Here is a 72,089-nt window from a genome sequence, read left to right as displayed (position 1 = left end):
TACAGGAATTCGAGTTACACCCCAAACGATTAGAAATCGGCTACATGCAGCGCATTTACATGCGCGACGACCGCGTGTCTATCATCAGCATTGTGTGTTTGTTGGTACCGGTTCCACAGTCTGCTGATTACAGACTGTGACACATTAAGCATGTTGGCTACTGCTCGCTGTGTAGAACCCATTTGAGGCATTCCAATAGCACGTAGACGTTCATTATGTTGAAGAGGTCTCATTGCAAATTAAACGTAACACACTAAAGCAAAGATACGCTAAACAGTAAATCTTATGCAAGAACCGATAGTAAAGCAAACATGGATAGGATAAACCAGCACGCGGCAGTTTTCTTCAACCCTTCCTTGAAGTGTCAAATTTGACAATGAACCCCTCCCACGTGTATGGCGCTATTGCGTGTCGCATGTGCAGCTCTGTGGTTCTGTTGGGGCGATAAGTTCCTCATCTGTGAACATACTCTCAAAGCAGGTCAAGTGTCCATGACTATTTATCATATCACAACCTGCATAGGTATTTGCATTTCAATATCCCTTACTTTTTTGAAGAGTATATATTCCATGCCTTAAATCAGTTTCATACATTTATAGTCACTATATGAACGGTCATATGGTACTTAATAAGCTATGACCATTTAACAATCCATAAATGATAGACTGAAAAATGGTTACGAGTATCGACTATAACATCTGTGCACTTTTGTAAGGCCGGGATAAAAAAGACTACTTTTTATACACCCACATTTTCATGTGGACGTATATTGTCGTCGTCCCTGTCCGTCTGGACGTCCGTCCGTCCGGACGTCTGTCCGTCCACAATTGTTTGTGGACACTCTAGGTTTATATCTCCAAAAGATCTCGGTTGCTTTCGATATTGGCATGCATCGGATCGAAACTTCATGGATTATGGCCACAGATTGTACGAAAAATCACGTTTTTATCTTGTGGACAGTCTAGAGGTCACAATTTTCATCTGATTTTGATGAAATTTGAAATGCATGTTTATAGCCCACAGAAATTGGTTCCTTTCGATATTCGCGCATATCGAATCGTAACTTCCTGGATTGTGGCCCCTGATTGTACGAAAAATCTCGTTTTTAGCTTGTGGTCCCTCTAGAGGTCACAATTATTATCTGATTTAAAAACAAAAGTTCAAATATTTCACCATTACACCGTATTGTTTGTTGAGTTCAAATTTCATGAAAATCGGACCAAAACTGCCAGACAAAATCCCCCCCCCCCACACACGTACGCAAATAATGTAAACATCTGGTATATAAAGGTTGTGGACCCTCTTGAGGTCACAATTTTGATCCGATTTTTATGAAACCTGAAAGAGAGAGAGATAAATGGGGTTTAACGTCCACTCGACACAAACTAGGTCATTTCGGGACTAACATATGGTTTAATTTTATTTCAATAATTCGCTTGCGCGTAGGGGTCTTTAGCAGTGGGAGGAAACCGGAGGACCCGGAGAAAACCCACGAGGTTGGACAGGCGACCCTACTCCTTGTCACGTACAACCGGGGATTCGAAACCACGCCAGTCGAATCAATGACCGACTTTATGATATAGCGCGCGCACGCTAACCATTCAGCCATCCAACCCCCCCTATTAAACCTGAAATGCGTGTTTATAACCCAAAGATCGTGGTTGCTTTCGATATTCGCACATATCGGATCGTATCTTCCTGAATTATGTCCCCTGATTGTACGAAGATTCGCGTTTTTAGCGTGTGGTCCCTGTAGAGGTCACAATTATTATCTGATTTAAAATAAAACTGTTCGAATATATCACCGTTACACAGTAATGTTCGTTGATTTCGGACGAAAACTGCCAAACAAAATAGTCGCACCTCTACGCAAATAGAGTAAACATCTGGTATATCAAGGTTATTGACCCTCTAGAGGTCACAATTTTCATCTGATTTTGACTCTAGAGGTCACAATTTTGATCCGATTTTGATTAAACTTGAAATACATGTTTATAACCCACAGATTTTGGCTCCTTTCGATATTTGCGCATATTGGATCGTAACTTCCTGAATTATGGCCATTGATTGTACATAATTTAGAGGACACAATTTTTATCCAATTTACAAAAAAAACGTATGAATATATCACCGTTACACACTAAGATCTTGGTTCCTTTTGATAATCGCACATATCCGAACGTAACTTCCTGGATTATGGCCCCTGATTGTTCGAAAAATCGCATTTTTAGCTAGCGGATTCTCTAGAGGTCAGAATTTTTTTTCCGATTTTAAAATCTGTTTAAACATATCACCAATCCACCATAATGAAGGTTGAATACGAATGTTGGGAAAATTGAAATGAAACTGCCCAACAAAATGGCCGCTCTTTGTACGCAAATTGTGTAAAAGTATGTGTAATACGAAGTTTGTGGACCCTCCAGAGGTCACAATTTTTATCCGATTTTGAAATGTATGTTTATAACCCAAAGATCTCGGTTCCTGTCGATATTCGGGCATATCGGACCATATCTTCCTAGATTATGGCCCTTGATTGTACCAAAAATCGCATTATTTTTTTAGCTCGTTCTCTGTCCATCTGTTGCAAAATGTGCGCGTATCTTACATGGCAACCGCTTGTTTACGAAACATAACAGAAAGCTGGAACAAGAAATTGAATTTAGAAACACGCACGTTAGGCAACTCAATAATTGTTCTAAGAACCTTGTAAAAGTAAAATGAAACTACTGCTAGTATCATGTTCTTGCCTTACCCGAGTGTTTCAGAGACATTATTTGTACTAAACCAAAAGATGCCGCTCCTAACCGTATAGTTAATGATAAAGCAATTTAAAAATTAAAAGGAATTTAATATCTAAAGCTGCTGTAATAACCAAAAAGCTAAATGTTACTGCTATTCAGAATCGTCAACAATAGATTTTTTACGTCTGTGTAATAGTTGATAGATGTGTAGAGAATTTCACGTGCGATGACTATTTATAGACTCGTAGACTCATGTGCTGAGTGTTGTCGAGACAAGTCACTGAAGCGTGCACATTCGCAGTGTCAAGTTCATATGAAGGCCCATTAGTGCCAAACAAAAAGAAAATTAATCAGTTTGAACGAATCAGTATCTCGTTTGAAGGAATTAGTATCTCGTTTGAACGAATTAGTATCTCGTTTGAACGAATTAATTATCTCGTTTCATCAAATTAATATTTCGATTGTAGCCTACAGAAGCATGGAAGGGACATGCAGAAATTGTGTTTCAAATAAAGATAATATGATTTAATCCGCGTAGGTTCTTTACTACACTTGTTAAAAGGGGAATTAGTATAGAATACCGTGGAAATTATCCAATTTGTTTAATGTTTTCCTGGGTTAGCCACACCATTCTAGTGAAGTCATTGTTTATTACATGTATATGCTTAAACAGGCATTACGACAGGTATATGTATGATATATTAAGGACGTGGATTTGAAATGCACCCAATTATGAAATAAAATGGAAGATTGTGCCTTCACTGAATTTTCACTAGCTCAGTGAACAGCACTACAGGTATAAGATTGCTTGTCACCGATGTTTACATATTAAGGATTAGTGTTATTTATGCCAGATGAACTTATTTCCAGTGTTGATTGCCTTGGAAGGGGATTTGGGTGAGTTTCTAAGATAGAGGGGTGAGGTGGGAGTGTTAAAAGAAATAACTAATTTTCGCATGCAGCATGCAAAACGAAATTTATCGCATTGCACGTCGCATCCATCCCACAAGGGAACCTTGCGGGGAAGCGACGGTGTCGTTTGTCAACTTTCTCTATAGGACAGATGACTTGAAGCCGGGGGTTGCATAGGGGAACGCTGGCACAAGCGGGGAACGGCTGTTCTAACCGCCCTACGCTTGATTACCGGTGAAAGCCGACACGGAGGCATTTCCCTCTTGGTTCACCTTGAGCCATCGTTCCCCTCAGCGGCTCTCGGTTTCACGTCCCCTGTTCTCTCGAGCAAGTCGACCAACATCAGCGTCGCTTTGCCACACGGGATCCTAGTGGGAGGGATGAGACGTGCAATGTGGGCAATGTTTCGGCACAATTACTACGCTTGCTTCGTTTTGCATACTGCTACTGCATTCCATGGGTTTTTCATGTCATCCACAGTTTTTGTGTCATCCGAGGACTACAGACTTTTCTAACAAGACTCGCGCCATTAAAGTATACGTCGCAAATTAGTTGTTTCTTCTAACACCCCCCCCCCATCCCCTTTATCTTAAAAACTCACCCAAATCCTCTTACATCCGTTGTATTGCAACGCAGTCAACACTAGGTTTAAATTTACTCTGGGATAATCCTTTACTGCAAAGTTCAATTAATATGTAAACCCCGTTGACAAACAATCGTATACCTGTAGTTCTGTTCACTGAGCTAGCGAAAATTCAGCTAAGACATAATTATTTCTTAATTGGGTGCGTTTCAAATCTACGTCTTTACAATATTAAAGATACATTATGTAAGTTTTAGAGAAAGAGTTGGTCGTTCTTGTAATAATAGTTCAAAAAGATAATGCGGAATGAATATACTGAAATTTTCATCAAATTATTTTATTCTGAGCGACAAAATTAGCCTTTGAAGGTTTGACAATGCACGGAATGTAACCACCGTACATGTCATAAAACAATGACTTCGCTACGATATTGTGCCTAATTCAGGCTAACATTAAACATATTCGGCTTTTAAAACGTGGATAACTTCCAATATATTCTATACTAATTCTCCTTCTCATAAATGTAGTTCCTTCTACTGACGGTAACGCTAGAAATAGTACAGAACTTATGTATTAAATGACATAATCCTTACTTAAAACACCTGTTAAGATCACAATTTCTGCATGTCCCTTACACGCTTCTGTACAATCAAAATCTTAATTCGTTCAAACGAGATAATTAATTCGTCCAAACGAGATAATTAATTCGTTCAAACGAGATAATTAATTCGTTCAAAGGAGATAACTAATTCGTTCAAACGAGATATTAATTCGTTCAAACTAGATACTAATTCGTTTAAACGAGATAATTAATTCGTTCAAACGAGATACCAATTCGTTCAAAAGAGATACTAATTCGTTCAAACGAGATACTAATTCGTTCAAACGGATTAATATATTTTTTTTGTTTGGCACTAATGGGCCTTCGTAAGTTCAACTTTGTATAGGCAAAATTTTCGCTGCGCTGAGCACCCTACCAAATGGTGTTATTTTCAATTTACTGACTTAATGCGTCATATTACGTCCAAATGTGGACTTTGTTTCTGATACATCGAAAAGTAATTCTACATGTTGATAATCAAGCTTTAGTCGTCTGTAATTTAAACAAGTCCCCCAAGTCTAAGCAAATTATGCATATTAACCATGCTTGGAAAAACAGGATTCCAAAATTTACGCAATTTCCTCAACTAGCGTATTAATTTATAACACCCCAAATGTAACTTTAAAATGTCCTCACGGACAGCAAACTCATAAAGGTTGCACATTTTGTTTTATGAATATCCCTCGTTTATGTACAGTTACTACTTCTCAATTTATTTATCCAGCACATTTAGGAACATGTAATCAGTTTGCAAAAGAAAAAGTCACTTTTTTACATCCTGTCAATCTTGCCTTACTACAGCAATTTTTCGACGATAAACGTCTTGAGAATATTTCGGCACATTCACTTTTTCACACACCTATTCCAGTTACTATACCAAATTTCCACATGTATTCTCATAAATTTAATTCTATAATTGCTAAAGATCAAAAAGATCATTTAAGTCTCAGTAGAATGTCCAATAGCATTAAAAATAATGCCGTTATTCTACAGAGTCTCACTGAATCACTATTAGATGGTCAAATAAATGTTAATTCTTCATTTTGGAGTTTATCATCGGGTTTAACTGTTATTGCACTTGGATTTTCTGTACTGGCATTACTCGCTTTTATATGGATGTTCTCCAAAATAAGACGCTTGTCTGCACTAATATTACTTCTCCATAAATCTCCCTACGTACGTTCCAGTAGCTTACCCTCATTCGAATATGCATTTACCACTCCAAAACCTGGAGTAAATTATAACTTAGTGCCTTTAATGTTGGAATATGTGCCTTTAATACTTACTATTATCTGTATTATTCTCCTCGTTATAATTTCATATAAATTATATCAAAAGAAAACTTCTCATACTATATTGTTATTAGAATTAACAACAGGTTCATTGTGTGAAATTGTCCCTGTTATGTCCCTGTCATTATGTCCTTCCTATTGGAATTTTATGCTACCAGAGACCATTACTGAATTGTATGTACAAAACATGATTAGACCTTCACTTCATATAACTTGGACAAATTTCAAAATTGCTAATAAGTTCACCGGTCAATCGCTAAATATCCCAATTTCGATTCAACTGACTCTTTTTTCGGCACGACGTATTCGCACAATACTGTCACAACCATTTGCTACTAATATTTTAGTGTCTCACCATGGATTATATGAAGTGTTGCATTAATGTTTCATTTATATGTACCTATTAAGTTCAGTATTTTATATTTTAAAACTAATGGGTTGTTAATTGTTGCCTGCAATATTTAAATTGCCCATTACTTAGTATTATGCTTAGTCTCGATATATTTTGTAAGTTTATTTCATTAATTGAATTAGTCTATAATCATTTTAAACACCTACTGTGTGTGAATTATTGTTTGCTTTTACGGAGAAAAGCGTTTTTCGGGGCGACGGGGTGTTGTTATAGTACATATTTTGATATACATGTATTTACTTATCTTAATTGATTAATTGCTTTAAAGTGGATAAGTTAATCTTTACTCCGAACCCTGATCGTTCTAATCTGGACGCACTGTCTTATCTATTTACCTTTTCTACACAACAATCTTAAAATAATTTAATATTACTTAACATGCATCCTAGTCATTGATTTAGTATGTACCTATATTTGAGTTACGTCTCAGTAATGTAAATATGTTAATTTATATCACATTTTGTATTATATGGTTAACCCTTATCATGTATATGTTCAAATAATTCTAGTGTAATTATTATTAAGATATTAAGTTGGCGATAGCGACTGGGTATAAATATAAGAGACGAAATACGAACAATTATGTTCATTCGTTAATAAACCCAGATCGACGTCAAATAATTAGTACTTATGTTTCTTATAGGTGAGTTAGTTTATAATTGTGTCGCCTAATAATTCATTTAGTATATATGTTTATGTTATTCCTAATATTATAATGTGTAATAGTTTACTATACTTATTCACATAATATGATAATACTTTATATTTGCTATTGATAAATGTATGTTTCTTTTATGCATAATATGATAATGTGAAATAGCTTACAATTGCACTTGATCACATAATATATGCTTACTTTATATATTCAACTATTCATTACTAGATAATTTGTAAATGATGTTTTAATTATGATTTCATATATCTTTATTGGTGTTATTCATGTTCATTCGTTAATAAACCCAGATCGACGTCAAATAATTAGTACTTATGTTTCTTATAGATTAAAGCTTCTTGAATAACAAGTATTGTGAGAGCGCTGTGTGCTTCGACGTATTAGAGCTACGCACCCCCCAACATAAGAAATCTTAAAATACGTCAAGCTAACACAAAGGAAGCACGCTCGCAGTATAATGATTCACCGGAAAGTATTTGTCTATCGCTCTTTGAATATACGAGTATTAGCTATTTTACTGGCACATTCATGATTTAGAAGAGAGAGAGAGAGAGAGAGAGAGAGCACGCACATGACTTCACTAAAGTCGCGGTCATCGAGCGATTTTTCTTATTGTATATATGTTGTATGGTGACTTATTGTGTACCAGGTTGATTTCCGCTCATGTCGTCATAATGTTCCGGTTTGATGAATTTCGAGAAATGTTTTTGGACAAATGTTATTGAAGAAATGTTTTTGGAGTAATGTTTTGCAAGATTTGTATTTGGAGATTTGTATTTAGAAATTTGTTGTTCTGGATTTGTTTTTCGTTGTATCTCTATGATGAAATGTAAAACAAATTTTATCTTCATATTAAAATAAAATTAAATTAAACAAAAATACATTTTACTAATCTGATATGACAAATGTCTCATTTGTAAAACAAATAGTGATTTTAAGATACAAATGTTAATTTTAGTGTACAAATGTCGAAATACGACAACAAATGAAGAAATAAGAATTAAGGACTATGAATTAAGCACTAAGAATAAAAACACTGAATAAAGAGCTGTTTGGTCTTCCATAAACAGTATGTTGACACATTATTGATTAATTCATCACAATTCCAAGACATTACGAGAAGGTTTAGAGGCTGTACACAGCCTATACATCAATAGTGTCAATAACAGCAGCGCAGCGTGTGTAAATGAAGTGGACCAGACGATTGATAAACGCCATTGGCACCTGGAACCACACTTGGTACGACGTTATTAAGTCTCCTCTGAATTTCATCCCAAAGATGTTCAATTGGAACACCACAGGACCCACTCTCTTGTCCAGGCCGATTCCACCCCAAACCATTATGCTTGGACCTCCCCACGAGTCTCCTTCCATGACACATTGGTCAGAATAACGCTGGCCACGTCGACGCCATATTCTGGTCCTGCTATCTGCAGTTGATACGCAATACCGACTCTCATCTGTGAACAGAACAATTGTCCATTGCGTGTGTCGCCAGTTTTGGTGTTGTTGGGCAAACTGTAGACGTTCACGTCAATAGCGAGGGGTGAGGATCGGTCTACGGTAAGGTCTACGGCAATGGATGTTCTCTCTGGTGAGACGTCGGTACTGATGGGTTTTCCGTGTGTTCCCACTGTCTGACGTGCTGTCTCGGATGCCTGTGTGAAGGGATTCTGCACATGCTGTCGCACAACATGGCGGTCCTGTCGCCTTGTGGTAACACTTGGTCTACCATTTCGGGGCGATCATCCGTGGTGTTGGTGGCCCGAAAGCGTTGCTGAAGCCTGTAGATGGTCCGAACATTGACCTGGAAGTGATTGGCAACTCCTTGGGCAGTGTGGCCAACGTCGAGTCTTCCAAGCGACTGGTTCCTCTGAGCTGTCGTGAGTCGTGGCATGCCGCTGATGTTGTAGTGTGAATGATTCAACCAGGTGTGGGGGTGCTCAGGTAAAGTTGGAGATGTGGTCACAAATATACAATAAAAACATTTGGCAAGTTTTATGCAATGCGTCTATTCAGAGTAACATACCAAACTGACGTCTAATCCCTACATTTTTCGCAGCGATGGTACCCATTTAACACCTTTGGGCTATGATATATGTTTACATGTTATCCAAGTGTATCTGGTCAAATATGTATCCAGTTATCAGTAAGTTTTAGGAGGGTGGTGCTGGCGGTGTCAAGATCTCCTTTTCTCGATCTGTCCATGTGGTGGATTATTGCCAACTCCACTACCGCCGCTTATTTATAGGCGTAATTTAGTTTGTGATGATGATTTTCATTTAATTTGCCGTCATTAAATTTCATTAATGCATGAACGTGTTCCCGCAGTTCGTCATAAACTAATTCATTTGAATTATCTTTTTTCAGAATGAAATATGAAGTTGTGACAAATTTTGGAATTTTAACTATATGACTGACTGTTTAATTTGATTTAAGGTTTGCCCGGTTGGTAACCATTTGTTGAATTATTTAATGCAACTGAATTTGAATTGATTGACCCCATTATTCCAAAATATAGTTTTTCTTAAATATCATTTAATGTATTGAGTTATCTGTGATAATTCACATTGAATCACAATGAAAACTAATAGTAAAATCATACATTTCATAAAGGATAAATACTTATTTGATCATGTCCTTTCATAATAATTGTAAATTCTACTCTTTTGAAATAATGTGGACTAAGAGGGATGACTCTGGTGAGACTTTTATTTAATTCACAAGTATCCTTTTTATTGACAAAGATATATTGTTCACATATTCACCAACATAAAAGTGGTGTGTGATATTAACTTTACATTGTCTCGCTAGGTTACACCCTACTTTGTGAAAAGGACAGAATCACGTTGTATAACCTATATAGACGTGATACTCTGATGAAATCTGTAGCAAGGCCTATAAAGAAAAACCAACGTTCAGACTGATGACTCTCATTAATTAATTGCACATTTATCTCTTTATAAAGCATCTTGTCTATAAACAGAAACGTTTATGTTATGTAGTGAAACTATACTTGAGTTAACATGGTCAGAAAGGGATCTGGCAAACACTATTAGAACATCTAAATATATTAATAAATCTTTAAAACATGGCATTAATTCAGCGTTGAAAATATCCAGATCCATTACATATAACAAACGACATACGTCTAAATTCAAATAGTCCCAATTGAGTCGTTGTGGGCTGGTCTTTTTATCCATTACGATCCATTCCACCCAGATGGTAAATCTAACGAACGGGGCATAGGAAAAGAATCCTTAACTGCATTTTCGGTTAAATTAGTCTGTAATTAACACATAGTCTCCAATAAACAGATTACTTTCGGGCGATCATTATCGGTGAATGATAAGGGCTGTAACTAAGAACTACAACGTTTACATCTACCATATACGCCCACATTTTCATGTGGGTGTATTATGTCTTCGCCCCTGTCTGGACGTCCATTCACATTTGTTTCTTCTGGACATTCTAGCGGTGCCAATTTTCATCCGATTTTGATGAAACGTTAAATATATTCGGGTAAGTTCGATTTTGGACCGAAACGTCCCGTTAAAATTGCCCCAACCACACGCAAAAATAGTGACAAAGCACGTAATACATATACTAAGGGTGTGGACCCTCTAGACGCTACAATTTAGATGCAACTTCAAGTCTATGTACAGAATCAAAATATCTTGGTTAAGTTCGATTTGGTGCGCATCGAACCGCAATTCCTTGGGTCATAGACCCTTCGTTTTAACCAAAATGTGAAATATGGACAGAGACCACATACACTTACATATAAATTTTAATGGATATGTTCTGTGAAACTGTCCACAATGTTTATGATAACATAAATTACCAAGATCCGGTTTACAATTCAGCTTGACTGATAACGTGAACTTTAGGGGGCTTCAGTCACCAAAACTGGCCCTAGTACTGGTCCTAGTACCGGCCCTAGACAACTAGTTTTATCAGTTTTAAACGATCTCTGATGGTAAGCGAAATAAGATAACAGTATTGGCCGGTTTTTCGTGTCTTGGTCGACATAAGCATGGTTCATAAAACAATTTAGATAGATTCATTCATGGACGTGGCCGAGGTTAAAAAAATACTTGTGATATATATAATTCCCAAATCCACAAAAGAAAAAAAACAACAATCATATCAGATTTAATTCGGCTTTTATTGGATTTATTTTTTAAAGTCCTGTGTTGTTCATAGGTTGTATGTATGAACTTCATACATACAACCTTACTAGCATTATGGATAGTTTCCGACATGCTGTCAAAATCATTTTATATAAATATTACGTAAATATATAATTTAAATCTTTTTTTTTAAAGAAATCGACATATAGTAGATGCATATATAGATGAATGACAACATTTTAAAATGCCCAGCGGTTTTAAAAGTTTATAACTTATATTTAATTTTAAAGGAAATCTTGAGCTTGGGTTACAGATGTGCAGGCGATCCAGATTTTCACCTAAAAAATGAAACACAAGTAAATAATAAAGTTTTAACGTAGAAAAAGTCGTATGCGTGTCTGTTCCTTCCTGCCATCTCGCGAGTATTGTTTGATGATCATATGATCGAAATTGATTAAGTTTTTTCCCGCCTGGCGAACACGGATTATTTTGTAGACCGTTCAATACCCTAACCGCTGAGCTTTCATGTGTATACATCGCCCGAGAACGTTACTAGTTGGCGCCCCTTGCCACACCATCTTTCGAAAAAAATCATACGTTTCGTTGAAAAATAAAATTGTGTCGGACGTCCTTCTTATGACCAGGTAGAAAAATAAACCCTTTTCAATGCTTCGGGCCTACGTTGGCCCTCATGATTGCGAGTAATACAGTCCTTAATAGTAGAAATTCGAAATAACACATGCATGGTAATCAAAATTAACCGTGTGGTAGTCTTTAAAGTGTCTCTTTTGTAAAATTTCTCGTTTTAAAAGGATAAAATGTTTGGGATATCTTCAGAATGATACTGAAAATAATTACTCTGGTGAAAATCTTTATAACAGAAGCCACAGATGGACTGAAAATATACTTACATCGTCAATATCACCGACGAATCCTGGGAAATTATTATCATGGGCGTAACCAAGTTGAAGAGCTCCCTCTACCGCCAGTATTCCTAGAAAGTAAATGCGGTTCCTAATAATAATACATTTACGAATTTGCTTATAACATATACATAGAAACCCACATTAATGATTAATTATTATGAATGATAATGCTCCGGTGGTCAGTCATGAATTTTAGAACGGTGGGGATCTGGGGCTATAGACGTTTGAGGGGTGACCTACTGATATACTGGGGTCTTGCATTGTAATATTCAGTTAATATATCTCGTTAATTTTGTGTGAAAGACTCCACGAAAAAAAAGACAAAAGTTATCAGTAGTGGAACCATTTCTACCATTTTATTACTTTCCGCAGATAGTAAGTGGTCGACACAATTATCAAGTGGCTTGCATGACTAATTAGTGGCATTCCTTAAAAGAGTTGTATACGCAGGCAAACATAGCGACCATTTCCGAAAGCACAATATTCTGAATTGGCAGGGCATTTGGATTATTTCTCTACATTTTGGATAATTAAACCCACTGTTATTAAGGGGTAGCCTTGGACTACTCCATTTCTGAAGAGGTACGTAAGTGTGCCACCTATCTGTTTTGTTTGTCTTTACTTCTAAGTTTGCCGTTCTAAGATCAAGTAGCTTACTTTGAAAATCGACATTACTTTGAGCTGGAATTAGTGTGACCTGGCCGTTATCCGGGTTTCTTACGGCACCAGATAAAGTAGTTCCATTATAATATAATACAACTTCCTTCCATTGGTTAATACCCTGAATTAGATAAATAATTTTGTATTTTTGAAATTTGATGTGAACTCTAAACCAATAAATGGATAATACTGAGTTTCAATACAATACAACACAATACAATACAATATTTACTATGCACTACCGAAGTGGATATAATATAGTTTTTGAGAAGTTTAGATTGTCAGTTTAGCCAATGTTCGTAGTAGTGGTACTTACGGGTGTATTTACAGATGATTCCAAAGGTGTGTTGTAGCCTTTCGTTACTGTTACGACTCCGATAGTAACAAGTCCGTTACCGGCCGCTATGTAAATTCCACGACGTTGTTTACAGCCACCAGTGCTCAATACGGCCATTTTGTTCTGATTAACTGTATCTCGGTACCTCAATTTAATAGCCAATGGTAGACCGAAGTCGACGTTTGAGAAACGATTGCTGTAAAGACGTTGTTGGTTAATTCCCTTGAATGTAGCTCGTTCACCAGTTACCTGAACGAATTTGTAGTTCTCTATCCAAGCTCCTCCAGCAACGTCTTTTATTTGGTTACTACCAAAATTAAGGTCGAAGTAGGGATCACATGGATTTACTTAAAATATAATTTAAAAAGAGTACCAGGAATATTACATGCATTCATATCAAATTTAACTTTTGGTAATAAATCAAAGTAAATGAATGTAGTTATTAGGATACAATGATAGAGTAACGATGGGTTGTACCTATTATAGATAGGTAGACTCAGATCACATTTTGTAATAAATCTTGTGTATAGAGAGAGAGAGAAATGGGGTTTAACGTCCACTCGACACAAACCAGGTCATTTCGGGACTAACATATGGTTCAATTTTATTTCAATAATTCGCTTGCGCGTAGGGGTCTTTAACAGTGGGGGGAAACCGGAGGACCCAGAGAAAACCCACGAGGTTGGACAGGCGACCCTACTCCTTGTCATGTACAACCGGGGATTCGACTTGTGTATAGATCTTTAGACCTTACCATTATGGTACTATTCCAGTATTCATTACTTTTGAACACTTCCACTAGTTCTTACGAAGCCATTATCAACAATCACCACTACCCTTTGTTTGAGGAGGTCCATAAGTGAAAAAAAACCATTGGCATGGTAATGGTCATATTACCAAGGTAAGATATGATTAAGGACTTTTATTAGAATCAATCAACTTAAAATAATTTCATCATATATTCAGCTTACCTATCAGATCATCGGGGCACGTTTCCTCTTCCCGAGCATGGCTGCTACACGAACAAGTTGTAGAAATGAATCTAGTTCCTGCAGCGCATGTCATGATCACGATACTAGAATTTGGTTGGTGAACCTCGTATTTACATGGGTTGACATTTCCCGGACTGGGGTAATGTGGTCTGTACGTTTCCTGACAACCTAGAAATATGTAATGTTATTGTCCCCGCCTTTCGAAGAAAGCAGGGGACTATTAAAATTGGTTCGTCTGTCTGTCTGTCCGTCCGTCACACTTTTTGGAACACAACAACTCTCCTTCTAATTGAGCTAGAATGTTCAAACTTGGTGTAGGTGTTTATGGGGTCAATGCCTTGATAGGGTGCGAAGATGAGCATTTTCTGCTTATGGTAAGTAGAGATAAGCAATTTGATTGGTTGATACTTTGGGACACGATAACTTTGTACTAAGTAAGTGCGAATGATGAAACTTGATGTATAGTTTCATTACATCAATACCTTGACTAAGTTCGATGATGAGAATTGTCTGCTTAGGCTAAGGAGCAATATGTATTTTGATTGGTCAAGACTTTGGAACATAACAACTCTGCTTCTAATTGAGGTAGAATGTTTAAACTTGATGTATATGTTCGTCTTGACTGAGTTTAATGATTAACACATCAAGCTAAAGCTAAGCAGAGATAAGCAATTTCATTGGTCGATGCTTTCGGACAAGATAACTTTGATTCTATCTGATAGCGAGTGAAACTTAGTGTATAGTTGATAATCAGTTTGATTGCTCGATACTTTTGAAAAAAAATAGATGTGCGATTAATTAATATGTGTCATCTATTTATTTGGGAATTTCGGCGGGGGACATCAGCCTCACTGTTGGCTTGTTTTCTATATTATATATCAATGTGGTTTATTAGTGAATACGCAGACTTAAAAAAAGGTTTTTAATACAAGTATTTAAGTACAATATACAGTGGTATCTGTTAATATAAAAAATGATATTATGTGTTCTAGAAAGTGCGTAACAACTTGTATCTAGGAGCCATGGTTTGTATATAAAATATAAATTGGCATTAGAAAGATTACATTTTTGTCTGGTTTAATATTTTTTCTTTACGTTCTCACTATCTTACTCCATAGACTATTATTGTTATTGACACTAATATTGTTTAGTTTATATCAACAGCAAAGAGCATCTTTGGCAAATAGTGAAACTTACCGGTATTTCTGGCTAGGGGTAAGTCCACACATTGAAACAGGCAGGTGTTTGAGGGAACGCAGGTCTTGGTAACAGCGTTGAAGGCAGGTTTGTCTTGTGGACAGCATTGTGTGGTGATATTGCGATTGGTGCAGTTGAAGTAGAACCCACAACTCGCAGACTCAAATATATAACTAGCATCGGATTCGCATTCGCCTAAAACAATCGAAAAGAATAATTTAGTAGGTGTTTCGCCACTAGTTTTTGTCTGGTCATAGATGGGTTTTGCCATTAAGAAATCGCCCGTCTTGAGTACTACACACGTTACTACTTTTAGAAACCAATATATTTCTTGGGTGTGAATCTAGAAACTGCACAGACTTCTTACTTGGTAATATATATATAGTCGTAAAGATAATATATAGAGATAGTCAAAGATGTGTGGGGTGGGTTTTTGTCCCATTCAGACTCAAATCAGGGCAATTTACACATATGCCAGTGGCATTACTATCAATCAACTGTGCAATAAAGTAAAACGGTTGGATGTATTGTGCTCCACTCACCCCTGTAACAGTCAGAATCGGGAAAATGTACACAATTCATCAGCTTCTGGTTCCAGAACAGACCATCATTACAAGGTCTATCATAGGCGATGATATTGGGACCGGGGTAGTCTTCCTTGCACTGTATGTATCGTCTACAACTGGTTGGGTGAGCTTTGTAACCTACACCACTTTTCAGATCACAATTGTCACAAATGCCACTATCTATAACAGCTACAATGATTGATTTTAAATAATCCATTATAATTACAACCCTAACATTAATACGATTGGCATTAAGAAATACATATCCTTTAAATTCTTAAATTAAACACACAATGATCAAGTAGTTTTGATGTATAAGCAAGACGTAAACTACTCCATGATATTTAATGATATGACATTAAAACGCACAATCAAAATGTAATAATCATAAACAAAACATGCCCATTAATGAAACAAGGTATCTAAACGTGAAGTGCTGATAGGACGTGTAAATGATTGCAAACAAGGGGTGCTGACAAGTGATTGTTAACATTGGGTTCTATCAAATACTCCGTATTGATATTTTTAGAAGTGCTATTATCTGTCATTTTGGATAAAGGCAGAAAAGGTGCCATTCGCTATGCATTTTTTTATATTTTAAAAAGACAGAATAAGTGCCATTAATCATGCAACATTCATATAAAAGAAACCTTGATATTAATTTCAACACTGAAATGAAATGAAATGGGGTTTAACATCATATGTTTCTGCACTAACTGGGCTGATAGAGACTTTCCGAATCGAGCGATCAGACATGTACCATCCCTGACAAGTAAAATACGGACCTGAAAAACTCAAAATGTTCTTCTCGGCACACGCTCGGGTTTGAATTTTTGTGAGTCCTACCAGACATTCACCGCTACTATTTATCTGCTTTTCAAAATCAAAATGAAATACTAACTGTAAACAGGGCCTGTACCGATAAGTAATACATGCAATAAAACAATTGAGAAACAAAACAAAAAAATGTAATAATCTTTTAAAGGCATTTAGTAACTGGATTGAGCAATACACATAATTACATACTTATGGAAAAACATGTAAAAATATGATGCTATCTGATGTTCAATAAAGAGCAGCCTAATATCATAAAGAAATTATTTTTTACAGACTGACTTACGTGGAGATGTTGTTGCTGCAACGTTAACACAGACGGGTGGTGAGGATGCGATTTCCTGAATTTTGGTAAGAACTTCGGCAGAAGATGACAGCTCAATAGCCGTCCCTGTTGCGATGGCATTCAATTCACTCAGATTATAATCCTCGCGGGGAGATCTAGCAACTCCTAGGCTGTAAACAGTTATTGTACTTCCTCCAGAATTACTTTTGAGATTGTTTATGGAATTTGTTGGTATAACACCGCCCCTTGATCTGCTCGGGGTAACAAGGATGATGACCTTTGTGGTGACTCTTGTGGCATTGTTGAAAAGATCGTAGGCAGCGTCCAAACCAACTCCATGCAAGATTCCTCCGCCGATACGATTAAGATCGGAAATCTGACTTGACAGGTCGGCTCTGTTTCCTGAAATCTGAACACTTCTACTTTGAGTAGCATTGTCGTTGTAGAACACTGCCCCAACACGAATTCCTGTGTTGGAAATTGTTTCGGTTTTTATAAAAGTGTCTAGAGCATTGTAGAAATCCTTATACATCGTCCCGGTTGGAGTGTTTGTAACAGTGTTGTCGGAGGAATCGATCAGGAAAACAATATCAGCCCTACATACTAAATAAATAGATTTCGTGCATCACAAATACATAAAGAGATAAATTTGTCTATTCTAAAATGTTGCACGTGTATAAAATTCATTTGATTAACTTATAAATACAACAGATATTAGAGGGTTTTGTTGGGTTGGTTTTTTTAAATAGTGATTACAATTTAGTTTCATCAACTTGTTGAAAATCATTATGTTATTTCGATACAAAAGAAACAAAAAATAAATCCAATAGTATTACCTATCGCACAGTAGATCTCAGAATTCAAACAGGCCAAAATGGCAAGGGTGTAGCATAAATAAATGTTCATTTTGTTGTCCTAAAAATAAGATAAAAACAAGTTTGCAACAACAGAACTGTTATTAACTTGAATTAACACATAATTGAACTTAGTCTTCTTGATAAATAAAATCCCATATTACTTGTGAATTCAAAAAACATTTTGGAAGACAATAAAAAAAATTTTTTTAAAAATACGAAATTACACCTAGACTATATGAGTGAATTCTTTTAGTTGCATTCTTAAACTTAGAATCTTAAAATAAAGCTTTTATTTCAAAACTTCCAAATTAAATATGCAAAATAATAATAAAATAATAAGGAAGATCTAAGCATTTGAATTAATTTCTAAAATTATTCCTTCTAATCAAAATACTTCTAAATCGTTTAAATGACACTGTGAGTATATTAAAAAAAAATACCTGTTATCAACGTTGGTCGAGCTCTTTCTTTGTCTTTTACACTCACAAGTCAAATTAATGATGTGACGAAATAAACTCGTCCATTCGATATAAACTGAACACTTTCTATTACTGTTAAACTTCCTGACAATTTATAATTGACGCCGTAAGGGAATGTGTGGTATACACCGCTTATATTTACCGTCTTATTCAAAGTAAATACTTCCTATACTGTATGAGAACAAAGGTAAGTGGGGGAGGTAAATATAGATCCTCCCAATTCCATTATATTTATTATTTTCACTATATTTCAATATCAATTACGTCGGGACATGAGTTTCAAGTCTCCACCCTCGTAAAGGTTGAATGTAAATAATTGAATATGCAGGTGTTTTTTGAAAGATTTTTTTTTTTTTGGAGGCGTGGTCTTTCGATTTCTTAAAAGACAACATGAATTAGCAAAGTTGAGTGAAAAGTGTAAAAAGGGTTTAGAAGACCATATTACTCATTTCACTAAATATTGGGTTGATCTGATGGACGGTATTACTATAGAGGGGTTCATGTGGACCCAGTGGGTCAGTAAGCCGTCAAGAATAAATTATCCCTGACAACGGTAATTTCCATCGTTCAATGCAATTGTCGTGGTTTAAACCCAAATTTTAATGAAGTTCAATTTTTAATTTAAAAATATAAACGTTTGGCTATTTGTTTACATGAAACTTTTTTGAGGAATTCTGACATTTAGTCTTTTAGACATTTTGTTGGTTACCATCAATACTCAGCTAATGATGGTATAGCTTATGGGGGTGTTTCTTAATGGAGATAGCCTTCAGAGTCAAGTCGCTCTCAACTCGCCTTTACAGGCCGTTGCAGTTAGAGTGACTCTGCATATCCCTTTAACAATGCCTTTTTAATAGAAAATTACGCAAAAATGGGGCTATTTTGGCACAAAATTTGGATGATCTGTTGTTCGGACAATAATTGATTTGGACAGACAACATTTTGGGCATTCGTAGGACAACGCAGGCTCCTCCTACACACAGTTTTAACTTACTACTTGCTAATGATATCTTAGTACTGACCAGATACTCAACTCTCCCTGGAAATTGAATTTAATAACAACCAAAATTTGAGAGGCTATAGCTCGTACTTGTCAGGGACTATAACCACAGCTGAATTTTTTTTTTTAAACTATATTTTATTCAATAAGAATAGGATTGGGCAACAGGCTAGGCCTATATCACCCCTCTCCCTGCAACAAAACAATATAATTACAATTAGTTTACTTATTTTAATACATGTATATAGTCGAAACTATCCATTTTGTGTTATTAATTATTAAAATTCTGAGAGTATACAAATTTTTTTTTTTTTTCAAATAAAAAGGTTATTTGATATACATAATGACTAAATTTGGTTTAAGGCCTGAAAGTGTACAAATATGTAAACAGAATCTAGTGATGGTAATGATAAATGACGATTACAGTACTTAAAAAATATTACTTAATTCTAAAAAGTTTTTCACCTCAGTAAATATTAATTTACTTTTCTTCAACTGAAATATACGTAGAGCCATACAATAGAAATTTTGTGTTGGTGTATTCTGTTGGTAATGTTTTTATGGTTGTATTTCGTGCATCTGAATATAAGGGACATATCGGCAGAAACTGATAAGGATCTTCAAAATTGTGTCCACATCGGCAGGTTGGAGAGTTGGTTGTGTGTCTTAAAAATGGATGTCCATTTAGATCACTGATTGATAAACGAAGTCTTGAATGGATGATTTGAACTTTTCTTTTTCCAATATTGTAATAAGAAGGTACCAAATGATCATGTTTTGAAAGTTTTTGTTTAAAAATGAATAACGTATCTGAATTACGTATAGAAAGATCTAGATTGTTCGAAAGTCGTGTAGTTGAAGGAAAGAAAGAATTATAAAATAGATTAGTTTTACAAAAATAGTATGGTAGGTTTTTGTCATTTCTTAATGAGTAGTTACTTTGTTTTTTGTTTAGATTATCATACAGGTAATCAGGGGGTAAGTGGTTTATTATTTTATATAAAAACATCAACTTATGTCTTTCACGACGTTGTTTTAGAGACAAAATACCGACTTCTTTATATAATAAGTCATGTAACAGGTTTGAAGGACGCGGGGATTGTAGACGATCCAGCGAAATTGAGCCATAATCACAAGATCTGCAAGGGCAAAATTGATTACCATTATATCCTTTAAATTAACAATGAGTGGAATTTTCGAATTGCATATGTACACATATATAGAGATGTTGAGTATGGCATTGTTCGACGGGTGCGTCTGTTCAATATCGACTATCTTTAAATGACCGCTGAGTATCATATTTCGGAGGTTGGCATGTGTAGTCAGAATTATCCTGGATTGTCTGGAGTGCCATAAATCATGTTGTGATCTATGCCATCTTCCCCTTCAGGATTTCCATATGGAAGGACTGACGGTGTCCTAAAGATATTAAATGTCACTCCATGAACACCTGTAAATACTTTTTCTTGTTCTTCTTCTTACACGAGAATGTGGATAATAGATATATTAAGTTTATGATAGTCATAGCAGCCCATACATTTATACGATCATCTGCTTCTAAATACAGATCATAATAACCGCGTTCTGATCACTGCAAAATTATACACGACTTATTATCCTTTCCTTTGGCTATCCAGTGAGGGTGAAAGTCCGATTTTGTCACAAAAACATTATCCTATTTGACCAAAATACTCTATTTGACAGACATGTTCAAATAACGAAACATATAGTAGCAATAGTAATGATCAGTGGTCATTAGAAAATAATTGTTGGTCATTGGTGAAAAAGCGCTGCTTTGGTTAGATTGTGCTGATATAGCAGCTTGTCATGTCAGCCCACACAATTATACACTTCCCTGCTACTAATTACTAAATACATATAAGAATAATTGTTGTTTGATTCAGCAAAATTATACACCAGTTACGCCTCTTCACCTCGATGATCGTGATTTTCCGATTTTGTCACAAAAACTTTTATGATTTTTTAACCAAAATAACAGATTTGTCACAAAAACGCTCAAATAACAAAATATAGTACTAATGTTGATAATCCATGGTCATGGCAACTTTTTGAAGATAGTCGTCGGTCATCAGTAAACGAAGAATCGCACGGAAAATACTGATTTTTACATATTTTCAGAATACTGTAGCACACTAGTGGGTTTAGTGCCGGTGATTATTTCTTCTGACATATATTTGGACGAATGCCCTTCATAACCACACCAAGCAATTCTATGTCAGACCCACTAAGAAGCAGCTACACACATTTTACGATGACATAATTTTCAACCTAATTATGTACAATGACCACTTTAAAATAACTCACAGGAAATTCAACATGATTCATCCATTCCCAAACGACTGAAGGATTTTAAATCGAACGCTTGACCTATCACACCTGACCCATATCAAAATTTTAGGGGCACAACTTTTCGAGTAGGGGCGTTTTGAAATTAGGGTAAAAAATTGGTCGAAATATGGCAACTTTTGACCAAAAACAACAATTCCCAGTTATACGGGAAGTTGTCATTTCAAAAATGTGCACTGCATCGTATGACTTCTGTCACCTAGGGGTCCCCATAGACCAAGTATGATTGAAAATTGCTAATTTGGTCTAAATCTTACATGGACCATAACAAAGAATTCTTGGGAGCAAATCGGTTCTAAATGAAGTGTATTCTGTATTGTAGTTCGTTCGATTTCGGTTTCGCCAAAGCCACATAATACCCATGATTTGCGGGGTGCCACCTTTGTTGTTTTTGTTAAATGAAAAGCTCTGCCGTACGCATATTCACGATTGGTTGTTTTAATGTATGTTGTAAAATCTCGACTATTCCTGTAGAGACAAACCCTTTTGCTTTCTAGGAACTTGACGAGACATACATTTTCATGAGCAAGCGTATCAATATATTTTCAATGTCATATTCATGTATGTACATTTATTTGTAGAAGCATTTCAATCTCTAGAAGAGTCAACTTTTAATGGATCAGCATCTGCTCTCTAGATATGTATTATTCTTCCCCCGGCCCAATCTTTGGCAAAATCTGGGGTAAATAGCGTTCTGTAATGTGCAGAAATCCAAACTGTTATTTTTCATACGTAAAGCTTGAAATTTTATAATTATTTTTAATTTGTTATCTTTCGTTATTTAAATACCCACAAACAGCATTATTTTGTTTGGTTGATTTAGTCAGTTGTTGGACGTGTATATTTTTCTTAAAACGCGGCTCATAGACTCAATTGTGACATTGACATGTTCAAGACAAAATATAAATTAGTGTTTGGAATCGGTATAACTACAAACCTGAGACCGTACCCACAACTTGCATATAAAAGATCTAATTTTCTACAGCTACCCAACCCCTTTGAAATGTTAGCGCCATAATAAGTAATCCTTCGAATAAAGGTTGACGTTTTATTATTCAATATAGGAGCGGGGTGTTGGAGGGGAGGGTGGGGGTATGAGTGAGTATTTAGTCAGGACATCGTGCTCATCAAATGTAAAACATTATTTTATGCAAAAGGTCCATCGTGTTTCCCTCACATCGAAACAGCTAGACATATACACCTTATAGACTGGAATCGAACTCAAAGGTTGTTGGTGGTTAATGTCGGGTATCTTATTCTTGAGTCCCGTCCTGTGATTCTATACCTATCATAACTTCCAAGAGAAAGAAATATACCAACATAACTCATGCAATATTCTTTATTTTTATTCATTCTGGGATTATTTCCCCTTATTTGTGTTATCGGGTAACAGCATTAGCAAACGTGTTTGGTATATTTTAAAAAACGGTATAGACTGTATAGTTTTCTAAATTCCAAATTCAAACAGGTTTAACACTTGGGGTGTTTTTAACATTTAAAAATCCTCGGGGTTGTTCACTTTGAGGCATCCTTTCCAGAGCTGGACCTAAAAATAGTAAAGTGTGAAAAAACTTGTAATGGTTGTCGAAAATTATACATCGGCGAGACGGGCACTATTATTCTACGGGATAGAGTACGCAAACATTGTCGGGATTGTAACCTTGAAAATGGACCCTTATTTATAAATAGACATATCTTTAGATGTGCACAACACCTACAAGCAACATTTCAAATTTTCCCGATGACATGACGGAAAGAAAAATAATGGAAAACAATAAGTAGCCATTAATTTAATTAATTTTTATCCCTAGATTTCGTTCCACTCATTATTCTTAAATTGTACCCATGCACAATAGATTAACACGCGTGTAAGGCAATGGTAACTATAGACAATTAAAACCATAGTGTTACTATGTAAATATGTATAAATTATAGTATGGTGTGTTAGTCCCGAAATGACCTAGTTTGTGTCGAGTGGACGTTAAACCCCTTCTCTCTCTCTCTCTATAGTATGGTGTCCATCTCCATGCAATGACATTATTTATCAATAGTTCCAAGACGGACGAAAAGTACTTTCAAATGTTAAAATGTTAATAAACAAGTGTGGAAATTATGTTTTCATCGTATACTGTGCAGCTTTACGGTTGTGCTAATATTTTTGGATATATATAATTTTTCACAATTTACTTACGTTATCAATATCCCCGACAAATCCAGATAAAGTAGTGTCGTGGGCGTATCCCAGTTGAAAAGCGCCATCGACAGTTTTTATTCCTGGAAGATAAAAATGAAACGACATGCAGTTTAATGTCATGCGTTCTTGGGCTGACTGGGCTAAGGAAGGCGGTACAGGAAGGTAAGCATCTATACATTGTGTGTTTTGAAAATCGTCAGCGAGCAAGTTTATAGCTTAATGTTACATACGAGGGTGTCCCAAAGGTTTCTGGGCTCACCATGAACGGATCGCCCAAACTCAACCAATCTGCTCTTGTTTCTAGAAAAGTATCTCAGCTTCCTCATATGCAAAACATAAATTCCACGTGCTATAATTTCCCATATATAGCTGTCAAACAGCATGACCCTCTCGTTTGTTCTCAAAATGGAAAAAAAACAGATGCAGAGTCACGATCAAGTATCTTCACTTGAAAAGGCTTACGCTGAAGCAAATTCGTGATGACATAAACACAAACATTAGTTGGCAATGCTCCTTCGTACAATCGGTAAATTAAGACGAACCACGGTTTGGTCGCTTTTGTGAAGTGACCATAACCATCCACGATAAAGTTGAAGCTGTTCTCGACACAACAATACAGGACAGACGAGTAACTATGAATAACTGTTAGACCTTTATAGCTACTGCACATGGCATTAGCACACCATCAGGAGAATGAATAATAGCCATATGCGCATAAACAAAGTGTCTGTCCATTGGGTGCCCAGAATGTTGACTGGAGAACATAAACGCTAGAGCGTGGTGGGTATCGGAGAGCTACGGATTCTTTCTTAGGCTATATTGTTACTCCGGCAGTTTTAGGGTCATGTGACAAATAGTGGGTCTCTGACCGGTTAAATATGCTGGGGAAGCGGTATAGCGAGTGCATTGATGCCAGTTGGGGATACGTTGAAAAATAAGTATAACAATTTTCATATAGACCGCATATTACTTAGGGAAGGCGGAAACGTTTGGGACACCCCTCTTAACTTATAAAAAATACAATATATGAATAAAATAAAAAATACAATATATGAATAAATAAATGTAAAGGTGTTAATAATACACAGAGCATAAACAATAACAGAGGTAATGAAAAGTATTTATAATTCTATGATGATATAAGGAATAATAGCTACTAGACTAGACTGAACATTATTAAATGAAACCTGCTTTAATAGTCCACTATCTATTTCACAGAAACTTACTTTGAGTTGCACTTGAAGGAACAGTTTTAGGGATACGGATTGATGAACCAACAACATTTACTCCATTGGAATCCATATTTCGTACAACACCCGATAGACTCCAACCATCAAAATATAATACAACTTCTTTCCATTGGTTAATACCCTACAGATATATAAAAAAATAATGTTTTTGGTTTCGCGAGAATAATTAGATTTTATTTGAAAAAAAACAGCCTATAACGCGTGTTAAAACTACTACGAATATGACGGCGTTCACTCGAAGATACTTTCTCATGAAAATATTTTTCGGGTAATAATTTTTATTAAAAGTAAGGCAATTTTGGTATAAATGGGCTTTTTGTCTGCGATATCACCTCGGTGGAAGCGGACGTAAAATACAACTAACTCGCACACATCATATCGAACTGACAGACACTGGATTCCCACACAAACACCATGGGACGCACACATGACAAAAATGAGGGTACCCCTTAACAACTGCCTTCTCTTCCAGTGACGTAAGGGGCGAGTCTTTTGTTTTGATCTAATGGTTAACGGTTGTGAGAACATTAAGAGAATTAAACGTCCACTAGATTGCGATACAACAACAGAAAAAGAAGTTGGAAGAGGATATTCCAGCTGACAATGGGTTTTCCCTCAATCAAGTTTTCTTGAAGCAAACTTTTCTTCTTTGAGCGACATTTAGCAACTGACATAAGTAATAGACACTAAAACATAATATGGAACATAATTCCTATTTTAATTAAAGCGGCGTTTCGTTGAGGGTTCTCTCAACGTTTTCAGGCAAATTATAATGAAAATAATGTACAGAAGGTTTATATACAAAAACAAGTAACAGCTAATTAACCATAATCAACCATAATCATTATCATTTGCTTGAAAACGTTGAGAGAAGCCTCAACGAAACGCCGCTTTAATTAAAATAGTAATTGTGTTCCATATTATGTTTTAGTGTTTATTAAGAGAGAACCCTCAACGAAACGTGGCTTTAATTAAAATAGTAATTGTGTTCCATGTTATGTTTTAGTGTTTATTAAGAAAACTTTTGATAAATAAATTAGTCTAAATATGTTTTTAGTCCAAATATATCATCAAATCACAAACGGCATCTTTAATTGTTACAAACGGTTGTAACTGTCCCATACAATGTCACATTTGACTATATTATGTGGTTTTAATGAGTAATGTAATTTTACGCTACTTACTGCAGTGGGAGCGGAGGTTTTCAAAGGTGCAGTATAACCGCCGTCTTCAGTTACAATACCAAGTGTAACATTCCCATTTCCAACTGTGATATACAATCCTGGGCGATCTATACATCCACCAGTACTCAAAACGACCATATTGTCTCTACCAGATGTTTCTCGGTATCTTACTTTAATCGCCAGTGGGAGAGCAAAATCGATGTTTGAATAACGGGTTACGGTAAGTCGCTGACTGTTCAGACCACTGAATGTTGCGTATTCATTCTTGATGGAGACACCACCAATGTTTTGTATCCAGGCCCCACTAGCAGTATCAATAATTACATTCTTGGTGAAGTCCAGGTCAAAATCGGGATCACAGGCATTTACTTAAAAATAAATGGAACTAAACGACTGGTCCTCACATGTATCAAATCATTGTAGTATACTCTTCCAAAAAAGTAGGGGATGTTATAATGCAAATACCTACCCAGGTTGTGATATGATAAATAGTCATGGACACTTGACATGCTTTGAGAGTATGTTCAGAGATGAAGAACTTATCGCCCCAACACAACCACTGAGCTGAATGTGCGACACGCAATAGCGCCATACACGTGGGAGGGGTTAATTGTCAAATTTGACACATCAAGGAAGGGTTGATGAAATCTGCTGCTTACTGGTTTATCCTATCCATGTTTGCTTTCCTATCGGTTCTTGCATAAGATTTACTGATAAGCGTATCTTTGCTTTAGTGTGTTACGTTTAATTTGATCGGGAGTCGTGTTCGTCGACGTCAACGTCAACGTCATCCGACAACACTGCAAGAATTGGCCGTGGCACTGCAAGAGGAGTGGGTCAGATTGCCCCAAATCGTGATTGGAACAATTACTCATCATTAAGACAAAAATCAAAAACGTCCATTTTCACTTTTGACAATGTATCTCTTTGCGAGTGAATGGGGCCGTCAGATAAGTCGCCCATATGAACTGATTATGTTCTTGTATAGGAAGTTGGCCTGTTATTAACATACACTGGTTACCTCTAATAAAAACAGCAGTGCATTTCCGCAGTTTTGTATTGTTTCTGAATATCCCCTACTTTTTTTGAAGAGTATATTATCATTAGCATTGCCCATAAATGCAATGTTAGACAAGCGGTTGCCATGCAAGATACGCTCTTATTTTGCAAGGTAAAAAGGCGATTTTTCGTCCAATCAGAGGCCATGGTACAGGATGTTAAGGTTCGGATTTTAAAATCGTATAAAAATTAGTATTACATACTTTTACACTATTTGCGTACCATCATTTGGGTATAACGGTGATATATTTGAATGGTTTTTAAAATCTGATTAAAAACTGTGACCTCTTGAGGGTCCACTAGCTAAAAACGCAATTTTTCGTACAACCAGGGGCTATAAATTCACAAAGTTACGGTCTGATATGTGCAAAAATCAACTGGAACCGATATCTTTGGGATATAAACATATACATGTATTTTAAGTTTTATCAAAATCGGACAAAAATTGTAACATCTAGAGGGTCATTTTGTCGGCAGTTTCGGACCGATTTTCACGTGAATATCGAAAGTAACCGAGATCTTTGGGATATAAACATACATTTTAACTTTAATCAAAATCGGATAAAAATTGTGACATCTAAAGTGTCCACAACGATGCTATTACATACTTTTACTCTATTTGCGTACGAGGAGCGGTCATTATTTCAGGCAGTTTCGGACCGATTTTCACGAAATTTGAACTCGATTGTCATTTGGCTGTAACGGAGATCAATTTGAACGCTTTTTAAAATCGGATAAAAGATGTGAACTCTAGAAGATCCACAAACCAAATTGCGATTTTTGGTACCATCAGGAGCCATAATCCAGGAGGTTATGGTCCAACATGCGCGATTATCGAGTTTAACGATATCTTTTAGATATAAACATGTATTTTAACTTTCATCAATGTCGCATAAAAATTGTGACCTCTAGAGTGTCCACAAGCTAAAAATGTGATTTTTCATACAATCAGGGACCTTAATCCATGACGTTAAGGTCCGATATATGCCAATATCGAAAGGAGCCGAAATCTATGGGATATAAACCTATATTGCAAGTATCGTTAAAATCGGATAAAAATTGCAGAGTGTCCAGGGGCGACGACAGTATACGTCCACATGAGAATGTGAACGGACGGACGGATAGGGGCGACGACAGTTTACGTCAACATGAGAATGAAATTGTAATTGTTTATAGACAATTACCTATTCTCAAGTTAGAGTTTTAAAATGTGTTTATATGTCTTACATAGCCATACAAAAAAAATCATTGCATTATAATAAATACTGGACAGAATTATAATTTCTTTCAGCAATTTTTCTACCTATTTCTATACATGTATTATAATATATAGATAACGAGCACAACGGTCAGATGCCACATTTAGATATTGCGTTTGTGGAATCAGCACTGTGCGTAAGTTAATGCCCTAAATCAAATCTGAACATCTGAATTTAAAAAGAAGTATTACATATATGTAAATATACATCATGTGTAGGAAATAAAATGAAATGAAATGGGGTTTAACGTCCTACTGTTCTGCTCCGAAGTGGGCTAATGAAGACGGGCATACGCCATACAGTGTGCTATGAGGGAAATTTTGCCCGGACAGCGGCACTACGGCCTATTCTTCTATCGAATTCCAACTGTCAAGGGATCTTTTACGTGGACACCATTGTGTACACGGGACCTCGGTCTTTCGTCCCATACGAACGACTAGACAGCTGTCCTTGTCAGGCCCTCCGTCCTGCATCAAAGGCGTTTTTACGAGAAACCGATTAGGGCTAATCGATTTGCATTTCCTTTCTAAACATATTTACGGCAAAAATTAGCCTAATCGGTTTCACCTAATTGTCGTATTTACCACGACGATTTGCCAAATCGATTATGCAAATCTTCCAACTTGCTCGTCTGCCAGATTGACGATTCGATTTCCAAGATGGCGTCCCCAACAAGGGACACGACGTGCCCGACGTAAGATCATTTTCTTTTGAATTTCAAAATGAATATATGGACATTCCTAATAAAATACGGGGCATTTGGGGACAGTCAACTGGTACATTTTTTCGTTTTTATTTTTGGGCGGTGTCGTCAAGAACATAATAAAGAAAAGTGAATTTTTTTAACATTGTTCCTCAATTCTTCAGTCTCCAGCCATCTTGCGAGGCAACTCATCGCGTTTACGAGAACCGATTCGAATACCAACTCGAGACCTATGTCTTTGTACAAAACGAGATAGGCAATCGAAACCGATTTGTTTTCTCGTAAAAACGCCTAAAGACAATTCAACATTAACTCAATCCAAACTTGAAACAATCCATTGGTCTTGTGCGTTTTACATGTATTTTGTGACCGATATGTTTGAGTGAGCTGTCGAAAATTTTGGAGCTCAGAGGAAAATAAATGAAAAAATAGTGATTTTAACGATACTTTAAGGCTAACCTGTGTATAGACAAATGGTAAATAATATTTGGAACACTGATAATGTACCTTTGATGCGTGATTATAATCAGGATTGCTATTTTCTAAGTTCAAGACGAACTTTGTTTACATATCGGTAAGGGCGCCATATTGATTTTCCTGTCTCATACGACTACAGGTATAGCCAACGACATCTCTCTTCTGACTGAATTTATCTAGTGATCTGTATAAACAAAACTATGATGAAATCACCAGTAACTACCAGAAAAAGACCCCCTACAAGATCCCCAATAGAGATGCAGCTAATGGCTGCAAACAAAAATGAGACACTATAGAAACAAAGAGTAATCCAACAGGACATAAAATCAATGTTATCAAAAGCAAGTTACCCATCAGTACCATCACACCCCCTGCCCCGGTAACTGCTAGAGAATTATTTGATTCAGAGTGCATTACTGAACAAGAAGACAATTTTGAGGACCTGCTACACTTCCCTGAGGCAATCACCTGAGGCAATCAAAGACATTGATAAAACCCTGTTAGCAGACACTATAAGTACAATTGCTTTGAAGGTAGCAGACTCTTTCAGGCAGGCTCCTGCTCAAAATTTCTTAAGAAATATGATAAGTGAGATAGTAAATGACAGTAAAAATTTGTGACTCCACTGAAGGAAGAAGTGAATTGTTTATAGAGCTGACTAGAGTTACAAACTACCTGAACAAAAAAATACAGATGAGATCAGATGAGTTGGAACAGTATAGCAGAAAGAATTTTGTCAGAATAAATGGAGTCGAAGAACAAAATAAAGAAGATATTGAAAAGAAGTCACTTGATGTTTTGCAGATTGTATGCCCAAATATTATTTCCAGTGATGTGCAGAACTGCCATAGAGTTGTTAAACCAGAGACAGGACCAAGACAAATAATTCTTAGATTTAACAGCTATAAAAGTCAGAGAAAGATATTTAGTGACATGAAGCAACACAAGAACCTACCGGAAAATGTCTACATGAATGAAGATTTGACAAAATATAGATCATATATCTATAGTCTTACAAGAAAGGCCTACTAATCTAAATCATTAGTCAGTGTTGGACCATAGATGGTAAGGTATGTGTAAGACTTAATCCTGTCTCAAAAGACGAATTTGGCAAGGTCAAGTGAATTTTAACTCCCTTATGACTTCCTAGGCTACACCCCCAGCGAGGAGGACATAATAAAGTATTGCGGTGAATCCATAATGCCAGTTCCTAAACACTCCAACCACATTAAAACATTTGTTATGTAATTTTATTACCTACCTTTTCTACCATAGTTTGTATCTATGTTTAGGCAAAGATGAAAAATCTGACACCAAAATTCTACATTTATTTAGCATACAGGCAGTGCCTTTATTATTTGAAAATCAATGAATTATCTGATACCATACCCTACCTACCTTAATTCTTTTGATAGACTTAGCATTGCCGTTTCAGCAAAAAATTGAAACATTTGATATCAAACTGGCACCTGTCTCTATCCCACATGGTTAATTTCCATGTTGTTCAACGACTTTGACATATCAGATGTGAAATAAATGCCAAATTCATAGATATGATTACTAAGCATTGTTAGTCTACTATTAAAAGTATACTTACCTACGAAATTAAAATAGACTGTGCCTTTATTGTTGACTATCATGATATAATTGATATTCATACCTACCTTTGATTACTAACAAACTATTGATTATCATGTATTACTTAATGCACGCATGAGTACCTACCTTATATAACAGTATTGTCTTTATTGTTGAATATTATGAAATACTAATATTGAAACTTACAAATAAAGTATAGTAAACAATGTCCATAGTTAAATACTAGACATCCATATGCATACTTACCTTTGCTATAGAAATGTATCTACTGAAAAACTTGATATCCATATTTGATATCCATACTATGGTTCATGCATTTACTGTGTGTACAGCATTGAAACACTTGATATTTATTTTACTATGGATAATGTAGTTTGTGCTCAACAATATTGAACTGTTTAATATCTATAATATTACGGATCATGTATTCTCTACTCAAACAATATCAAAACATTTCATATCAATATTACTATAGACTATAGACAAGGTATTCACTGTATGTTGAAATATTTGATAACTACATTGCTATACTCAATGTATTTAGTGTTGGAACAACATTGAAATGTTTAATGTTCATATGGCTATAGACAATGTATTTACTGTTTAAACAACATTGAAGTATCTGATACGCATATTATTATAACTAATGTTATTATAGTATGGCCTATATTGAAATATTAACATTGAAATTTATTTACTGTGTGTTCAATATTGAAATGTTTGATATCCAGATACTACAAAAAATTTATCTACTGTATATAAAACTCTGATTGTAATATTTTAAACCCATATTACTGTAGATAATGTATTCACTGTGTGATAACATTGCAATATTTGATATATGTATTACTATGGATAATGTATTTACTGTTTAAACAACATTGAAATATTTGATGTATTCACTGTGTGTTCAACATCGCAATATTTAATACCAATATAACTGTAGATAATGTATTTATTATTTAAACAGCATTGAAATATTCGATATATATATATATATATATAGAAACGCCAGGTTGGTATGTTACTCTGAAAAGACGCATTGTGTAAAACTTGCCAAATGTTTTTATTGTATATTTGTGACCACATCTCCAACTTTACCTGAGCAATAAGGCTCCTTCCCAAACACAGAATTGAACCCAGGAAATGTTATCAAAAATGCAACCTGAAATGGTAATGTGCTCTCCTTGATTTTCATGTAACTCATGCTGCACGTGCTGTTCACCGGGTCCAGCCCTATAAAATGCACCCCCATAACTGGTTGAATCATTCACACTACAACGTCAGCAGCATGCCACGACTCACGACAGCTCAGAGGAACCAGGCGCTTGGAAAACTCGACGCTGGCCACACTGCCCAAGCCGTTGTCAATCACTTTCAGGTCAAGGTTCGGACCATCTACGGGATTCAGCAATGCTTTCGGGTCACCAGCACCACGAATGGCCGCCCCCGAACTGGTAGACCGAGGGTTACCACAAGGCGACAGCACGTGCAGAATCCCTTCACACAGGCATCTGAGTCAGCATGTCAGACAGTGGGAACACACGGAAGACCCATCAGTACCGATACAGTGCGCCGACGTCTAACCAGAGAGAACATCCATTGCCGTAGACCTTACCGTGGACCGATCCTAGCCATCGATGTGAACGTCTACAGTTTGCCCAACAACACCAGAACTGGCGACACAGGCAATCGAGAACTGTTCTGTTCGCGGATGAGAGTCGGTATTGCGTATCACCTGCAGATGGTAGGACCAGAATATGGCGTCGACGTGGCAAGCGTTATTCTGACCAATGTGTCATGGAACGAGACTCATGGGGAGGTCCAAGCATAAATGGTTTGGGGTGGAATCAGCCTGAACCAGAGAGTGGGTCTTGTGGTGTTCCAAAATCTTGGTCCAGGGAGAGAAGGCGGTATCACAGCAGTGCGCCTACATCGATCAAGCTCTCAGAACTCACGTCATACCACATTTCGCACGTCATCGAAACAACGTTTTCCAGCATGACAACGCCCGTGCCCACACCCCCAGAGTTACTCGGGACTTTCTACAGCAGAACGGTGAACATCTTTGGGATGAAATTCAGAGGAGACTTAATAACGTCGTACCGAAAACAAACACAGCCGATGGATTACGCCAGGCTTTTCTGAGAGTGTCGTTCCAGGTGCCAATGGCGTTCTTCAATCGTCTGGTCCACTCCATATACAGACGCTGCGCTGCTGGCTATTGACACTCGCGGTGGACACAACAGATACTGATGTATAGACTGTGTACAGACTCTAAACCTTTGAATTGTGATGAATTAATCACTAATGTGTCAACATACTGATCCATTTAGTAAGTCGTTTTCTCGAATGATTTGATTAATGTCTCTGATGTTGAAATCGTACTGACGATTTTTTTTTTTTTTTTTTTTTGCTGTTTAGTTTACATGTATTACTATAGATAATGTATCTACTTCTTAAACATCTATAAAATACTTGATAGCTATATTATTACAGATAATGTATTTACTGTATATTCAACATTGAAATATATATTATTGTAGATAATGCATTTGCTGTATATTCAACATGGAAACATTTGATGTCCATATGTTATAGATAATGTATGCACTGTGTGTTCAACGTTGCAATATTTAATATCTATATTACCATAGAAAATGTATGTAATGTGTGTTCCATGTATACTCTTCAAAAAAAGTAGGGGATATTCAGACACAATACAATACTGCGGAAATGCACTGCTGTTTTTATTAGAGGTAACCAGTGTATGTTAATAACAGGCTAATTGCCTACACATGAACATAAACAGTTCATATGGGCGGCTTATCTGACGGTCCCATTTCACTCGCAAAGAGATACACCGTCAAAAGTGAAAATGGACGTTTTTGATTTTTGTCCTAATAATGAGTAATTACTCCACCAATCCTCGGCAATTCGGCGTGGCATGCTCCTAATCAACCGTCCAATCACGATTTGGGGCAATCTGACCCACTCCTTTTGAATTGCCACGGCCAATTCTTGCAGTGTTGCCGGTTCACGTCGACGAACACGTCTCTCAATCAAATTAAACGTAACACACTAAAGCAAAGATACGCTAAACAGTAAATCTTATGCAAGAACCGATAGGAATGCTAACATGGATAGATAAACCAGCACGCGGCATTTTTCATCAACCTTTCCTTGAAGTGTCACATTTGACAATGAACCCCTCCCACGTGTATGGCGCTATTGCTTGTCGCATGTGCAGCTCAGTGGTTCTGTTGGGGCGACAAGTTCTTCATCTGTGAACATACTCTCAAAGCATGTCAACTGTCCATGACTATTTATCATATCACAACCTGCATAGGTATTTGTATTTCAATATCCCCTACTTTTTTTGAAGAGTATATTTAATGTATGTTTAACATTGGAATACTTGATATCCATATTACTGTAGATAATGTATCTACTGTGAATAGCATTGAAATATTGAATATCCATGTTACTATAGCTTGTGTATCTATACTGTTTGAGGAACATTTGATTCCATATTATTATAGCTAATGTTTTTACTGTATGGACTATATTGAAACATTTGACATGAATTATTATAGCTAATGTATCTACTGTATGAGCTTTATTGGAATAATGGATACCTATATTACTGTAGATAATGTATTTACTGTATGAACATCACTAATTTATATCCAAATGTCTACGTAAATTTATGTACTACAAAGATACCTTCCGCTAGTTACAGACAATGACTTTATTTCTTGAATAATATTGAAATATATACTTGATAGCAAAATTTACACAAAACTGTGGCCGGAAGATTTTCAATTATAACTTTAATATTAATATTATCCAAAGCCTCTGGGCCCGATATATTTCGACCGGATACTCGAAACATGACAACTTATGATCTTCCCCTATTTGGTTGTATATACCACTACTTAATAATATTAAGAACTCTCGATCATTTAAAAAAAATCTTACCCTACCCGAACTGTGCACCTACGTTTACAAAATAATACAGCAATACTCCTATTCTTAAACCTCTCATTTATCTGTCATATATTTTTTTAAATCAGGGTAATTATATTATCAGGTAATGCAGAACCCAATCCAGGTCCATTAGCTACGTCGCCCGTCTCTTACGGCTGTTGTTCCGTTAATCAGTCCTCCACCCAAGTCCCTTGTCCGTTGTCCACAACAACGTGCATAGCCTAAGAAAAAAAGTTAACCTATTCCCGCAGAATTATCTGCCTTTGATATTATATCTATAACTGAATTAAAAACATACCAAATGCCACCATTTTAATTCCAAGCTACTGTACACCAATACGCAAAGATAGGACTAACAGCAACGGGAGAGGGTTCGCTGTTTATGTACGTAATACCATATCGTTCAAACGTCGTACTGATCTTGAGAACAAGTCTATCGAATCACTTTTGCTTACTTTGCTCTTACTACAGACCCCCAAACTCCGATAGGAAAACTGACAATCAAATCGTTGACTCATTTCTCTTGGCTAACAATGACAATGTTTATAAATGCTTAATAGTAGGAGATTTTATTATTGACATGTTACGGAATACACACTCGATAATACTCGACGCCATAATATTACTTGATTCGAACAGTTAGTGACAGCACCTACAAGATACCAGGAAAACGGCAACAATTCTTTAATTTAATTGACTTGATCTTGACATAATTTTCCTGAATTTCTGCAGTGATCATTGCCCTGTACCATGCGACTTATCTTTAAAAATTTCAAAGGCACAGTGTTTTAAAAGAACGGCATGGGATTACAATAACATTGACATCGACAAACTAAAACGGGATACAACGGCAAAAAAATTGGTACGATCTGATAGATGGAAAAGCCATTGACCGTGCTTCTATAGAAATCACAAGTGAGTTAATATCAAATGCCAAGGTCAAACACCTAATCGAATTGTAACCATTCGGCCCACCGATAAACCATGGATGGCCGGAGAAATTAGGAAATTACGCAAAAAGGAAAATGGAATACACAAAAAGCAACGAATCATGACATCCATTGGCAACATTTCAGATCTCGGCAACCAATATATTAATCTTATCCGAACTGCAAAAATTAAATACTATTAAAAACTTGACAATAAAATTAATGATTCAGAAGATTTTGGAAATAACACCCTTTGGAAAATATTTAACTCATTTCTGAAAGGCCAATGGACAACTTAGAGAGATATGCCACCCTTTTTGTGAACAAAGACACTCTTTCTACCCCAGAAGATAAGGCTAATTCACTCAACAATTTCTTCATTGAACAATCCGAATTAAACGACACCTACACCACTTTCCGCTCTATTAGACAAAATTCCAACTCACTAACGCAGATCGTATCAACCCATCAAGAAGTTAAAGATATCAACAACAGTTTGAATATATCCAAAGCATCTGGTCCCGATGACATCAGTGCAAAATTACTTAAATCCATTTCCACTGAAATTTCCTCTCCACTTTGTACTTTATACAAACTCCCTCTAGAAACAATAACGGTTCCCCAAATTTGGAAATTTGCCAACGTCACGGCCATATTTAAGAAATGATCTCCTAATGAATGTGGAAACTACAGATCTGTCTCATTGTTATGCATTATAATTAAAGTATTTGAAAAAGTAATCTATAACTTCTTGCGGGATTGTCAAATATTAACAACATTTCAAAGCGGATTTCTTCAAGGAGACAGTACTATGCAATTACCTTTCAAACAGACAACAGAAAGTAGTACTGAATGGAGTTGCCACTGAAGCCAAAGTAATCCCTGCTGGTGTCCCCCGTGGTTCCGTTCTCGGTCCTTTGCTTTTCCTCATTTACATCAACGATATTGTTGAGAATATTAAATCTAATGTCAGATTATTTGCCGATTATACCTCGCTCTTCCTCAAAATCTATGACCCGATTGCAGGCGCCAATACTCTTAATACTGATCTCGTAACTATTAATGACTGGGCTAAAACCTGGCTGGTTAGCTTTAATCCCTTTAAAACTGAAACTTTGACTATTAGCACAACGACGAAAATTACAAAGTCACCACTAATATAAATTAAGTCTCTTTCCACAAACATTTAGGCGTTACGTTTCAAAATAACGGAAAGTGGGATGTCCACATAGGAAATTTATGCAAAAAAGTATAAAAGCTAGTAAACTGCTTGAGGTCTCTGAAATATCGCTTGAAACGTAGATCCTTACTGACTATCTATATATAACGCTTAGATTCTGCCCCACTTTAATACGCGGATATCGCTTGGGGTGTGTGTTCAGAACTACTAACAAATCAACTTGAGCACCTGCAACTGGACGTACTATGCAAATCTGCGGAGCGGTTAAAGGTACGAGCCACAATTCAATCTTCTAGAAAATCTTCGTACAATTTTAGAAATATAAATGACTTCACTGAATATCGATGTATAACTAAATTATTTCCAACTCATTTGCATTATCTGCAATAAAGGAATGGAACCGGTTAGACCTGTCAACAAAAAGTTCAACAAGTCTCTCTTCTTTTAAACAAAAGCTTTCCGAACGAGACCCCAAACCCCCAAAACATTTCTACATTGGTTCTAGAAAAATTGAAATTATCTACAGCAAACTACGACTTCCATGCAGTGTCTTAAATGGTTACATGTTTTTTTAGACACGTCTCTGAAAATCCAGCTTGCAATTGTGGTCACCCTTTCGAGGATAGTGAACACTATCTTTTACACTGTCCAAACTTCAATACTTTTCGACGAAAAACTATTTCTACATTACCTGATGAGTATAAGAACAGCAAAACTCTACTCTACGGCCTGCGTGCTTCCGACAATGAAATTAATAATCTTATCTTTAAAACAGTTCACTCATACTTCAATTTAAATAAATGATTTTACATTATTATTATTATTATTATTACATACTATACAACTTTAGGTGCATTCAACTAAGTACCGGTTGTATATGTTGTATATAGTGTATACTGGTTTTCATTATTAGTATATAATTTATATTGTAAATAGGGATAGGGGTCTGACATAGGCATTTTGCCTGTTCCCCAATTTCCCATTCATTTATAGTGAATAAAATATGTCTCAAAAAATGTGATTTTTGTAAACTGTAGACCAGAAAAACATTAAAAGAAAAAACACCGTTAAGTTTCAAACTTACCAACTTTCAGATCAGGACAGGGACCTTGAGGAACAATAGAGCACAGACACTTAGCAGAGTCGAAGTTGGTTCCTGCAGCACAATCCATGATCTTGACATAAGCACCTTCATGGACCTCATATTTACATGGATTGATTATACCATTAGCCATAGTGTGGGTCTTGTATGTATTTGTGCATTCTGACGAGAAAAATAAACTCGATTAATTTTAGCAGCAACAGTGTGTCAATATATACTCTTCAAAAAAAGTAGGGGATATTCAGAAACAATACAAAAGTATGCTCTCCGCTATATTCCGGAAACAATGGTCCGAGAAATTCCTCGCTAGTCTTTGCTGTACTGAGAGCGAAATCTTGTTTTTTGACCGCCCAACTAAATCTCTCCTCAAGAGAATTTGTATGACTGACGGGTGTGACCTCTTCATTAAATATCAATGTTTGTTAGTAAGCCTACTGATTCAAGTAAAATTGTACACTTGGATGTATCGGGAGCAAACATCGATACCAGCATAGGTAAATTGTCCCGTCGCTGAAGTTCGCTATTGGAGCGAAAATTCTTTTACTCAAATCTCCGATATAAGCCTCCGATATAAATTCTGTAAACTTGTCTGCTTGTACCAATATTAATTACTGCCCACGTACCTGTGTTATGTATTCAATAATATGTATCCATATTTACGAAGAAAATGCATGAAATATTATTATTATTATATCAGAAAAGCACAAGTCGTATTCCTATCCAGTTTGTTGAAACACAATATGCCACGTAACATGACAGTCCGTCTTTTTGATCTAGGATCTTCACCAAGTCGATTAAATGTATTTAGAGATGGTGAAAATATTGTTTGTAACGCTGTAATTTGGAACAGAAATTTGCGGTGAATCTGGCAGTGTTTAGTGAAATTAGGTCTAATCAAAGGAAACACTGCGAGGGGTATGGTTCTCCGCATGCATCTAACATCAGTTTGCAGCATTGTTGTATAAAGAAGGTAACAAACTATTGTAGTACTGTTGTATAATACAGCTACTGTCTGAGTCTTGGTAAATTTTAAACGGATTTCTTCGATTATGAACAAACTACTTAACTTTGGTTATTATAAACTTACCTGTGTGTTTGTAATGAACTCCCGTTCGATAAAATCCATTGCACAACTAATTATCACAACGATGAAAACAAGTTCTCTCTTGAAAAATTGAAATATCACAAACTTTTCCCAGAGAAAAATACCAATATGGAAGATGGTTACGTCACTCTGCGGAAGATATCATTTCGTATTAGGGGTGACAGAAATTCAAGTACAATTACGAGAAGAATCCATGACCACTCGGACCAAAGACCACCCGGTTCAAGACCAGTCGGACCAACTGATAGACCACTCAGCCCAAACAAATAGACTACTCGGACCATACAAAAAGACTATTCGGACCCAACAGAAAGACGACTCGGACCAATAATAAAGTGTTGTTTTAATAAATTGATAATTGCGTTTGTTTTAATATGATTACTCGAACCAATAATAAAGTGTTATTTTAATAAATTGATAATTGTGTTTATTTTAATATGACTACTCGAACCAATAATAAAGTGTTATTTGAATAAATTGCTAATTGTGTGTGTTTTAATATGACTACTCGAACTAATAATAACGTGTTGTTTGAATAAATTGATAATTGTATTCCAAATCGCAAAATATCGAGAACCACACTTGCAGTCACGTTTAATAAGGGGCATATAAACGTCCGGTCTTCGTATTATTATGTGCTGTTTATATTAACGCATCAAGGGCGGATAACTTGAAAACGTGTCTCCCCCCCCCCCCATATATAGTAACCCAGGGGTTAGTGGGGTAGAACGGAATGAAACCACTGGGGATACCGCGAATGTGGAAAAAGTAAAATTAGGCTATCAGACAAGAACAGTATACCCGTATATGTAGAAACTGTCAAAAGTCTGGACATACCGAGTCTCATTTCAAGAGTAAAGAAAAATTAGATTGATATTTTTTTTTGGCACCATTATTAATTAATTTTAAAACTAATCGTTGATTTATTTTCCGTACACAAAATTGAACCAAACAACTCTAAATATAAGAATTCCGTATAACAATTATTTGCTTCTTTGTATTGTGGTTTAATAATAAATAAATAGCATATTGCCTAGCCTTATAATATAATTTAATTGGTCCGACTGGTCTTGTTTTGGTCCGACTGGTCTTAGTCCGAGTAGTCTTTGGTCCGAGTGGTCTGGATACCTACGACAATTGGCATTGAGTTTGAGCGTTCGCACACATAACTACCCGCATTCCTGTATTTATTTACCGTCTTTTACATTCTAGTAAAATCTCTGAAAATTTTATAGCTTTACTTTTTGAAATATTTTGTTCTAATTATTATTGATTAGCGACTCGGATGGGATTATTTACTTTTGAACACGCATGCCGCACAAACACAACTATACATTCGTTTTACGGGCTTTATCACACTTCGGTCAAAACTGTCAAATCGAGAATTAATGTTCCGCTTCTTACGGGGTCATACGGGCTTAGTAGCATTATATACCCACCCGGGCACCCAATAGACACGCTGAGGGCTGCCGCAACACGCTTAAAGATGTTACTGAAGCGGTTATTATTCGATCGAAAGAATGCGTATAAAATTAAAAATACACTCAGAGAATTCGGAGGTAAGCTTCATGATCCTTGTTAAATTATTTATGACATAAAGAAGATAGAATATTTATAGTTTATACATGACTTTATTTTTAGGAGTATCCGTGCAATCAGTGATATTTTAATTGTGAAGAAAATTTGATAGACTGGCGATCAATGGTTTCCATATAAATCTCCTATGTAATTGCCTTCAATTGATATTTTTCGTCGCCCAAACCCATATACGATCAAAATGATCGCGCTGTCAAACTATCTTTCAATGTTAACCAACCCCCGCAACAGGTATATTGGATTCGACCAATATGTCACGAAGACATTGTTGACATCGACTCTGTCGAAATTACAAGTAAATTTTCAAATTTTTCAAGAGAGAACTTGTTCTCATCGTTGTGATAATTAGTTGTGCAATGGATTTTATCGAACGGGAGTTCATTACAAACACACAGGTAAGTTTATAATAACCAAAGTTAAGTAGTTTGTTCATAATCGAAGAAATCCGTTTAAAATTTACGATGGTTCACACAGTACCAAACTATTTTAGTATTGTTGTATTACGTAGCTAACAAACTATTGTAGTACTTTTTTTATTACGTAACACACTTATATGGTACTGTTTTATTACACCATACTGTAGCTAAGGCCAGTAACAACAACTTACCTAAAGATCGAGGTGTTTTTTCATCGTCGGTGCACTGGAAGGGGCACGTAGTAGAAGCTTTGCATGTTTTCGAGAAGGCGTCAAATTCGGGGGTGCTCTGTGGACAACATTTGGTCTCAACAATCCCATTGGTACAGTTGAAGTATGCTCCACAACTCATAGAATAAAATAGGAGCGTTTTATTACCATTACATTCACCTAAAAAAAACATTAACTTAAACAATGAAGCAACAAAAAAATCATTTTCACCAGCAAGTACGTTACTTACGTCGTACTATAAGATTACTATTAGTGAATAGTGAAAAACTACAACCGTATACATTACAGTATTACTTATTCTGTAAAGGATTCTTATATACAGCTGTGCGCTATAACATATACAATAATAATTAAATTAATCTTGATTATGATCAAGAAAAAGAAAAGTATATATATGTTGATGAGCATAAATCAAGATAATCATTATATACTCTTCAAAAAAAAGTAGGGGATATTGAAATGCAAATACACATGCAGGTTGTGACATGCATTGAGAGTGTGTTCACAGACGAAGAACTTATCAACCCAACAGAACCACTGAGCTGCACTTGCGACACGCAATAGTGCACACTGGAGGGGTTCATTGTCAAATTTGACACTTCAAGGAAGGGTTGATGAAAACTGCCGCGTGCTGGTTTATCCTATTCATGTTTGCTTTCCTATCGGTTCTTGCATAAGATTTACTGTTTAGCGTATCTTTGCTTTAGTGTGTTACGTTTAATTTGTAATGAGACGTCTTCAACGTGATGAAGGTCTACGTGCTATTGGCATGCTTCAAATGGGTTCTACGCAGCGAGCAGTAGCCAACATGCTTAATGTGTCATAGTCTGTGATCAGCAGACCGTGGAACCGGTACCAACAAACACACAATGTTGATGATATACCTTGTTCAGATCGTCCCAGAGTCACTACACAAGCCCAGGATTGATACATTCGTACACAGGTCCTGCGAAATCGAGGACAAACGGCCAATCAGCTTTCTGTAAATTTGTACCAAGTTACAGGAATTCGAGTTACACCCCAAACGATTAGCAATTTGCATGCGCGTCGACCGCGTGTTGTGCCTCCATTAACTCGCCAGCACATGGCAAATGGGCGTCAATGGTGTAGGCAGCGTAGAAATTGGGGCAATCGTCGATGGGCGCGTGTAATGTTCTCAGATGAGTCCAAATTTACTATGGATTTCACCGATAGGCGTGCTCGCGCTTGGAGGCGTGTATATGAGCGTCATGCTGACGTTAATGCCAGACAGCATGACAGATTCGGGCGTGGGTCTGTTATGGTGTGGGGAGGATTCACCATGACTGGCAGAACAGACTTGCATATTGTTCAAGGAAGGGTCACTGGTTTGTACTGCCGTGACCACATCCTGGTAGCAATAGTTCTGCCCTATGATCAACGTGCAGGTCGGCCGCGCTCATGTTGTGAATGACTACCTCTAGCGTCACCATATTGTCCATATGCCTTGGCCAGCCATGAGTCCTGACCTTTCCCCTACTACAGAGCATGTCTGGGGCATGACCGGGAGACGTGTTCGTCGACGTCAATGTCAACCGACAACACTGCAAGAATTGGCCGTGGCACTGCAAGAGGAGTGGGTGAGATTGCCCCAAATCGTGATTGGGCGGCTGATAAGGAGCATGCCACGACGAATTGCCGAATGTCTGAGGATTAGTAGAGCAATTACTCATTATTAAGACAAAAATCAAAAACGTCCATTTGCTAGTGAAATGGGGCCGTCAGATAAGCCGCCCATATGAACTGTTTATGTTCATGTGTAGGGAATTGGCCTGTTATTAACATACACTGGTTACTCTAATAAAAAACAGCAGTGCATTTCCGAAGTTATGTATTGTTTCTGAATATCCCCTACTTGTTTTGAAGAGTATACGTCAGATATACTGATAGTAAGGGCGCAGTTATTGGTGTGACTTGATACGCAACGTAGGTATTTGACTTTGCGTAGAGTTGTAACCATCGTAACACAGTAATTCAAAGACGATTGTTAAAGTGTTTGATGGAATTATTTTGCTGTCCTTGAATAAGACACACCATTCCTATATCTACATATAGAGGTAATTCTATAAATCCTTCAAGGCCATTTTCATAGCCAGACGATTGCGAAATGAAATGAAATGGAGTTTAACGTCCTACTGTTCTGCTCCTAACCTGGGCTAATGAAGACGGGCATACGCTATACAGTGTGCTATGAGGGAAATTTTGCCCGGACAGCGGCACTACGGCCTACTCTTATATCGAATTCCAACTGCCAAGGGATCTTTTACGTGCACGCCAATGTATACACGGGACCTCGGTTTTTCGTCCCATCCGAACGACTTGACAGCTTTCCTTGTCAGCCCCTCCGTCCTGCATCACTGACAAGGGAGAACCACGCCGGAAAATCTGGATGAACTTTCTCGGCCAATGCAGGGATCGAACACCCGACCTCCAGGCTAGCGAGCTAGCGTCTTACCCACTTAGCCACGTAATCCCCCAGACGATTGCACTGCCAAGGGATCGATAAACCTGCTGATTGGGTTTTTTGCTCTTGATGGAATAATATTATCAAGCCCTGTCTTCCCTTTTTTTTTCTTTTTTTTTGAATGGTGTCAAATTTTTGTAACTTACCTTTATAGCAATCAGATTTCGGAAATGGTACACAATTCTTCAATTTCTGATTCCAGAAGAGTCCATCGTTACAAGCTTTATCATAAACAATGATATTACTACCAAAATCTTCTTTTTTGCATTGGACGAATCTTCTGCAGTTGTCTGGATTGGCCTTATAGCCAACCCCATTCTCCAAATCACAATTATCACATATATTAGCGGGAACTGAAAATTATATTTTGGTTAAAAACTGTCCTTAAGTTTGGCTTTATTCGCTAATGCTACTGAGAAATAAATTTAATTTTATATAGTACAATGAATTTTAGTTCCTTTTAAATTATATCCGAACTGACATTTGTAGACATATTTTATTGAGAGTTTTGTTTTATTTGAAAAAAATCAAGTTTAGTCTAGGTATGCATTATTTATGGCCAATATTTATGGTCGATTAAAAAAATATTGATAATATACGTAAAGCTATTTAATTACTAAAAAAAATAATGAATACTTGCTTGTTGCTGAGTTGACCTCGGCGAAACAAAAAATCAATATGGCGATACGAAAATACATAAAATTCTTCATAGTTTACTTCTGAAATATGTACTGCAAATATCAATAATAATGCTCAAAGGGAACAGGCACAAAGATATGGGGCGATTTTGAAATTCCTGTTCAGCAAAAGCAAAGGAGGAACACGTATTATATATTCACAAGAAATAGAAAACCAATCATTGGCGACATGGCCGACAATCAATGTAATTATAATAGTTTGTTATTTGCTAAATGCTACAAATATATATTTATATACAACTGAAATTAAAGATGGCAAAACAAAACTACATTTTTATACTAACGTTTTCACGGCGATAGCGCTGTAACAACCCAAGAAAATTATAAACTGGCTACAATCTAAGAAAATTACTTAGCGGAATATGGTCAATTTCTTTAATATCATAAAGTCTATAAACAATTACAAAAGAAAGACAGATAGCAATGTTTAACGGACTATTACAGATAATAAATGATTGAAAGCTATGATTTAGAAAGGATTCAGACATTTTGTTGACGATTCTACAGTAGATAATTACAAAATACGAGACAGAGAGTAGGGTCGCCTGTCCAACCTCGTGGGTTTTCTCCGGGTCCTCCGCTTTCCTCCCACAGCTAAAGACCCCTACGCGCAAGCGAAGTATTGAAATAAAATTACACCATGTGTTAGTCCCGAAATGACCTAGTTTGTGTTGAGTGGACGTTAAACCCGATTTCTCTCTCTTTCTCTCTCTCTCTGTTTATTATATAATGACCAGCTGTAATCTCCGGCCATAATTGAATCTGAAATATAATACCTGGCCATAGCAGATTGGTCAACGACTATCTGTCCGTTCGGGGCATCAACCCACCCCAGACTAATACTGACCAATCAGGTCACGGGCATGGGTGTGGTATCCAAATTCAAAACTGGACATCGATCCGGCCCAGTAAATAATTAAATTCAGACTAAATGTTTTATCAACAACCGAGCCCAGAGAGCCGATCTGGGAACAAGACTGCTACCAGATGAAAAACCTGTGGATTAAGTATTGTAGAACGAGTATTGTAAATATGTTTATAGAAGAATAAAAAGTATTGTATGAAGCTGAAACTAGTCTTGTCATTTGAACCTGATAGAAAGCAATACTGTAACAGAGTTGGCTGAAACGCCACTGTCGTCCAAACAAAATTTTCCCCACAAAGTATGTCCGTGATAATTATCCCGGTGGGTGCAGAAAAGTAGGACGCTAAAACTCCGTTTCATTTCAATGTTCTTGCACGTTTAGCAGAATTGGTAAAATTTTACCAATAGTATCGAATATTGGGGGCGATAACACATGACGACAAATTGAAAGGCGCCATGCAGCTAAACATTACTTCGAGTTTTTGCTATAGCGATCAGACTACTTTTGCCTGTTAGACTTGATCATTATTGATCTCATATAAGCTACATTTGATAAATATCCTGCAAAGAAAAGAAAAAAAATATACTCTCCTAAAAATGCGAATTTATTTGGGTAGGCCTACTATTGATACAAACCAATATACTCATTTACACCACGGATTTTAGCTGACATTGACTTTATTATAAAATCTACCATGGTTTTTGTTATGGAGCGGAATGTACGACATAATTCTAACTCTTATCCTAGTAATATGTAAATTTTAATGCATGTAACTTCTTACTTACATATGGTATTAGTATATTTAGCTATGTAAAATTGCCAATTTATATGATTTATTTCTAAAATATTACAGTTAAAGTTTTTATTTTGTTCTGTTTCCGTGATTACTTATAATTTAGTGTTATATTTTCATATTGTGGTCTAGCTGTTTAGTTGACATTTTGTAAATACTACAAGGCATGATGAAAACGACAAAATACCCCCATTAAAGTTACAAGTAGCACCGTGTAATCGTTTTAAATCGCGGCTAAAACAGGCCATGTTAAAACCCTAATGGAACCTAGAACATTGAAAACAGACACAGATCTGCATTGTAAACATCCTCTAAAAGTTCCATATTATGTTCCGGAGTAATTGCCCCTCCAGTGCAATTATTTCAAGATTTCTTGAATCTGTATCTAGAATAATTTACACGTACACCATACTTATACCCAAAAATGGTTTCCTTTATTTCTGTTTTCGCTAGAAGGAACACGAGAGAATTTCAGACATTCTTTCTAGGACACATGAATCGTTTTTCAATAGCAGTTCAAATAACTCAGTACTTTTTGCGTTTAGCGGCCTTCGTTCCAAACTTACCTTCTACACAGGAGCTTCGATCAAAATGCTGCGCTAGCTATAAGCGTGATGACTTCCTACACAAGGTACTAATTATATACATGCATTCCGCTCTATACCGCTTCCAATATTTAAAAAAGGTACAAGTAAAAATCAAATAAAAAGTATTTAAAAAAGGGCAAAATTGATCATTTTTATAACTAACGCTGAAGTCAGGCATTTTTTTCTTTCAAATATTTAAAAAGCACCTTAATGTATTATTTAATATAGATGTTACTTACGTGTTATAACTACTATGAGACCTGAGTATATCGCTTTCGTTGTCTGAATATCCGAGACATCGGCGCTCTTTTATACAGCAATGAGATAATAATTTGGCGTGAAAAGCGCTATTCAATAGCTTGGAATAAAGGACGCTTTGTTTGCTTCCCATAATTTTCTGAACAAGCATGCATTGAAAGTTACAGTATAGGTAAAGCCCCTTATTGTTACATCAATGTTATTACGTGTGTCAACACTCTTTATATAGTTTGTTACGCCTTTAGCTTTGTCTATTTTTCTTCAATTTCAAATTCAATCTTGTTCATCATTTACATCCTTTGACAAATTTTCGAGGATTAACGGATAAACAAATGGCATAGGTCTTTAATTTAAACCAATCCCAATATCTGATAGCAAACTATCCCAAATATTCGTTTCTGATGGGGTTTTTTTTATTTCCTTTATGTGAACACAATGAATTAACGCGCTGTTCAACCTCGCCCAAAGTCACTCTACCTTTTCAAAAATCAAAATTGTGGAAGAAATTTTAATTCCTCGCTAATCATGTTTCAGATGAAATACGTGGAAGGTTTAATTCTTTAGATATCATTTGGGAGTATAACCAAGGGGGTGTTTGGAAAATATTTAAACTCATTTTTATACGCCCAAATTTCCACGTAAACGTATTATGTCGTCGTCCCTGTCCGGACATTTGTGGACACTCTAGGGGTCACAATTTTCCTCGAAACGGTAAGTCCCTTCAAATCCTGTCAGAATGTCCCAAATGCGCCGGAATGCACTTCGAATGCATCTGGATTTCTACCGGAATCTATTCTAAGTACATTCTATGTATAGTCTAATGTCCCGCTTTCACGTTGGCTACGTATGCCACGAATTGTGGCTAACCGAAATAACAATGAAAAAGATCGTAAAGAATCGGGAGTAGAAGTTTACGAAAGAGTTAGGATAATTCGTAGGTATATCGGGTAAAAAATAAGCCGAATGTCAAGGTACAGGATTACGATAAAGGTACGAAATGAAAGAATCGTCAACGAATTCGTAACGAATCAGTTACGAATATGCCTGATTGCTTACGAATATGCCGAATTCAGTTACGAATAGACTACTCTTTTCACGAAAATTTCAAATAATCGAATAGGAAGCTGTTACGGACGATAGAAAGGACTACGACGGATCTAAGAATTCCGAAATTCGTAGATAGGCCACGAAACAAACAAAAACCTTCGTGGCCGATCTACTACGAACAAGACGAATGTGTAAGAACCTAATAAATATAAGACGGATCTACGTTTTTTTTCTCCCCGAATCGCCACTAATTTTGATTAATTTTGATTCGCCACTATTCGGGGTGACATTTGTAACCCACGTGAAAGCGGGGCATAACATCATTCTAAATATTCCTTATTTGTTCAATATTCGGTCGGTTTTTTACAATTTAGAGAATTCTGAGTAAATGAGACAGGCCTCTACTTTTAGATTCTATGTATTAAATGTAACTACTGGTATTCTTACATGAATAGATATAGATATAATATTTTGATAATAATATAAGTAAATTGACAATATTTAATTATTTTTTATTCTTTGGATTCTCGAGTGTTATTATACTTACATGTTTATTTATATTGTTAACATGGATATATAGACTAATATTTCAGGCTTTTTTTGCAATATTATTTGCGAATACATGCATTGAAGGATGAGATGGTGTATATATTCTTTTATTTTATCTGGGCCTGACCACTGATAGTTGTACATAATCCAATATAATACAATCTGGAATAGTTATTGTTAATGTTGAGTATACAGATTGTTTTTATAACCCAAATTTTACCTACTAATGTCATATAATCTTGTTTCTTCCACATGTTTAGCATTGTTTTGATATCCGAAATTATCGTAGTTATATTTATTTCTTAAGTAACCTAATTGGTGTCAGATATACGACAAGCTATTCCTTTTTTTAGGAAATTGTAGGGCTTGGGGATTTTTTTCTTTATTTATTTTTACAGTAGATCTGGAACATAAATTTCACTATTAATTGTAACCAAATGATCCGATATGTGCGTTTGTTGTGTATATTGTGTCCTGTCCGTAGATTTGTTTTGTAATTGTTTGTCTGATGTGCGGCCCTTCTTCACTCACTATTATATGTGCATATGCTAATCTACATTATATTAACCGCCTAAAAACAAATATGTCATTTTATTTTATGATCAGTAGTGGAATACCGCGTTTTATCCGTGAAATAAAAGTGTTATTCCACTGGCTAGCAGTAGTCCATGTTGTTTTTACCTAAAATGATTGTAATATCATAAAATAAATAGAATAGTTGTCGTTTTGTCGTGAATAACATATTTTATTTCATCTCGAAGCAAGAAAACGTTTATATTTTCACGAATGCGTAGCAAGAAGCAAGAAAACGTTTATATTTTCACTCATGCTACGCATTCGTGAAAATATAAGTTTTCTTGCTTCTCGATGAAATAAAATATGTTATTCACTCTAAAACGACAAATATCCTCTATTTATAATGATAAATATTTGAATTGGTTTAAAGATCTACCATTTAAAAACCCAAATATGGAGACAAAAGGTCTTTGAAGCAGACCGAGATAAATTGCTTGTGTGGCTCGCGAAGAAGTTTTTATTAGTGATGCCTTCATTTTCCCTACCTGACTTAACTTACTATATATTATTTAAGACTGCACTAACGGCACGAAACTTCATGGATAGCGATGTTATAGACTAGATTAAACCAATATATACTCAGCCAAATTAAAAACATGACACTGATGAATTTCAACAAATTTTTTTTTCTGGTAGGCCTAAGTCAAATAAATTTTAAAGTATTTCTAACGATAGTAAGTAGTAGGAAGCCTTTAATTACATAAAATTGTAAAGTCACGCGGATCACGTGACTTTTGAGCATATAAAGATGAAAAACCTGAAAAACACGTGCAAACACAAACTCGTGAGGTCAATCGATGCAAGTTTGCTTAAACTGAACACGCACACGTAACTTGAACTGGAAAAACAAATTAAAATTGTTATTTTCATCTTTCAAATGTAGAACGTCTACGTGCTATAGGTAGGCTCTATGCTGGTCAGTCTGTGGTCACTGTTGCAAGAGCCTTTAATTGTTCACGCCAGACAATAATTAATCTTAGAATGAGAGTGCTTCAAACTGGAACTATTGCCGACCGTCACTCCAGGAAGATCAAGCAATACGATTACGTCATCTTAGAAACAGATTTGTCACTGCAACCTCCACAAGTAGAGAGATGTTTGGTGGAAGGGTAACTGCACAAACTGTTCGAAATCGCTTGCAGGCTGCTGGTCTTCGAGCTCGGAGGCCCTATAATGGACCAATATTGACACCTCTTCATCACAGTGGAATTCGGTTGTCTTTAGTGACGAATCTCGATTCACTTTGAGATTTGCCGATGGCAGGGTCCGAGTGTACCGCAGACGAGGTGAACGTTACGCTCAAGTATGCGTCAGAGAAGTTGACCGATTTGGTGGCGGCAGCGTCATGGTTTAGGGTTCTTTTTGTGCACATGGACGTTCTCCTCTTGTTGTTGTCCAAGGGAACTTAAATGCTGTCCAGTACAGGGATCAGATTTTGCAACCTGTTTTTCTTCCGTTTATGCAGAGACATGGGCCTGGACTAATATTTCAACAAGACAATGCTCGACCCCATACAGCAATTGCTACCCAGAATTTTTTAAGAAATGCCGGTGTCCAAGTCCTGGATTGGCCGTCGCTTAGCCCCGACCTTAATCCTATTGAACACATCTGGGACGAACTGGGTCGACGTGTTCGTCAGTAAGTGAATCCACCACTGACGTTGCAGGACCTTCAACATGCTCTTGCTGAGCAGTGGCGACGTCTTCCTCGGGTAGTGTTTAGTAATGTTCTGAGATCCATGAGAAGACGTTGTGTGGCAGAACGAGACGCTAGAGGAGGCCACAACCGTTACTAAACACTATATTTCGATTGTTCTCTAAGTCTGTGAATTAATTTTTTTTTTTTTGGGGGGGGGGGGGGGTACTGTGACATCACGAACGTTATCAATGTCAAGGACTTTCGGCGAGACGTATTCTTGCTTTCTGTTGATGTCAAGGTCGTCTGTGCACAACATAACACTAAAATAGTTGCCTTAAACCCAAATATTAAACATCTAGTCCCAAAAATCCCGAGTGTAAAGTTTTTAATTTAGCTGAGTATAAAACAAAACGTGCGCACTATATCATAAGGTCTGTCACTGAGTCAAATGGCGTGGTTTTGATTCCCCGGTTGTACGTGACAAGGAGTAGGGTCGCCTATCCAGCCTCGTGGGTTTTCTCCGGGTCCTCCGTATTCCTCCCACTGCTTAAGACCCCTACGCGCAAACGAATTATTGAAATAAAAAAGTTTAACCAGAGATAGAACATCCCCGACTCCATTGAGGCTGTAGATGGCAAACACATTGCTAACACTAATGGCTCAGGTGGATGCAGATTACAACTTTGAGTGGATCGAACTTGGTGGAAAAGAGGCTGCCTGGGAGGCTGATAGTAAGGCTGTAGGGAGTGGTGGTCTTAGAGTGGTGGTCTTAGACCCCTGCTGGAGGTAGAGGCAACTACTGAGTTTGACTGGACAGGCGACCCTACTCCTTGTCACGTACAACCGGGGAATCGAAACCACTCAATGACAGACCTTATGATACAGCGCGCACGTGCTAACCATTCGGCCATCCAACCCTCTTAACATTATAGGCCTATCAGTCAACGTAATGGTCTGGACTTAAGCTCAACCAGTAAATTGCGCAAGTAGTGGCGACACCAAACGACTTCATAGTGGTGGCCAGGTAGCAATATTAGAAGCTCCGTTCACGAGGAACAAATAAAGGAGCTATATTGTCTTAATTTAGAAATTACGTGAATAGAAGTTAGACGATAGCATGACATAAACATGTATACTGTTCTATCTAATATTCCGCCATACTAACGCGAAAATAGCCTTTATACCATTTTGAAGGAACATCCACAAATTTTACAAGGTAACTGACAACATCCTTTCAATACATGTGGTTATGTGGTCATAAATATAGGATGAGATGATACTAAGGAGTCTCTTAGCATTAACCGATTTCATTATATAGACGTAACAATCTACTGACGTTGTGTAAATTTATTTAACATCATTGGGCTGATTTTCGTCAACACTTCTCAATTCAATTAATGTGCACTTACGAATATGTTTTTAACAATTTACAACGTCTAGTCAAATGACATGTAGGTAATGGATTACTATTTTTCGCCCAGTTCTCACGTTTTAAAATTAGACTAGTCGAAAAGAGCAAAGACTGCATGTTAAACCGACCGACATCAACACAAGCCAAAAGAATTTATGCACAGAAATATATGAAATAGACGCGATGAACAGTAAATAATTTCTTTCCTTGCAGAATTAAACTTTGCAACAATTTACCGGAAAATATTAAAACCTCACAAACTTTAAGAACATTAAAATCGGGCTTTTCACGTGTATATTCTTTAATTAAACCACCATTATATTATAATACTGGAAATAGGAAAAAGAATATTTTTCATTTTAGATTCAACTGCCATATCTACCAAAAATATATGATGTTCATATCGATCAATATAAAATTTGTTGGGTTTCTTTCATAATTTCTTCACATGGCCCATTCTATTGCATTTGTAGTACATAACTTTAAGTTTATCATATCAACCGAAAGCCGAGTCTTTGTAAACATCAGATCGATTTAATACCCACCGTTACCGCGATGTTAAATCGGGATAAGCGATAAGGTTTGGATTCGAGAACCTGGTCCTAACTTCACATTTCCATTTACACAGGTGAAATTAGTTCAGAAATCTGGATTGAAACATTCGGTATTCGATATTGAAATAGTAAAAGTGGGGATAGGCTCGATATTTCGTATAAAAAAAAACGTTGATGTCAGCTAATTCGGGATTTGAAATGCAAAAATTCAGGTATTGGTTTTTTTTTCAAATATTCAGTGTGGACAAAACCTACAGTATCAACGTAATAATCATCTTCGATATATGTCAGTAAGGAGTGGAATCCAGGTAATTGCGAGCCCTTTCTCTGCAACATATTACTTTGGCCCATAGGGTGACCCACCATAAATAAATATCTCCATATATCTCGATAATTACGCCACAATATTTATATATATGCCAAGCCTCAAATCAGTTTCACACAATTATAGTCACTAAATAAACGATCATGTTGTACTTAATAAGCTATGACCATTAATCATGCATAAATAATAGACTGAAAACTGGTTCCAAGAGTCGTCCATAAGGACTAAGACTAGTAATTATTTCCCCTTATTTCATGATGGACGAATGTAGTGCAAGTTATACAATAATATCTATTCCAAAAAATAGAAAAAAGTCATTGAATAATTCTGATAACTACCGAGGAATTGCACTCAGTAGCATTATAGGGAAAATTTTAGACTGGATTATACTACATAGAAGCAAGAATGTTTTCGTCTCCTCCGACTTACAATATGGATTCAAACCTAAGCATTCTACTATACATTGTTCATTTGTTTTAAATGAGGTTATAAGGTATTATCACAATAAGAAATCAGATGTTTTTGTCTGTTATTTGGACGCAAGTCGGGCCTTTGACCGTTTAAATTTTATCAAGCTCTTTAAGTTACTTGTCGAAAGAGGTATATGCCCGTTAATTGCTCGCTTATTGTTAAATTTATATACCACTCAAAATGTTCAAATCCGTTGGGCTCAATGTACAACACAGCCTTTTTGTGTCTCAAATGGTGTTAAGCAGGGTGGAGTTCTTTCCCCAATTTTATTTAGTATATATTTTGATGAATTGTTGTCTCGATTAAGAAACAGCAAATTTGGTTGTCATGTCGGTCACGTTTATACTGGAGCTCTGGCTTATGCAGATGATGTGACGCTTGTTACGCCATCTCGTCATGCCCTGACAAAACTCTTGCAAATAGCCAATGATTATGCTCAAGAGTATGATGTAAACTTCAACCCAGAAAAGAGTAAACTTGTTTTTCTGAATCACGATAGAACCAGGAATGACGATATAAATATTGACAGAATATTGTTCAATGGAAAATATATAGAATTAGTCAAATCTGAAATTCACCTAGGTAATTTACTTGATCACGATACAAAAGAATCTCAAGTCAATAGATGTATCAATAATTCTTTATCACGGGTCAATATAACTTTAAGTGAATTTCGATATGCCTACTCTTCTCTTAAATATAAATTGTTCAAAACTTATTGCATGCCTCTGTATGGATCCCAATTGTTAGACTATTCGCATAAGTCAATTGGTAAGCTGTATTGTTCATGGAGAAAGTGCATTCGACGATTATGGAATTTACCTAAACATGCCCACAGTAACTTATTAAATCTGATATGTTCGGATTATCCTATAAAAGTTCAGTTATTGAAACGTTTTGTTAAATTTATTCACACAGTACTTTGTAGCAAGAATCAGGCTACTTTTATATGTGGTCAGTTAGCTTTAAATGGTAGTTTGTCGTCTGCATGTAATAACTTGAATTTAATTTCATATAGATATAATATCAATAAGTACGACATAGGTAAATTGTGTGTCCATACTATACTACAGAAACTAACATCAATCGATAATGTTGATGATGTTACTATGCAAACTGTAAGTGCAATAAATGATATGGTTTTATTAAGGGATCAAACGTTTTGTAAAACGGATAAAAACAATTTAAATGAAATTATTCATCACTTGTCCACATATTAGACATTTAACTATGAGAATGTATATTTTTTGTATATTTATTACTTTTCTCGTAGTTTTGTAAGTATTTGTGTATTGTGTACTCAATTTAGTACGAAATAAATATATTATTATTATTATTATAAATAGACAATTTTTCCCTTAATTTTTTTCTCCCCTCTTCCTGCATTTTTGGGTTGACCTTTTGGTCTAGAATTGGAGAAAAGGGACCAAATTTGCAATTTCATAGCAGTTTTGGGTAATACTGATGATATTACAGCGGAGGGATAGGGGGTGTAAAGTGTCTTTCTGCAGAGCAATCATTGTGTCGGAAGTGAGATTTTCACCCCTGTCAACTTCAAATCCGTGTAGCAAAAAATCTAAATGGTCAACCCCCTACAAAATTATGACGAGGAGATTGCCAAATGTTGTCCCCATTGTGCCTATAAAGATTGGAACCAACGGAATGTTGAGCAAAAAGCTACAGCCTGTGATGTTACAGTCATTTAACATTGAAGTCAATGGGCAAATAATTGCTAGTCTGACTCCATAACATCCAGACACTTTTGAGTAAAAGATAGGTTACGTGCCCTTGTTTGAAATTAGTCTCGCTTAACCAGTCTATCGACCATTCTACGTCTGATTGACAGGTCGGGATAATCAAGACTACTTTTTTACGAAACGTAACAGAAAGCTAGAACAAGAAATTGAATTTAGAAATAAGCACGTTAGGTAGCTCAACAATCGTTTTAAGAAGCTTGTAAAAGTAAAATGAAACTACTGCTAGTATCATGTTCCTGCCTAACCCGAGTGATTCAGAGATATTATTTGTACTAAACCAAAAGATGCCGCTCTTAACGGTACAGTTAATGATAAAGCGATTTAAAAAATGAAACGAACGTAATTTCTAAATCTGCTGTAATAACCAAGAAGCTTAATTTAACTGCTATTCAAAATCGTCAACAATAAATTTTTTACGGCTGTAATAGTTGATAGATTTGAAGAGAATTGCACGTGCCATGGCTATTTATAGTATCATACTGTCAGAAAGTTGGTCTCGGCACGGCGAATGTGCACGCTTCAGTGGTAGTCTCGAACTATCAGCGGTGGACTGTATTTCTGTGAGTACATGGGTCACCCTACCATGCCATGGTTCATCTAGACGGGAGGTCAGAGTGACCCACTCTGATAAATCGGCTTGGTCTTTTTATAACTGTAGAATATAAGCTCTCAAGTCTAATGCTCTGTTGTTAGTTTTTTATTACTCAGCAGACATACCTTTGTGTCGTAAGTGCATTCTACAGAACGACGGTTAGGGTCAATCAGATTAGACAAGTATATTTACTTTCTGTCTTGAGTATACCCATGAGGCGTGTTGGTCTACTGTCACTGAACACGTGTACTCGCTCATCAAACTCAAGTACTCGCGGATCCTCTCGTCTCGCGTAGTCCTACCGGCCTACTGTAAGGATAATCAAAAAATCGGCGAATAAGGTAAGCCGCTATGCTGATGATATCTGAATGGGCCGCGCCAACATGAGTCGTTTACGCGCGTTGCTACGATACCAGGTGCCGGCCTGTGTCAATCATTCATTCACGCAAATTTCAAACTGCACTGGTTATTAGGAAGGGGTTGTCCACCTCATTACGCTATAGGAAGAAGAAATAGTTCAAAATTAGCTCGAGCTCTTGATGGTACCAGAGGCTGCATAATTTATCGCCATTTTCCTGGGACATGCCCTTTTATACCCGGGTTACGAGTTTAAAGAGGCCCTGGTTTATTTTTTCGCCTACAAGGCGCCGGTTCAAATGTTTGCTTTTGCCTACACCCGATGTAAGGTGCCTACTGGCGCCTAAAATTTAACTCACTCTACTCGGCGGGAGAAGTCGAAGAAGGAAATTCAGCCATAAAACCCTGCCCGAGGCACTTCAATTTAAGGCCCAGGAATGCACTCAAATGGGGGTAGAGGGCGCCAAATTTTCAAAATTTTCTGGGGGAGGACCCCTAGACTCCCCGTCCTGGCTCGCGCCTTTTGAGCTTCGCGGTGGCCAAATTTTACGAGCTGGCTACGGGCCCGATGGTGCAACGCTCGGGTGTGTTTAAGTTACGGGTCGCCAATAAGCCAATACGACGAAAAAGTCGCCGATCGTCGCCTTTTTCGTCGTGCTGGCTTAACGACAACTCTCGCGTTCCATGTGGAACCCGACGATCTTAATGGACGCATTCAGCCACCGTATCTATCTCATATAAATGATATACAAAACATATGACATTTTTCAATCTTGCTTTATTCAAATTACAAACTGAAATACTTTTTTCATGAATGAATTACGCTACGAATTCTAAGATTTTTTTTACCAGACGATATGGGTTTAATTGTTTAGAATAAGTCTCGGCTTGTAATGATGTTGCAAAAATATGACATTTTTCAATCTTGCTTTATTCAAATTACAAACTGAAAGACTTTTTCCATGGATGAATTATTTTACGAAGTTTTTAATAATTTTGAATATATCATAAGTTACGAACAACATAATACATGTAATAAACGAACACATACATTGGTATATGATATGGGGTTTAATTGTTTAGAATAAGTCTGGGCTTGTAATGTTGTTGCAAGCAATCCACACATTAACCTGTAAGAGAAGAAAATGATAAATTATTTATATTTTAGAACTATGACTCAATATTTTGATTAGACATTTACAATAAGATTAATATCGTGGTCTTTCCTTCGACCCGCAACCAGATCAAGATGGGCTACTAATTATCATAAAATATTTGGAAATCGTTTAACTAGCTTTCAATTTGGCTCTCGATATCTACGCCGCAATCACAGGAACACTATCGGTACACGTGTGTATATATATATATATATATATATATATATATATATATATATATATATATATATATATATATATAGATGTATGAAGTTAAACCGTAGTAGTGTTAATATAGAAAAAAATAAAGGTTAAAAATGCCTAAAGAAAGTATATACTATTGTTTAATTGTCTACATGTTTCGCCTGAGCTTGTCAAGACATACAATAACAATAACAATGACGTGACGTCATGGAAGAATAAACATACAATAATATAATAATAATGAAGTAGATAATATATAATATATAGCATAATATTGTAATTATTTTGAAATGTTTAATTTGGGTTTGAATTTGTCAATAAAATATTGTTCCTTCAATCTCATTTTCATGGGATCTGAATACGGCATCTTAAAGAAAGGGTATATTTTGAACTCGCCCTTACCGCAGATATCAAGGTGCTCACTTAAAGGGATCTTCCTTAAATTTGGTTCCCTGATATGTTGTCTATGAACCGTTACTCTGTTTTGTAACTTGTTCGTGCAGCCGATGTACAGTTCGGCACAGCCACTACATTTTATGACATATAATACATGAGTTACTTTACAGTTCATACTTTCATTGACAAAAAATTCTTTTCCACTGTCAAATATAAATGATTTACCTTCAATTAAATATCTACACGTGCCACAATTATCCCTTATACTTACATCATCCACTTTACCAACGAAGTAATTACCACCGTGAGAATAACCAATTTGAAGCGCTCCGTCAACAGCTTTTATTCCTGAAAGACATTTTGAGATATTTTACAGCTAATGATTTTTTTAACACGTCAGCTGATTCAAATGTCATGCGATATACTAGTTGAACATTTATGATCTACCATCAATACAACTGTACATTAAATATCATGGAAAAAGTATATTTTAATCAGAACCCGCAGACAAGACACAGACGACATTGCAAACAATAAACGTCAAACGGATATGTCAAATCAAGTGAATGAATACAGGAACCCTGTTTGTTGTACAAAGATTTTAAGTCTTAGTTCGTTCTACGTTATCAGGTACAAAGACAGCTGGGATCGGTTTGATGCTGCCGAAAGTGTCCAAAGACCACACACACCAGATAGCTTCAAACCATTATAATATAATATAACTTCTTTCCATGTGTTAGTACCCTGAAATAACGAATGCTTTGGTTTAACTCAATTCTGTACATTAGGTATGTTTTAAGAAAACACAAACACCATTTCCCATTAAAGGAACCTGCTCACATGGAGAGTTAACTTGTTGCTGCTTGAGATAAAGTTCAGTTTTTTGGCTAGAGCGAGGCAAGAATTATCCCGATAATATGAAAGTGTATCATAGTTTTATGACCCTAATAAATAATATTAGTATTTGTATGCCACATTTAGAAGTAACCTGTATTGTATATAATATACAAACAATAGTCATTATTAAAAACGTTTCACAATGTTTAGATTTATGAGAGAATGATTTTGTGGATGTTAATGTCTAAGTTTTACAATACATAATACCACTGCCAATTGATACATGTACTTTTAATGAAGACCTTGTCTGGAATGTCAAAAGGTGCGAGATTTTGAACTATTATATAACATACTCATATTTGCAGGGATTGACTATACCGGAAGCCATAACATGGACCTTGTACATATCACTCCATGCTGAAAATTAAAATATGAATAGTAATGCTTTTGTTTATTTTTTTCCATTTTAGGTTCTTGTTTTTAGACCGTATATTATTAATCTACAACAAATATGGAAGCCTATAACTACCATTAATATCCAATCGGGAAAATAAAATTCAATTATCAATGCGCGTATTCAAATGAGACCTTGAAAGTAGAAGGGGGGGGGGGTGGATGGCCGAATGGTTAGCACGTGCGCGCTGTATCATAAAGCCTGTCATTGAGTCAACTGGCGTGGTTTTGAATCCCCGGTTGTACGTGACAAGGAGTAGGTTCGTAGGTTTTCTCCTTGTTCTCCGGTTTCCCCCCACTGCTAAGAACCCCTAGGCTGCAAATATGAGTATGTTAGATATTACTATTTTATTTCAATTATATCATAGGTCGGAAACGTAAGAACAGTACCTGCAATTAACAAATAGGCCTATTTTACATGCAAAATGTAAATTTAAAGAGAGAGAGAGAGAGAGAGAGAGAGTGTGTGTGTGTGTGTGTGTGTGTTTAACGTCCACTCGACGCCCACTAAATCATTTCGAGACTAACATGTGATTCAATAACTATTTCAATAATCCGCTTGCACGTGTATGTGGGGGGGGGGGGGTAGTAAGCTCGCCGGTCTAACCTCGTCGGTTTTCTTCGGGTCCCCCAGTTACCTCACACTGCCAAAGGCCCCTACGCAGAGCGAATTTTTAAAATAAAATTGAACCATATGTTATTCCCGAATTGACCTAGTTTGTGCCGGGTGGACGTTAAACTCTATTTCTCCCTCCCTCTATCTTCTACGTAGGGGTCTTTAGCAGTGGGAAGAAACTGGGGTACCAGGCGAAAACCCACAAGGTTGGACAGGCGACCCTACTCCCCTGTTTATGCGGGGAATCTAATGACAGATCTTGTGATATCACGAGCACGCGTTAAACCACTAGATCACCCAACCCCCATGTAAAACGCATTTTATAAGTTGTATATTGTATATATACCGGCACGGGATAATTGTTTTATAATAGGCCAACGTAATAAATTAAATTGTGTAAGGTTTTTTTATCTGACATTTTTAGCAGATGAAATATTCCAGTTGGCGAAGAAAAAATATGAATAATTTTTTTTAAATACAAAAATGAAAGCCAGTGTGAGCCCTGATTGCACGTATTCAAATGTGACCTGGTAAATTGAGACTACAACAACTTCCGAGGCGAAACTCGAAATGTCGACAGTACGACAGCAAGCCAAAATAATAGGTCGCTAATAGCGTGTTGTGTATATTTCATAATTTCTACTTTTCGAGTTGTATTATGGCTTGGTATGCGTGTTGTCGCCTTCTTACTGACATCAATAAAAACAAAAATATGACTAAGTCGAAAGTCGACAAGACGGCACACAAGCCAAAATGCAAGTCGAAAATAAGAAATTAGGAAAAAACGAGAGGCGCTATTATCGCAGTGTATTATTTACCTATTTTCGAGTTCATTTTGGCTTGTATAGCGTGCTGTCGCCTCACAATTTGTCGTAACTTCTACTTTCGACTTTTCGACTTTCTTGTTTTGAAGAGGCGAAAAGTAGAAATTATGAATGGTAGTTATAGGCTTCTATAAACAAACGTTATGGATATCCGTTTCGTAAACGGTGTGTATAATAACAGTTAAGCACGAGGTTAAAAGATTTAAAAAGATACCTGATTTGTCGGTGGAGTTTGAGTTGCACTTGTATTCGCATGTTGATGAAAAGACGCATTCTTTCTTGCGGACAGCATCCAGGAGTAACAGAACGATTGGTATAGATAAAGTAAGCCCCACAACTGCTGGTTGATACAAATACATAAGTGGCATTATCACACTCACCTAAGCAATGACACAATTCCAAGTATATATTAGTATAAGAAAACATATGTTAAAACATACAATAATAAGAGAAAACATACACTAGTACGAGAAAACATTTATTACAACAGACATTAATTTGAGAAAACATATGTTAAAGTATACATTTGTATGAGAAAATATATATTAAAACATAAATTAGTAAGAGAAAACATATATTAATTAAATAGTATTATCGTAACCCCAAACAGTACATTATTACGGGCTAGACTCGTTTAACGCATGTCGTTCAACACAAAACCGCGTTAATTTCCCAGCAGTTGGTGTAGGGTTTGAATAATGTTATGAACTGTTTGTTTAGTTCAATACTGCTATATTGATATAAATTGTATCTAATTTCATATAATTCACAAATGTCAAAAGTTTACCTACGGTCATAACAGTCGGAATCGGGGAATCTCACACAATTCTTCACTTCCTGGTTCCAGAAAAGACTGTCGCCACAGTCCTTTTCGGTGGCCGTAATGATGACGTCATTAGTGTCATTATGGTTTGAATCAGCTGTCTGGCACTGGATAAATTTTCGGCTACTGTTTGGACTGGCCTTGTAGCCAACCCCATTCTTAACATCCTTACTATCACAAACAGTTATTACTGGAATATTACAAAAGCGAAGAACTATAATAGAGTTATGTATACAAATATTTAGCCAGGGTCATATCCTTATGATATTCTGTGATTTTTAGAACTGAATAAACTGAATATAAACTCTCTCTCTCTCTCTCTCTCTCTCTCTCTCTCTTTCTCTCTCAATTATGAGCACAATGATTATGCCTGCCGAGTTGATCTCCACCCTCAAACATACCAATATGACAAATGCAATACGTAAATTGTTCATTTTGAAATTCTGTAAATGAATTATTATTTCCAAATTGAAATGTAATAGCTTTCGATAAATAGAAAAATTTTCTGGAAAAAATCAATGTTTGGGAGAAAACTACAATTGGAATTACCTGTTATTCAATATACTTCCTTTTATCAAATATAGCCTTTGTTAAAACTACATACAAAATAAGGGGGGAAATAAGGGAGAAAATATGCATATGCATTTTTAAAAAAATATATTCAATGAACCAAGCAAAAGTGTTATTTCTTTTAACAGTCAAAGATACATTGGAGTTCTCACTATATTAGTTAAAAACTAGATAATGTAAAGGCAATTTGCTGAAAATTTCAGTCAAATTGATCCACTATGAACCGAGAATTAAGCGATTGAAATTTCGGTCTAGCCTCGATCATCATTACTAAAGTCTTGCGAGAAAAAAAACATAGTCCCGATCATCCATTTCAGGCCTGAAGAAAGACCTGCAATTGGCAGATTTATTTCTTGCATAATGTATGTTTAACTAACTGAATTATATAAAAAAGCAATTTGTCTCTAGATATCAAGTATTTGATTTCTTTATTACAAACACAATTGATTTCTAAATAAAATGACACTTTGCCAATAACCTATATCAAAACTTAATAATAATAAACTATCTTTCTATTTTACCAAACAAATTTGTTTCTGAAACAAAAATAAGACCACATAACATTTAATCACCCATGATAATAATGCAGTTGTACTACTTACCTATGATTTAAGTCTCATCGTCTGAGAAACTTGCAAACAAGGTCTGTTTTTATACGCAAGATCGTCGAGGGTCTTATTTTACTCCTTTAGTATTCTGGGATATAAACTAACAGTGAAGGCACGGTGAGAATGTGGATTTAACGTACCTATATATTTGATTAAGTAGGTTTATAAGTAAACATATTTGTTAGCAAGAGTTTTTTGTCAAGATACAATTTGCATAAATGTTTTCTTTTTCTTTGCGGAGAAATGTAATCCATTCAGATACAAGGGTTACTTCTGCATCCCCATGATTCAGTTGTAGCAAAGTCCATAAGCAAATAGTTGTGTTTAATGTCAGGCCTAATTTAAATAACACGTATTTGTTTATATATTCCTTTGTATTTAAAGTAACGATGTGTGATTTGTATTTTGTCTGAAAATATCAAATTTCTCAAGGTGTAATCCACGCTAATATGTAATCGGGTTGATTATTTAATATGTAATTAAACAAAAAAATCAAAATCAAAATATCAACAATGCATGTAGATAATCTCCGGGGTGGATTTAATCGGGCTTAAAATGGGCTCATAATTAAGATGGTGGCAGGCGAGTTATAATATTATAATATAATGATGACATCCGACAATACAAAAACTTGTTAACTGGTGATAGCGGACAGTTCCACTTCGGAGAAATGTAGACATGTTTTGTCAATAGTATACTCTCAAGAAAAAGAAGCGAGAAGAGAGAAAATAGAAGTAGTAAAGGTGTACCATTTACATGAAATACCAGCGGCGGCCAGGCAGGATACGCCCACATTTTGCAAGAGATGGATAGAGAACAAGAAAAAAAGAAACAGTATTTTTGTACAATCAGGGGCAATAATCCAGAAAGTTATGGTCTGAAATGCGCAAATATCAAAAGGGACTGAGATCTTTGGGATATAAAGATATGTTTTAAGTTTCATCAGAATCGGAGGATCCACAACCTTCGTATTGCATACTTTTACACAATTTGCGTACAAAGAGCGACATTTTGTCGGGCAGTTTCATTTCGATTTTCCCGAAATTCGAATTCAACCTTCATTATGATGGAATGGTGAAATATTTAAACGGTTTTTAAAATCGGAAAAAAAATTGTGACCTCTAGAGAATCTGCAAGCTAAAAATGCGATTTTTCGAACAATCAGGAGCCATAATTTCCAGGAAGTTACGTTCGGATATACGCGATTATCAAAAGGAACCAAGATCTTAGTGTGTAATGGTGATATATTCACATGTTTTTTTTAAATCGGATAAAAATTGTGACCTCTACATGTACGGCAAGCTAAAACGTGATTTTTTGTACATTCAAGGGCCATAATTCTAGAAGTTACGATCCAATACGCGCGAATATCGAAAGGAACCAAGATCTTTGAGTTATAAACATGTATTTCAACCCTCATCAAAATCGGATCAAAATTCCTGTGACCTCTAGAGGATCCACAAATTTGATATACCAAATGTTTACACTAATTGTGTATGAGTGGCGGCCATTTTGTCCGGCAGTTTTGGTCCGATTTTCAAGAAATTTGGTGTAACAGTGATATATTTGAACAATTTTTTTAAATCGGATAATAATTGTTACATCTAGAGGGACACCAAGCTAAAAACGCGATTTTCGTAGATCAGGGTCAGGAAGTTCTTATCCGATATGCGCGAATATCGAAAGGAACCAAGATCTTTGTGTCATAAACTTACATTTCAAGTTTCATCAAAATCAGAAGAAAATTGTGACCTCTAGACGGTCCACAACATTGATATGCCATATTTTTACGCTATTTGAGTACAAGGAGCGGCCATTTTGTCAGTCAGTTTTTGTCCGATTGTTACGAAATTCGAACTCAACCACCCTTAGGGTATAACAGTGATATATTCGAACGGTTTTTTTTTAAAATCGGATAAAAATTATGACCGCTATAGGGTCAACTAGCTAAAACCGCGATTTTACGTACAATCAGGGGCCATAATTCAGGAAGTTACAGTCCGATATGCGCGGATATCGAAAAGAACCGAGATCCTTGGGTTATAAACTTACATTTCAAGTTTCATCAAAATCAGAAGAACATTGTGGCCTCTAGACGGCCCACAACCTTGATATACCATATTTTTACGCTATTTGAGAAGGAGGGGCGGCCATTTTGTCTGTCAGTTTTTGGCCGATTTTCACGAAATTCGAACTCAACCCTTCTTAGGGCGTAACGTTGATATCCTAAAACGGTTTTTTAAATCGGATAAAAATTATGACCGCAATAGGGTCCACAAACTAAAAACGCGATTTTTCGCACAATCAGGGGTCATAATTCAGGAAGTTAGAGTCCGATATGCGCGAATATCGCAAGGAACCGAGATCTTTGTGAAATACTTACATTTCAAGTTTCAACAAAATCGGATAAAAATTGTAACCTCTATAGGGTCCACAAGCTAAAAACGCGATTTTCGTACAATCAGGGGCCATAATCCCTGAAGTTACGGTCCGATACATGCCAATATCGAAAGGAACCGAGATCTTAAGGAGATAAACCTATATTTCAAGTTTCGTTGAAATCGGATAAAAATTGTGACCTGTAGAGTGTCCACAACGACAACATACGTCCACATGAAAATGTTGGCGTATAAAAATAGAGTTTAAGGTCCTACTTTTCTGAAGCACCATTTACATAAGGAAACGTATAGATCGAGGGAATTTCACTGCATCATATCTTTGTAAAATTGGTTCATTTTAGTGCTGACATTCTAATTACAAATGTACAATATTCTAGTTTGCAAATATACAGATATACTCTAATCCAAGCACAAACACAATAAATTAAGAAAATGGTCTATCGGTTTCTAGATAGATACGATGCCAGCTACTCCGACGATCAATTGTCGTAGCTACGCCCCCCTCCATCCACCACCTATTTTCAATCGCGACCCTTAATTAAAGAATGTGTAAGTGACGCCACCCATGCTACCAAATCTATCAGTATCAGTATGTCGTTCCGGGGCTTAAAATGGCTATGTTTAGGGGAAAAAATCTAATTTTTTTAATGTGAATGTGGAATTTATCTTTTAGTCGTGTTTAACCCTTTCACAATATTGTCAATTGCTAGCTCTGATTACAATTTTAGATGTGGCGTTTGCGGCGTGTAGAAGGTATTTAACAGCGGCTGGCAATGTTTGCTATTATCGTTAGAATATAGAACAATGTGGAACATCCCCTTTACTACACCATTCAAGAGCCGCCCACTGACAACGGTAGTTAGGATTACAGGCTTTGATATGAAGGGACGATGGACATAAACGCAAACGCCCAAAGCTCGATGACAAGTTTGGACTCGGGGTCAAAATCGAGGTCAAAGTTGGTTAGCGTTGATGAGAGGAGGTCACCATGATCTTCATATTGACCACGCCCATTGACTTCCTTTTGAACACGGGCCCTAAATATTTTGCCGGTTTTCTAATCGAGCGGTGTGTGACATCACCCAGGTAATGGTCGATTGTCCAAGCCAAGATGATGGTCTTTAAAGTGGTTACGTAGTGAATGTCGTAAGTCAAGGTCAAATGTCCAAAAACTGAGTTTGAAAAGTTTGAGTTCAGTTTTCTGTAACACGACCTTGGCCAAGGACTTTGACACAATTATTTTTTCTGAAGCCCAACGTCTCTGCTTTCACCGCGAACATTAACCACAATAATACAGCGAGAAATGTGGCTATGACACGCATAAGCGCAAAGTCCCAAAGCTCGATGGGAAGTTTGGACTGCGGGTCAAAGTCGAGGTCACGGTTGGTTAGTGTTGATGAATGGAGGTCACCATGACCTTCGTATTGACCACGCCCATTGACCTCCTTTCGAACAGTGTGTGACAGGACCCAGCTAAAGGTCGATTGCCCAAGCCAAGATGGTTACGGGGTGAAGGTCGTAAGTCAAGGTCAAATGTCCAAAAACTGAGTTTGAAAAGTTTGAGTTTCGTTTTCTGTAACACGAACTTAACCCACGACTTTGACCCAGTTATCTTCTCTGGAGCGTATCGTCTCTGTTTTCACCTCGAACATTAACCTCGATAATGCAGCAAGAAATATGGTCATGGCATCCATAAGCGCAAAATAGACGTTTATAGAGCTAATCTGCCTATTGCAGGGGTGGGGGAGGGGTGGCTTCAAATGTTATATAAATTATTATTTAGACATTTATTCACATGACAAGCCTATAAACAACTCTAGACAATCGAATTGCGCAGATGTAAAAAGATTGAAATACGACGGCCATTTAGTGATTTAATTTACAAATGGAAAAGTGAGTCTCGATTAACAAGTAACGATATCACAATAATAAATAATCTATGTCAAAAACTTCAAACAATGATAACATCGCTCAAAATAAAGGAATTTGAATGAAATTTTCCATATATTTATTTTGAATTATCTATGTTGGAACTATAATAGCAAGAATGGTCAGTTACTTAAACTTACTTACTGCATCTTTAATAAAACACATGACAGGCGGTCTTCAAACATTGACAATTTTAGGGATGCTTGCACTGCCGACAAATCACTGAAAATGACTCTGGATCTGTATCAAGATTTGTTTAGTTTATATGATGATTTGTTTAACGGTCCATCCATCTCGTACGCAAGAAATGATCAAATATATGCATACTATGCATACGAGGCGAAGGTTGGTCGAATATGATCAACAATTCCGATTTAAAAGGGCATTAGATCCATCCAGTGAATTATGAGTCATGGTTGTTCAGTATGTCCAAGTTTTAAACCAACGGAGAGATGTTATGATTTTAATAACAAGTGTTTGGCATTATCAGCATTATTGTATAATTGTTCCAACGGGCCAAACCAACAAGGTAGAATAACACCGTCATAGCAGGCTACGTCTAGTTCTACGTTTCGTAACAATGTGAAGTGAACAGATTATTATATAATTCGTGGTCTACAAACATTCGTGAATGCAACTGGGTTATCGGAATTTATAACTTTCATGTTAAAATTATTTTCTACAAACGTGATGAACTTCAAAGCGGATTTATCTCACTAGTGACGGGGGGGGGGGGGGTCGAATGGTTAGCGTGTGCGATATGGTCACGATTGGTCAATTTCATTTGTCACGATCTGGCCTCCCGTTCAGATACGTTACGATTTGGGACGGTCTGGTACGTGTAGATACGTTTGGATACGCTCACCCGAAAACGATGCGCTCTGTTGCGATTTGATGTCTTTCACGAACGGGATCAAGAGTGATTACGATTTGATCTCTGATTGGACCCAACGGGTATATATACAGTCCGACTGGCCATGGACTTCATTGTTTTCCGAACTTCTACAGAGTGAACACTACAACCCACAACCATTGATGATGACACCGTGTCATTTGCAGTATTACTGTATGCTTACATTATCGCCAGAGGGGAAGAAGAATAGCAGCAGCCACAAAAGCCACAACAACAACCACGAAGGGCCGTGAGAGCCGCAGTCAGGCAGTTCTGGGTGCGACCATAGGTCACAGAGGAGGGGGAAACAACAGCTTGGTCAGTTCTACAACCCCCTAGTCAACCAATTGAGACAGGGGGTTGGATGGCTGAATGGTTAGCGTGTGCGCGCTGCATCATCAGGTCTGTCATAGAGTCAACTGGTGTGGTTTAGATTCCCCGGATGTATGTGACAAGGAGTAGGGTCTCCTGCCCAACTTCGTAGGTTTCGTTGGGGTCCTCCGGTTGCCTCCCACTGCTAAAGACCCCAATGCGCAAGCGAATTATTGAAATAAAATTGGACCATATGTTAGTCCTATTTCTCTCTGTACTGGAAGAGATGAAAAGTTTAGAAATCCCACAGATATGAGACTCTCAATTTCTATTTTAAGGAAAATACAAAACTTCTTCGAGGTCGATCATTTCAGAGCAGCATACATATTTGCGTTCATTAGATTCATTCTGCATACACTTTAAAAAACAAATTTTCCAGGAAAACTCATTTCAAAAGTCGTGCGTTGTGAGGTTTCACACTGTAATTTTGTTTATTACAACTTTATCGATCGTGTACATGTTATTTATTTTTGTGATGTATTCATTGTAGGTTACTCTTTAGCTGATTTGTGTTGTTTGTTTTCAGGAGGGAAATACAAACTAACCCGCCGTATTAAATATGCATTATAGTTCACATTATTACATTTTGGTTTGAGTTACTGGCGCACATTTTTTGCCAAAGATAACATTTGTTAAATTGTTATTTGATATTTTATGTACAATTAATTGGTGTGGTTTAATTCTTCAGTGTCTCATCGCAAAGTGAATGTTGGCAGCTTTTTGAGATATTAAATTTCCCCATTCCCGGGTTATAACTAATGACAACGCTGGCGATCACCAATTCTGCCAATAATTGCGAATAAATATATGGTTGTAAAATCTCCTTTCATGTCAATAAAAGAGAAGGGTAATAACAGTGAACATGTTAGTCTTTCCACATAAATCTGTTTTTGCAACATACATGGTACGATAACTGTATATAAAATCATGAGTTTCGTTTTAAAAGCAAAAGGTTGCGCGTTGGAGTTTTACATTGGGGCACTGTAATTATGTTACCAATTAAAAGGATTAGGAGTGACTTTTTTAATCAGTATCATTACTGCCTGGTAAACACCATTTCATTTCATTCTTTTATTGTATTCAATGTAACACGACACGTGTAGTTTGAAGGTAAAGTATAATTAAATTTTAGACATTGTTTTCCATTGGGCTCATCAAATATATTTTGCTGTGTCATAAAGAGGAGAGAAATCATAGAAGGGGGAATTATTTTTGTCAACTGATAAATTCAACACGTTTTTTATTTTGATACTATTTTTAGGCGAATCAATACACTTCTCATTAGCATTCGGGGGTTTAGATGACTTTATATGAATCGGGTCTGTACATCTTGTTTATCAGAGCCATATGGGAATAAGGGAAGCTGGCGTTTTCAAGAGTAGCTTCACAAAAGTTTTTTCATCGACAGGGCGAGACCGGTCGCGTAGACTATACCGGTTACCTTATGCATAATAACCGATTTAAAGAATTCAGCTTTATTTGAATTCCATATGCAAATGATATACATTTAAATTGATATTATTTAATGATTTAATCTACAAACTCATTAATAGGAATTGCACAAAATTAATCTAAAACATAAACAGTACACAAGAACAGCACATTGATTATTAATGTCGATATAAACAATTAGAATTTTTTTTTTTTTAAAAATCATTGGTATTACCAATGGCGTAAAAAAATTTAAAAATCTTCTGGACGTCTTACAACTTGGCAACCCTTCCAGAGCTTGACCTGAAAAAGAAAACCAAAGAATTGTTCTTAAGACAATTTCAACATTGTGAATATCGAAATCGGATAGATTTTAACACTTCGATTCAACGAGCAATTTCCATGATACATGATTATGTTGTCATCTTTAGAATAAAGTACACCTGTGAAACACAATGGTTCCGCCTATAATCAATTTTACCGTAAAAATATTTTACGTCAATCTTTCATAGCTAATTTGTCGTTTTCTTTTCTAATGCAGGTCTTTTCTCGGCTTCAAATGATATATAAATTATTAATTAGATATGTATTTACATGATAAACCCATAATCAACTCTCTTGGCAACCGGATGATCCAGATATTAAATGGATTAGTACACCCAAAACTTTGACTTAAATTTTCAATACATATATATACTTCTATCTATCTTTAAACATTTGTATCAAGAACGACCAGCTCGTTACAAATCTTGCATAATGTACCGTTAATAGAAAACCTAGAAACAAATGCTGATATTCATTTAAAGATACATTATGGGAGATTAGATAAAGAGCTGACAGTTCTCGCTATAATAGTTAAAAACTGATAATGTAAAGGGAATTTGTTGAAAATTTCAGTCAAATTGGTCCACTATGAACCGAGATATCAGCTTTGTAAATTTCCGCCTAGCCTCGTTCATCATTACTAAAGTTAGTACGTTAAAAAGCATAGTCTCGATTATCCAATGTTTTGATTTAATCATCAATGAGCGTTTACAGCATATAGGATTCTTATCCAGTCGATATCGAAGGCTAGCCTTGACATCGAGAGTTGATTATGGTCTGGATAAGTTAATTAATGTCTAATTAATAATTTAGATAAGATTTCAGGCCTAAAGAAAGACCTGCGATAGGCAGATTTAGCTGTTGCATAATGCATGTTTAAGAAATAGTCTTAGTATTAATAAAACTTTTTAAAAGATAAAAAGTTTGCTTACCTCGTCAATATCTCCTACGAATGCGGGATAATTACCGCCTATTAATGAACCAATTTGAAGGGCGCCATCTGCAGTCTGTATTTCTGAAAATATAGGAGATATAATGATATATAATCGTAATATTCCAGAATGTTTTAATCGACTGTTTTATTAAAACAGAGCTGTCATGTGACTCTATAATCGACTGAGTCACAGCATACACGGCAGTTCCGAATTCATAGCACGAGATAATAGTTTTAT

At 36.3% G+C, this 72,089-nt stretch overlaps 2 protein-coding genes across 2 annotated transcripts in view; both read right to left on the bottom strand.

Annotated features, from left to right (window-relative positions):
• Positions 1–25,254: 25,254 nt before the first annotated feature.
• Positions 25,255–47,822, bottom strand: LOC126824331 (protein PIF). Its single transcript, XM_056101730.1, has 7 exons — positions 47,787–47,822; positions 45,244–45,322; positions 44,750–44,956; positions 42,083–42,280; positions 38,757–38,936; positions 26,477–26,844; positions 25,255–25,413 (listed from the first exon to the last, which is right to left on the bottom strand). Exons 2-7 carry the CDS (start codon positions 45,311–45,313, stop codon positions 25,255–25,257), a joined length of 1,182 nt encoding a protein of 393 aa, XP_055957705.1. The 5' UTR covers positions 45,314–45,322; positions 47,787–47,822.
• A 22,905-nt stretch (positions 47,823–70,727) lies between these two features.
• The window catches only part of LOC126825388 (protein PIF), a 25,010-nt gene continuing 23,648 nt past the window's right edge, over positions 70,728–72,089 (bottom strand). Inside the window, exons 9-10 of the mRNA XM_050555020.2 lie at positions 71,850–71,932; positions 70,728–70,896 (exon numbers count right to left, since the gene is read on the bottom strand). Coding sequence (XP_050410977.1) covers positions 70,846–70,896; positions 71,850–71,932 — 134 coding nt within the window. The 3' untranslated portion in view covers positions 70,728–70,845. The remainder of the gene's footprint in view (positions 70,897–71,849; positions 71,933–72,089) is intronic.

This window comes from Patella vulgata, chromosome 6, assembly GCF_932274485.2.
Source record: "Patella vulgata chromosome 6, xgPatVulg1.2, whole genome shotgun sequence".
NCBI classification, from domain to species: domain Eukaryota; kingdom Metazoa; phylum Mollusca; class Gastropoda; family Patellidae; genus Patella; species Patella vulgata.
Note: the sequence above shows the minus strand (reverse complement) of the source record. Positions and strands in the feature narration are given on the sequence as shown.

Coding starts and splice junctions, on each gene's coding strand:
- LOC126824331 (XM_056101730.1), bottom strand. CDS start 45,313: ATGAAGAATTTTATGTATTTTCGTATCGCCATATTGATTTTTTGTTTC. Junction 44,957..45,243: donor CGAGGTCAACTCAGCAACAA/GCAAGTATTCAT, acceptor TATAATTTTCAG/TTCCCGCTAATATATGTGAT. Junction 25,414..26,476: donor AAACCTCCGCTCCCACTGCA/GTAAGTAGCGTA, acceptor ATATATCTGTAG/GGTATTAACCAATGGAAAGA.